Genomic DNA, 68,967 nt, shown 5'->3' on the forward strand with positions numbered 1-68,967 from the left:
GCTATTAATCTGACAGATACGATTCATCTTTCATGTTTGATTCTTTTGTTTCATGCTCAGTTTTTTGTTCTGACGTTAACAAGCCAACGGCAACGTGAAGAAAAGGAACATTCCAGTGTTTTCATTGAAAATCAGTTCATTAATTCATAAGAAGATGAAGCTTCCAATCCACGTGTTACATTATTTAACATTTATTATTTAACACCAACCCACACTGTGATGTGATCATACTGTTAAACGCTCCTTATCAGTTTGTACTGTCGGTCGATTGTCATAAATTGTCCAAAAAGAGGTGAGGGGGCAGGCAAGAGACCACCCAGCTGAAATTGATGTGACCAGATATTTGTGGTCCAAAGCGAGGAATTGAAACTTCAAGTTGAAAGACCTTAAAAATGTAGGCTGCTACAAATTTAAGGTGATCCTGCAGTGTCACTGTGTCTGCCATCCCCCCCAACCCCCCACATCTCATGTTAAATTAAACTAAAATAAATCCACACAAAGCAGAAATCACCTGGGTCTAAAGGAGGAGGCAGATGAAGTCATTTCAGTGTTTTCGGGCCTTGGGGATGAAAATCTTCCGCTTAAAATCCTTTAACATGAAGATAATAGGAAACAAGTCAGACACAGCTGGTGATGGGGGGGTCAGGGGGAGGCGGGGGAGGATGGAGTAACGACAGGGGAGGACCAGAGGGACCAGACTTTATTTCAAACAGCATTTCTCACTCTGACCTTCATTCGTTCCCTTCATTCTTTCCTTTCCAGTTCTTTCAAACAGTTTAACAGACTCTCAGGAGAGTTCCCTCCATCTTCCCTTCACCCACAGTTCTGACTACCTTAAATCTACACTTATAGACAACCGCTGACCACCTTGTATCTGGGCTGTCACTGGTTTATAGTCATGGCTTCTCCTGCAGGTGTTTAGACTTTGGAGGAAACATCAGGAAACCCAGACAGACACTGGGAGAACAAGGAAAACTCCTCACAGGCAGGAACTTTCTCACTGTGAGAGGACAGGGCAAACCACTGCTCCACTGCGCCTCCCTACACACTACTTAATTTCAGAGGAAAATGAATCAATTACTCCTCTGCTCTTTGTAGATCATATATTTCTGTCGACCAAAATGTCCATAAGCTGTTCAGATCACAGCAACAAAAAAATCAGCAGAGACATTCATACAGAGCTACGGCAGCTGTGCAGCAGACGTGGCTCACCGTCCCCTCTGGTCAGTTGCTGTGGGCACAAAGTGAAAGAATGAGGTCATAAATAGATGGATTGATTGATTTATGCTTCTGCATTCAATCTATGCTGTAGATCTTGTGTAGGTACTGCACTGAGTACTGACTAGGCATCTACTCTGCAAGTACCTTGCACTAAGTACATGTTGTACAGACCACTACAGCTGGTCTACTCAGTCTCTCTGTCTCTGTTACTAAATGTCTCCAACCTCTTGTTTTAGTAAAGGGGGAAACTTGCAGTTTGATGGTATAATTGTAGAGTGACACCAATACACAGCTATAAACCCTTACAACAGCACAGGCCAGCTATGTAGATTCACCACACAAAAAAACTCTAGTTTAAGGGAATATGCACAGAGTTCAAACTGCAGTCAATCCAATTCACATGAAAAGCAGGTAATTCAACATCTGGATCCTGGAAACTGGAGTTTTTTGGGCTAGTCCAGCAGTTGAGAGACTACAAGGATTGAGGACACATCTGTACTTCTCATCTGGTCTCGGAACACCTTCTATATCTGACACTGCTGCTATTGCATTCATTGGTGGATGACATTTATCCATCCATCAATTATCTGCAACTGTGTGTCCTATTCAGGATCATGGGGGGCAGGGTCCATCCTGAACAAGCCTCCAGTCTTTCTCAAGGCCACCACAGACAGACATACACAGACAGACAACCATTCACACCTATTGTTAATTCACCACCTTATTATTAATAATAATATAGAATTATCATGAACTGAGTAATGTGGGCACTTCAAATATTTAGGGATGTATTGAAGTATAAGCTTCAATGCCAGACTTTTACTCGTGTCTGCTGCCATCTGCTGCTCAAACTCAGTTAATACAGCATAAGACAGCATGTGTAATACAGCATAAAACTGGATCCCTGGATCAGTTTCACTCTTTATGCTTCTTGTCAAAATAAAGAATTTTATGTAGAGACAGAGACCGGTAGGATAGGCTCCAGCCCTCCCGGGACCCACAGACAATGGATCAATGGATGTAGAGACAGATACGTTCACAAGATTCAAGTTTCTATAAAGTAATAATGTGACGTTTCTCATAAAGATGGTTTCAATAAATAAACGATAAATCAAATACATGTAAATAATCTTATACGTCCTGCTAAGTCCTGCTGTGAACTTTTTGTCATTTTAATATGTAAATTGGATGTTTCAGAATTGTATACGTAAATATATAGTTTATGCAGCAGATCTCGCGATAATGTCTTGTCGCTCTGATTGGTTTGGTTTGACTTCACAGCTTTTGAAATAGAAACAGAAAAAGGAACAACGTGACGTGTCAAACAAACGTAAGTAAGACTTCCGGTACGGTAGGGTTTCAAACTATGAGCTGTTTCGCTTGTTTGCTTTATTTGTGTTATTTCATCCCACATTAGTGAGGTTAAATTCATGTTGGGGTTTTATTATAAGATTTAGTTATTGTTATTTTGTAACCCTATACATTGATAAATTAAATTGTGAAACTTGAATACTTACAGTATTCTGTTGAAAGCTATTAGGTATTTTAGGCAGCTAGAATTAATAGATTGGATAGGCAAAGAAAAGAAAAGCAAACTATATTCAATATTTAAAATTAGAGAAAATCGAGAAAAAAGCTTTATTCGCCATGTCTGATGATGGTGTAGCTGTTTTCAGGTGCAGGGGCAACTTGTCTTTCAGTGACTTGCCCACTTGAGCCAAAGGTTAAACAGCCAACCCTGCAGTTAGTGGGTGACCTGCTCTATCTCCTCAGACAAGAGTGTGTTTATTTTTAGTTACTTTGTTAAAGAAAATGTGTCGTAATTAGATTAATCAAAATGGACAAATTCATTCATTTCATTTATGTTTACTCCTGTAGCTGGGTTTTTTCTTACTTATTGAACTGGTTATTGTCTTGATTTGATGGAAGTTTTTCATTTTCTTTTTCCACTTTTCTCGTGGGGAGCAGCTGTAACAAGGCAACACAATTTCCCTATTGGATCAATAAAGATGTGTGAATCTTGAATCAAGCAGGTGAAGCAAAGAGCAGGTGCAATTATTGTGAAAAACGCCCTCGCCTTGGACCGGATGTTTGGCCGTGTTGCTGTAAACCTAAAGTTGCCGGTCAACACAAGGTCGGTCAGCAACAACAGTAACATTTAGCAGTTAACCGGCAGCAGAAAGTCAAAAAAATATCAGTCTGTGGATCGTTTTTATTTCTGTTTATTTTCTGTGAGCGGGAACGTCTCTGTATATCCGCTGGTGTGCTAACTGCCGGTGGTTATCCTTAGGCTGACCAAAGAGAAGTGTCGTTGAGGAGGTACCGAGACTCCGGTCGCTGTTAGCAGTTACCATGCAGTGTGTTAACCTGCTGAAGAAGAGAAGTTTGGAGCCGGAGATGGAGCCGTGGGGGTGCCGAGCGGTAAGATAGCTAATATTAAGCAGTAGGACTAAAACTAACTGTCGTTCTAATTAACGTAGTGGTTGATTAATCGTACTAATAATTCGTGCCCTCGGTTTGTGTCATTTATCAGCAGAAATTCAATTCACAGAGAAAACCACCGCTTTCTCCACAAGTTAATTAATCAGCGATTTTTCAGTTAAAGGCATTTCACTGTTGTGAATCTAGCTGTGAATTGTCCAGCGTCTCCTCTGACGATCTAGATCATTATATATTCAGTTTACCAAAGACTGAAGTCTAGTTTAATCTGTTTATAAAACATGACTGTTTTCAGCCGACTGACGTTCAGAGTTGTGCTTTTCTGAAGAAAACCAAGTGCTTGAACTTGAATCTTCCTGCTCAGAGCTGTAGAGCAAATAAACCCGGCACCTGCTTCTGATGTTATCACACCAAATGTCATCAAAATAGTAAAGTACCAAAATTGACACTTTGTAGCTCCTGTTGTATGTACTGCAGCTGCTTGATTATCATACATCTGTATGATGCAGAATACCTGCTGAATATGATAACTGACTAATCAGCTGGTGAGCTGTTTATTAAACCAGACTGGAGAAATGCTCCGCAAGGTTGGTTGCTTACGCTGACCCCTTTGTGTGTAACATGCCCTCTCAGGTGGTGGTAGTCATGAAAACATTGTTTGTTTGTTTGTTTTTAGAAGCGGGCGTGTTTGGAGGCGGAGCTCCAGGCAGCAGAGTGTCCAATGGAAACGCGTCATACTTTCTCTGTAACCAATCAGCAACGAGATCAGCGGGTCAGTGCCGGTTATCATGATGACAGACGAGAGTCTGACTTGTATCATAGGAAGTGATAAAATCCGAGTTTGTGTAGGAAAAACCTGAGAATCATGAAAACTGATTGTTTCCCCATAGTAATATTAGACATGTTTTAACTGATTCATTGAGCTGTTGCTATGGTAACGTCTTCACATGTGAATGTTTTGATGCAGATGGATGTAACTCAGCCCAGACCTCAGCTCTGCTGCCCCCGCTGCCTCGCCGGAGAACCAGTAAGATCATTGCTGTTATTACATGACTTGATGAGGGAGCAGGTGCAGAAACAGCTGATGGAGTGTATCCATTCACCACCTGTGTGTCTGTGTGTGAAGAGCTGAGAAAGAGTTGGGAAAAATATCAAAGCAAATATAGCTACAGTAAAGACAGCTGTCACAATTTCTTTGGAGACGTGTTTTGGCTTTGCCAGTCAACTTGTCTCAGAGCGCAAGCTTGACATTAAATAAACAACTGACTGAAGAGGCTGGAGTGTTAGCCACCTGTTAGCAATCATCACTGCGTGACCCTGGCCTGTTTAGATGCGTTCAGGGAACATCCAGAGTGTGGGTCACTTGTGTTTTGGAAGCATTAAGACCCAAATATGCAGTTACTGTTAGTGGGCCTGACTTTTTTATTGTCACAATGTTAATGTGTAAAAGGAGAGCAGATTTGCTAGTGATGTTTTTTCATTTGTCTATATGGCACTACTTACTTACTTAGAACAGTACATTGATTTAATGAATGTATTTTTGCATCATGTTTAGTATTGATTGTAGGAGGACAGAAAAAATGGCAAACCTGTGAATTATCACTGAAAAAAGTTTCTTTCTTAACCTGAGGTCAGTTTGATCTGATGTTTAATCAGTTCGTACCTGAATCAATGTTTATATTGGGACCTTTAAACTCTGTCGGTGTACTGTTCAGCTCCTAAGTGTGTTTCCAGATGTTGTAACAGCATTAAACATCTAGAGGAAATGGTTCAAACAGTTTCTTAATACAGTTGACAACTGAGACTGTCCAGACACCAGCTGGTTCATTCACATGAAGATTTGTATATGATTTAGAAAACAATTCATAACCACCCGCTGCTCTCAAAATTGTTAAAATAAATAATCAATTGTGATCGGTTCTGAACATGTTCCTTAGGTGTCTTTTGTGTTTTTCAGGGTCACATTAACCACATCCTGGGTCTCTGAGCTGAGAACACTCCCACAGAGAAAGGAGGAGGCGGAATTGTAGTCCCGACCCTTTAAGGCTCTGCTCAGTCATCCTGAAGCCGTCCTGCAGCATCTCTCAACCGTCCAATTGCATTTCTGCTTACACTCCTAGGGCCTCCATTTATATTCATACCAAAGGTTTACATGAACTCAAAACACAGAAAAAGATGAACACCAAAAATATTCTAGTTTACAAAACTGCATACATCCAAGTAAATTGCAATTATGGGGACCCTCATTCCACCCAAAACGGGAGGGGGGGGGGGGGGGGGGGGGGGGGGGTCACATGTAGTTTAGTTTTACACTCCTAATGGTTTCTTTAAACACTCCAGTGTTTAATCCCATCTACAAAGTCTGGCTGTAGACCTATCAACCACACCTGGCCTTCCTCACCATGTGACCTATAGTTGGAGTCACATAGGTTTGTCTTCCTTTTTTAAATGTGTTTAACCACACCCGTTAGAAAGGGTGTTGCTGCATTTTACATCAAACTTGAGAATTAATTTATTTTAATTTAATGAGCTCATTTTTGCAGCCCACTCTAAAACCTCACATATCCACATGCCTGAATGCAACCTCCACAGGTGTGTGTTTGAGTATTTTAGCTAACTCCTTTTAATACAGTATAAATTCAGAGCTAATGTTTTTGGCAGCCCACCTGATGTCTGATTGGTTTATGCTTTCAAACACGCAGTCACTGCCTCAGTTTAAAGGATGAATGTAGTTTTTAAAATCAGCTGAGGCCTTGACCTCATCGCCTTGAGAGACATACACTGTCTGCAGCTGCAGAGTGTGAAGGGCTGTTCCACCGTTTCAATGCAGCTTATGAAGTTCCACTGATCCACAGTCTGAAAAAGACAGTGAGGGAACAAAAACAAAATTTAAAGCAGCTTCAGCCTCCTGCTTCAAAAACACCAGTCTGGACCTGGAGATTGCTGTGAGACACATTTTGATTCTCGTCTCAAGCACTTTCCAGATAAATATTTTTGTCAGTTTAAACTTGAAACATTTTAAGATGTGGAAGCTCCAGTTTGCAAAGGTGTCAGAGATTTAAGTGTTAACGTTACGTTTACTGTCAGACTGTAAAACTTATCAGTGTCAGTCGTTTTAGTAAGGGAGAAATTTCTGTCTTAATGTCAGACATATCCTATTATGAACCTTTACAGGCAAAATTAAGGTGGTCTCATTTTAAGGTGGGTTTAAGTCATGCCTGAGGTTTTCCAGTTTGTACATATTTTTATGAATCAGAATTTTATATTTCAATTAAGTATTTTTATCTGACTTTGTTTTTGACTAATCCGAGTCTACTGACTTTCTTAATAAAACGTTTGACTGAAAAATTGTCCTCATTCTGTTTGTCTGCCAGGCTGCAGCAGTTATAAGCCTTTAACCTCTGACGTGTTATCAGTCTTAAGCAATCAATCATTAATCAGTAGATGGTCAGTGCTTCAGATAGTTAATTTTAATGGTTCAACAAAGAAAAGAAACTACAAGTGAAAAAGATAGAATTGTTCTGTGGAGTACTTGGAGTAAATGTCCTTTCCTGTCAAATGTAACTACATCCAGATCTTCCACAGAATTTCTCAGTATTAAAAAAATAATAAATAAATCTTAAGATTCTGAACTAGTTCAAACTGTTACCCTTCACCCACGAAAAATAAATCACCAAACCAGTTCATGGCCACATCTGTTTAAAGACAAACGTTTCTGTTGCTGCTGTTAGAAATAAAACAAGAAGAGAAATGTGTCCAAGTCCCATCGCCTTTAGCTTTCACTCAGCCAGGTGAGGTCTCTTGGCTGCAGGAGCTTCACCTGTTAAATAAATAACCTTCAGATATGTGTGGGCACAGTGAATAATTCTTTTCACTATGGAGTCTGTCCATTCAATTCATTTTCTCATTCATCTATAAAGTTTCTACAGCTTTGAGTTTAATGTAATGATCTGAAAAGAGTTTAACACTAAAACATTATGGTGAAAAAGGAAAAAAAAAAAGTCACCCAAATCTTTAAATATTGGCAGATTTTTTTTCCTGTTACAGGCTACACAGTCAAAACATCCACAGTGGAACTTTGTGGCACGTTGACTGGTTCCTGACTGTACCTACAGGGTTCAGATTCAGGTGTCTCCTCCTGTTGGCTGCAGCTCTTCATGGTGTAGATGATGCCACTGGCCGTTTTCCTGGTTTCTGACGGACAGAGGTGGGGGGGTAGCTTTACATCACACAGCCATAGAAAATGTTAGGAAAAAAACGTCCTGAGAATAAATGGCTTAAATATGAAATGTTATTAGGTAATACATGCGTATGTATCATTGTGGGTTAACCACCTGTCAGGACAAAGCGGTTAAAATCAGCTCCACCTTTACCAACAGTGACCTCTATTGTAAAACAATGTACACTCATTTATAATAAGTATTGTATAAAGTACACCGTTTTCTTGTGGAGAAAATTTACTTTTGTACATCTAAAATGTACTTTATCTGCTTAGTACTACTTGAGTAAAATTTTGGAAGGTGCTAACCAGTGCTAACCGATGTTGTGGCAGATCGGTGTAAATCGCTGCCATCTTCTCTGCCAAGACCTCAACAATAACTGCGTGTGTGTATGGCTTCAGTTTGTTGTGGAAAATTGGAAAAAGATGTTTAGGAGAAGGAAATTCCATTAGCAGTCAGGGATGATTGGACCCAAGTCTGCCCTCTTGTCACTAAACTTTTAAATTCTCTGGACATACACAAACTATGACTTCTACATTTACACTTTGGTAAACAGCATATTTGGGCCATGAGAGGTTCACTGACTTCTGAACTTTCAACTGCAATAAACCTTGTTGGTTATTAAAAAAAAACAAAAAAACATTCACTATGTCCAACGACACAGAGCTCCATTGTTTTAGCAGTGTTGTGGTAGCTATAACAGTAGTAGTATTTAGTGTTACAGTAGAAGTACATACCTGCATGTAGTAGAACTGACCGACAAGTGGAGGAAACAGCTTCTTTAGCATCAGCATCTGACAGACCGAACAACAAACCTCTGAGGAACCACATCAGGAGAAAAACATAGTACACACACAGTACTACTACACCTACTCACATTACAGCTGATACAGAGTGTAGAACCACATTAGACACACTGCAAATCAAACTACATTTCTTAAGTATTACATATTAAAGTACTACAAAGGACATAACATGAAGTACTGTCAGTACTCAGCAGCAGGATACAAGTTGGTGGCATCGTACGGACCCCTGAGCTCCAGAGCCTGAAGACAAAATGGTTGCTTATATTAAGACATGATCAGTACTGATCAATATTACCAATAGGCCAATCACTGACCTTCTCAGCTGCACTGGACACGATCACGTTCTGAAACACACAGACAGTCAGTGAGGTCAATGCCATGAGGTCACAATGACATCACAGTGATGTCTGGACCTACCTTGCCTCTGCAGCTCTCCATCAGAGTGAGGGCATTGGCGATGGTGTAGCGTCTCAGGGTGGAGTCTCTGATGGCTGCAGAATAGCAGAGCTCAAACACCACGCCGCGCTCCCCTGCCTGGACAGACACAAAAGCTATTGTTAAGTGTGACAACACGATTGCTGCCGATTACATTAACAGTTCCTCTAGAATGACGACCGATTGTTACATCAGTTTCACATCAACCGTCACATTCTGTGTGAGACTTTTTTACTGATCAAACCTCAGGTGCAGCTGATTTATGCATGACTGGCTGTTTGGTGACTGAGTCGTATGAACAAACCAGAGCAAAGTCAGAGGTTTTGTTTTACAAACCCAAGACAAATACTACTACTTCTACCATGGCAACTACTGCTGCTACTACTAGTCTAACAATTACAGTAATAATACACAGAAACCTCACCCCATTGACAGGTGCTCTCTTGAAGAAAAAGGGAAGTTTCTCTGTGACTGAGACACAGATGATATCGACGTCATACAACATACAGGCTGACTGAAAACACAAAAACACACAGTGTATAAATTAAAGTGAAAATACTTTCTGCACTGAAAAACGATGTCAGTGTGATGTAATGATAAAGTACATGATAATGGTGGTGCATTCAGATGTAGTCAGAACTTAGATGTTGCAACAGGCGGAGCTGAAACTTAACAGTACTTTAATTGTGACATTAAAAAAAAAAAACTACCTGCATCTGAGGAGTACTAGTATGAAGAAGTGCAAACTTAAATACTGCAATACAGAAACAGTGCTTGAGTAAATGTAATGTTACTTTAAAGCTGTGGTATTTCTGTGAATCTTACGTGGAAAAGTTTCTCTGTGGTTGGATGCACAGCAAGCAGGTCAAATCTCCGATACTCTGCAGCATTCGGCCTCTGAAATAGGAAGTGATGTAATGAACAAGTAGTCAGCTTTAACTGAAGCAGCTTCATGACTTCATGCCCGTTTTCAGAGTCACACCGAACTTTGCAGGATTTCTCTGTGCTGTGGTCTTTGATTATAGCCTGTTGATCAAGCACCACAGAAACCTGGATCCTGGATTAGGTCTTCAAAACCCGCAAAAATCTGAACATTTGCACATTCAACAATGAACTGGAGAAAACAATCTGGTGATAAATTATTTAAGAAACGTTTATTCTCAAAATCAGCTTGTGGAAACTAAAATACAATAAAAAAAACTCACGAAGTGGCTGGAATCTGACATCACCACAGTCAGTCTGTTTAGCACTCTGATTGGACGAGAACGACCCTGACACAGACATAGGTGTTAAACTGGCAGTACAGTCATCATCATCATCAACATCATCATCATCATCATCAACATATTCCTCATCATACCTGAACAATGGGCAGCTGATCCATCAGCTCATTGATTGGCTTTGGGACTGGGATCTCCTGCAAACAGGAAACCAGCACAGATTTTAAACATAAAACTCTGTTGTTTAACATCAGATCGCCTGTGAAATCTAAATTTGTAGTTCAACACATCCATGTCTCTAAAACTTTGAAATAATTTACATTTATTAAAGAAATATTTAAAAATTCTCATTGAGAAAATCCTGTTTTGAGAAACATTTACAACGATGATTCATTTAAAAATGTGACAACAAAATGCAAAATTAAAGAGCTTGTTTCTCATAGTAAAACTATCTGAGCCATTCTGGTATGCGTTTCCCTGAATGTGACCACACACCTAAAGGCAGTGCAGCAGGTAAAGACACTCACCTGTTTCTTTTTGGCTGTGGGTTCAAACACATAGTTGATGGCGACTGTGGAGAAACCCACTATGGGAAGAATACAATACAATGCATCAGTTATGTGTTTACATTAAAATATCCCAAATTTCACCCATTTGTATAATTTTTTCGAAAACATTTATTCTAAAATATTGAATGTGGTCTAGAATCAGTGTGTTGTTTATCAGGTGGAAAACAAAGATCATACATGCATCAATCAACGTATAGACATCAACCTTATTAACTATGAGGACTTCATTTTTAACAATAACTCAATTAAACTTTGTCACACGTTAGTCTGTCATTTAACCAAAATAGGTTTGTGCATAGCGTGCCACCAGCTTTCCGATCTCCCCACAGAGTGTTACAAACTCATACAACTCATGGATCTGGTTTTCCTGGACAGTTCTGGTACTGGTGCTAACTGAGTTAGCGTCAGGGCTAGCACCAAAGTCAAGCTATAAAACACAGGTTTTAACGTGAAATATGAACGGAGGAGACTCACAATGAGCTGCCATCTCCACCAGACTCTGCAGTTGGCTCCGATCCTCCGAGAAACTCAGGTTTAAATCCATAAAGACCGACATAGTTCTACCTTACGTCAACAGCTCCCCGCCACACATGTGCAGCCGAACGGCCTGCAGGGAATTGTAGTGCATCCTTAAAAAAAATATTGCTAAAGCTAGTTAACTGTAGCAATATTTTTTCTGGTCACTTTAAAGTGATTATAAACACTTTACAAAAATCTTGTCCGTTAGTTTGAGAAAATCATTAACTTTATGAATGGAATTCAGAACTGAACGTCTTTACTGACTGTATTAACCTCGCGTGTTTTGTAAGGGTTTTGCCGCAGGGGGCAGAGTAACGTCTGCTGCAAACCAACAGAAGAAGAGGAAGATAAAGGATAAACATAAGCACGGTGAATATGCAGTAATATAACAGTTATTTAATACAAATCTCACCGTAGCTTTTCTTTCGGTCCCTCTGAGAATCTTGTTTATTGGGTCGTTTTTCGCAGAACTTCATTCAAAAGCTGCTCACTTTGAATGACCTCCCTTCCTTTTTAAAACTGAGAAAAGACCGAAATCGAGAGTTTTTACTGGTAAATGGCAGGTCACATGTGGTTTAGCTGAACTCGGGTTGGGGTGAAATGATTGTCACAAGTTGATTGTTGTTTTACACTGTAATATTCCGTCAGCTCTGTACGTAAAGTCTCACTTTTTGTTTTGATTGTTTCTGTCCCAATAAGAGCAGTTGGAGTGATTAAATATTTGCAGAAATTACCAGGAGATTCTCTGGAATCAGATAAATGTGTCATTTTATGTTAGAATTAGTGTCCAGGGTTAAGGTGAACAAACAGTGTGTCAAGTGACAGTTACTTAATCGAGGGTTGGCACAGATTTCTCTGCGGGTATAAACAACATATTCTTGGTTGAGGAAAGGAAAGATCACAGAGTGGTTAACTGTAAAGAGTTCATCCTCTGGGGATCAGATATATCCACATCTGTCTAGAATCTGGTCAAATATCTGTCTCGATAGCTACAGCTAATCTAACAATTTTCCTCTGCCTACAGTCTTTATGCTAAGATAGGCTGAAGGTTTCTCAATTTTTGTAAAATCAAACTTTTCTGTTTTTTTTAACCACTTCAGAACTATTTAGTCCAGTTCAAAGTGGCTGCCATGTTGAGAAGTCTAAAGATCATCCTCTCTACCACAAAGCATCTGCCGTCCTGCTGTTGCTCAGGCTTTGTCTCCAGAACGAGGTTCACTAACTCAGACAATTGATTGATTGATGAGATTGATTGATACGGTTAATTCAATTTTACTGGCTCTCTCAGGTATGTGAACTGGCTGAAGGAGGACGATGAAGCATGTCTTGCAGCTCTGGAGAATGGTCACATTTTCCTGTTCCACCATCTGCATCCACTGCTGCAAAGAACAAAGACAGGAACCCTTAGACCTGCAGCACTTATTAGCTCAGGTACAGAAAATCTGAACTAATCATCGTCAAACCACAGAATCAGAAACACATGAAGAGGATTTTTTTTAAAAAACACAGAACAAGAACCTCTAATTATAGAAGTACAGACTCTCAGGATTGGAACCACAGATCCAAAACACTGAAGTTAGAAAATCTGTGAGAACAGCTCATAAAATCTTGGATACAGATTTGCTTTCTGTTCTAACACTGTGGATGTTTTGTGTTCCAGATCTGCAGTCAGTCTTAGAGCGACTGGGTTCAGACAGATCCCTAATGAAGGAGTCAGTTCTGCTTGGCTGTTCTGAGCAGAACCAGGCTCTGTTCTGTCTGGATGTTGGTAAAAACACAACTTCACTGACACTGTGAACTTGATGTGGTCAGTTCTTGAAGGCACAAGCTTTCTCTGACTGTGGGTTCTGGTCTGATGTTCTCTGTGTTCTGGTGTTGCAGGAGAATTGGACCAGGCCACAGTAGAAGAGGAGTGTACAGGAAACTTCATGGACCTGGGGAAGTCTTTGTTTCTGTTGACAGGAGAAGAGGTACCTCTGCTGGTCAAGGTATGGAACTATAGCTGGACTCTGAGGGGTCCTGGCCCTCTGCTGTGGGGTTCTTTAAAGAACAAGAACTCCTAAAGGGTCAGTTCACCCATATCATTAAAGAGCTGTCTGTCTGTCTGCCTGATCCTAATCATGATTCTAATCAGGTGTATTCACAGGGTCAGGCTCTTCTGCGCTGGCATCAAACCAGCAGGTTTTGCAGTGCCACGGGTCAGCTGACCCAACGTAACCAGGCAGGAAGTCAGAGAGTTTGCAGCAGCAATGGCATTGTCTACTATCCCAAGGTAAGACTGGTGGGAGCTGGGTTGACGGGTTCCTAACTGGTTTATCACTGGTCCTTGACTAGTTTCTCCTGTTCCCCCCTGCAGATGTCTCCGGTGGTAATTGTGCTGGTCTCTGATGGAAAGCGTTGTTTGTTGGTCCGTCAGTCTTCTTTCCCTCGTGGGATGTACAGCGCTCTGGCTGGCTTCTGTGACATGGGTCAGACTCAGCTGTTGCTCACTTACCTGGATTAATGTGTGTGTACCTGTCTAAGCTACCAGTGTGTTTCTTCCAGGTGAGTCTCTGGAGGAAGCTCTGTGCAGAGAGGTGGCAGAGGAGGTGGGTCTGGAGGTCCAGAGTGTCTCCTACAGCTCCTCTCAGCACTGGCCTTTCCCTCACAGCTCCTTCATGCTTGGCTGCCATGCTACCGTTAGCCCCGCCCACACTCAGGTGAGCTCCAAAACACCTGTTTGTGCCTCTGTCTTTTTGTGGACCTGCACTGATGTAATCCTCCAACCTGAACCTTAACTATGACAGCACTTATCCATATTCAAACTTGAACCTGATCCTAACCTGTGTAATGTTAATGTTACCTTCATCAAATTAGGGGGAATATCTTGTGGGCTTTCTACTTAAATTCTACCTGTTAATAAAAAGCCTTTATAATTATTTCCTAATTAATTGAGAAATTAAAGCTTCTAATTCTTCTGTTGCTTGCCCTCTGGCTGTAGCATAATGAACCAATCCCTGTGCGCTCGTGTCAACTGAAGCAGTATAGTCCACACCCGGCGGCAAAAAGTTGCTACTTTATTGCTCTCATGGTGCACTCAATTACATTCGCAATCAGACTAAGAGAGCGGCGACTGTGGCACTTCTTTCTAAAGAGCAAATATGTCCCCTCGACGCAGCGGCAGCACCTCCGGCGGTGACGGCGGGAGCAAAACCAAAAAAGGGCGGCGTCGGGATCTGCGGCTCTTGTCACATTGGCTACATCGAACCCGATGACCTTCACCCTCGCTGCCTTGGCTGCTTGGGGGTGGAACACGTGGGCCTCGCTATCGCCGAGCTGGCTTCCTGCATGTTCTGTAGGCTTCTTCCTGAGGACACCCTATGCTCCCGTGCTGATTTTTTTCTCTGAAGCCCCAGAGCAGTATTGGCTTCTGAATGATGTCCTTGATATTGAGCCTCCTGGCTGCCCGCTTACTGAGCAACATCTACAGGAGCCAGGGTCGTACGACTCCGCCTCCGTATCTCACGGCTCACCCTTAGGCTCCCCCTTCTGCTCCCCCCTCTCCCACCTGCGGGGCTGGAGCAGCGTCCTCCAAGCTACTCTCTACGCTATAGCTCTGAATCATCTACGCCATGGTCCAGCTACTGCAAGAGCTTCCAGACATCATTAAGATAGCCAGCGCCCGCAGTGATCTTTCTGTGCCGGAGGATGCCACGTCGCCACCCCAAGAAGCCACTTTTGGCCGCTATAACCCCGGGTGAGCATCCCAACCTATCTCTACCTGGCCGCTATTCCCTAAATAGCTGCCTACATCCAGGGATCTGCCAACGAGCCGGCAATTCAATTCAATTCAATTCAACTTTATTTATATAGCGCCAATTCACAACAATGTCATCTCAGGGCACTTTACAGAATAAAGTCAAGTTTATAAAGATGTAGCACTAAAAGTTCCAGTTTCCACCTTCGCTCCTATCACTAAGGTGAAGGGTCTCACTGACGATGGCTTTCCGCCAGTCCCAACCCTGGACCTGAGACTTGCCGCTCTCTTCGGAGTCAAGTGTAACCTCAGTGCCGGCTGACGCCCTGCTCCACCCTCTCCTAAAGATGCCTTGAAGGCCCGCCTCGCTGACCGCTCACATCAGTGCGTGTCTCAGTCGGCGGCGGCAGCTAATAACATCTTCGTTTTAGCTTACGCAGTCTCCGACCTGGCTCTGCTACCTGATGCTCTTCCCACCAAATACGCCGAAGAGGTCAGCAAGTTTTCCAGCGCCATCGTCGCCATGTGTGCCCCGATCGCTTCGGCGAGCATCTCGGAATGGCAAACTATGATCGCTAGGAACGCCTGGCTTCATTTTTCCTCCATCCCAGAGGCCGTCAGGAAGGATATGCTGGAGGGACCCATCAGCCCTCCAGCCTTCCAGCCCTCCATCCCGCTCCGCCGGTCACTGGTGTGACCGCCGTGACTTTTCTCCTAAGCAACGGTGCCCCGCTTCATCAGCGGCGGCCCGCTCCTCCACCTCCTCCACCTGCCCTCCAAGCGGCAGCATCACATCACTGACTTGCCAAGCCTCACAAGTTGACTTGTTCATGGTCTCGCCCTCCAGTGGAGCCTCCCCGGAAGCCTCCCCGGAAGCAGAGGAGATTCTGATTCTGGAAAACCGGCTTTCATCCCCAGCCCAGACGACAGCTGTTGCGTCAGAGCTGTCTAATCTCCTGGGAAAACGGGCCATCAGCATGGTCCCGCCGGTAGAGTAAAACCAGGGTTTTTACTCTCGCTACTTCCTGGTCCTCAAGAAGTCTGGGGAGATGTGACCAATTCTGGATCTCTCTCTTCTGAATCAGTTAATGGTGGTCCCCCGCTAAGGTAAATGGTAAATAGCGATGGCGGTAGCTGCCATGCAAGGTGCTCACCTGACCCACCAGGAGCAACTTGGGGTTCAGTGTCTTGCTGGCCAGGAGCGGGGGATTGAACCACTGACCCTGTGGTCCATGGACAACTGCCTTTACAAACTGAGCTACAGCTGCCCCACATGTTAACGACAGCCTCGGTTCTCCGGAGCATGCGCCCGGGAGACTGGCTGTCCTTGGTGGACCTAAAGGACGCTTTTTTTTTTTACATTTCTATCGCCATGCAACACAGGAAGTTTCTGCATTTCTCCTTCCTGGGCGTACGGTACCAATACAACTGCCTACCGTTCGGCTGTTCTCTCGCCCCACGTACATTCTCCAAATGTCTGGAGACAGCACTGGCTCCGCTGCACGCCACCGGCATGAGAGTGCTGTTCTACTTAGATGATCTCCTTCTCCTCGGTCCATCCCGGGAGCAAGCTCTCCTGTAGATGGTGGATTTGGTGACTCATTTATCGTGTCTGGGATCCACAATAAATTGGCGAAAAAGCTCACCGCCCCGGCTCAGTCAATTATCTTTCTGGCCGTATAGCTGGATGTGCCGATTATGCGGGCACGCCTCTCCCAGGAGAGGAGAGAGATGCTGCTCACCATGCTCCACCGATTGACTCCCCGTCGCGTTGTCACAGCTCACTCAGTCATGCGGCTACTGGGCATGATGGCTGCGGCTCACTCGGTGGTTCCCCTCTGCCTCCTACACATGAGACAACTGCAGCACTGGGTGTCTCGCCTGCAGATTGATCCTGTACCTCATCGCAGACGTTTGGTCATGATTCCCCCATCAGTAGGTCCAGATCTAGCTTATTGGAGGGAACCTCGCGTCATCTTAGACGAGGTTCCCCTCAGCCGCCCCTCTACACACGTCTCAGTGTTCACAGATGCTTCGCTGATGGGATGGGAGGGACATGCCTCTCTCAGTCAGTGGGGACTCCCTGGCCAGAGGGCATGTCTCTCCACATAAATTCGCTGGAGCTGCTCTCTGTGTGGAACATTCTTCAGCACTTTACTCCAGTGCTCTCGGATTGCCACGTCCTTGTTCACACGGCCAAAATACGACGACGGCTTCCTATATCAACCGGGTGGGTCCAACGGCCCAACGGGATGATCCGCAGCCCCCCAGTTCTGCTCCAGCGCCTAAGAGGGAGCGCCTAGCCAACCAGGGGTTTTCACCCCGCATGGTGGCCACCATTCAGGGTGCGAGGGCGGCATCCACCACTTCCTCCTATGTAGCAAAGTGGTCATCTTTTCAGCGCTGGTGCTCGGAGAGGGGCGTTTTTGCCCTTTCATGCCCTCTTCCTCGGGTTCTGTGTTTTCTTCAGAGCCTCGTGGACAGAGGCTTATCCCTCAGCACTGTGAAGACCTATGCCGCTGCGATCTCCTCATGTCATGAGGGATTCGCAGACAGCTCTGTTTTCAGTCACCCCCTGCTGAAACGTTTCTTAAGGGGTGTGAGGTGGCAGCAGGCTCTTTTGCGCCCCCTGGCCCCTTCTTGGGATCTTTCTCTGGTCCTCCGTGCCTTGCCGGCTTCCCCGTTTGAGCCACTTGACCAGGTTCCCCTCAGGGTCCTGTCATGGAAGACGGCGCTTCTCTTGACTCTCACCTCCATGAAGAGAGTGAGTCATGACCTCTCTGCCCTTTCAGTCTACCTGGAGTGTCTCTCAATTCCTGGGAATCTCAGTCTGGCTGTTCTCTGACCTAATCCTGCTTTCATGCCCAAGTGCATTACTAGTTCTTTTAGGTCGAGAGTCAGAACCTTGGAAGGTTCCTGCACACCTCCTCACACTTCTGAGGAGCATGCCTCCTCTCATCTGCTGTGGCCAGTGCGTGCTTTGTCCTACTACGCCGGTCCGAGAGCCTTTTTGTGCACTACAGGGAAGGCTCTGCCGGGCTTCCTCTTTCCGCTCAGCGCCTGTCCCACTGGCTGTGTGAAGCCATTTTTCAAGCATACAAATCCTCTGGGGCCCAGCCACCAGAGGGCATCTGTGCACACTCCACTAGGGGAATAGCTTCCTCTGTGGCACTGCTCAGAGGGGTGTCAGTGGAAGACATCTGCCTGGCGGCATCATGGTCCTCCACCTGCTCTTTCGTCCGGTTTTATCTTCAAGAATTTTCACGCCCCTCACTCTCCAGTTCGGTGCTTTCCGCATCCCAGAGTGCACACTCTGGTGTCGGTTAGTTTGTCTTGTCTCTCTATCTCGGTCCCCAGGCCCTCAGTGGGCTCATCGAGTGCTGGGCACCCTCACCCCCCCTTTCTGCTCTCCCACTGCTGGTGAATTCACAGCTGTGCCAGATGCTACAGCCAGATGGCAAGCAACATAGTCATAGAATCTGGGGTTACAATACGTAACCATCGATCTGTGAGCTATTCACTTAAAGCACACCTTAAATAGATAAGGGGTTACAAATACTAAAGATCCATGTGTAAATTAAGGTAAAGCATACAGTGCATTCAGAAATAATTCCAAAAACTTAATTTTTTCCACATTGTATTGTTAAAGTATATTGGAAAATAGATCAAATTCATTATTTCCCTGAAAATTCTACAAACAATACCCAATAATGACAACATGAAATAAGTTTGTTTGCAAATGTATTAAAAATAAAAAATGAAAAAAAACATATGTACATAAGTATTCATGGAGACACTCATAAGCACATCCTGGTTCTGGTGCATTTCCACTGATCATCCTTGAGATGTTTCTACAACTTGATTGGAGTCCACCTGTGGGAAATTCAGCAGATTGGACATGATTTGGACCTCAGACTGAGGCAACAGTTCATATTTCAACACACTACAACCCTAGGCAAACAGCCAAGATAACAAAGGAGTGGTTACAGGACAACTCTGTGAATGTCCTTGAGTGGTGCAGCCAGAGCCCAGACTTGAACCCGGTGGAACATCTCTGGAGAAATCTGAAAATGGCTTTGTACTGACGCTCCCCATCCAACTTGATAGAGCTTGAGAGGTACTGCAAATAGGAACAGGAGAAACTACCCAAAAATAGGTGATTTGGTTCATTTTTCATTTTGAATAAATTTCCATAGATTTCAAACAAAGACGTTGTCATTATGGGTATTGTTTGTAGATCTTTAAGGAAAATAATGAATTTGATCAATTTTGGAATAAGGCTGTAACATCACAAAATGTGGAAAAAGTTAAGTGTTGGGAATACTTTGTGGATGCATTGTAAGTAGTTCTTTTTTGTTTTTAAAGTGTTCTGTTTTGACCTTTCAACAAAATTCTGTGAGTAAGAGACAAAGTAAGGGGTTTCTGGAAACCAGAACCTGTGACAAACTGTTGATTTATAAAAATTTGAGGATCCAGCATTGGGCCGTACGGTACTAGTGAACAGCTAGACGTTGTCATGTGACCTGCTGTTTCCTGTACAGTTACAAGTGGACCATGCAGAGCTGGAGGATGCTCGCTGGTTCAGTTCGGAGGAAATCAACTCGGCCCTAAAGGTGAAGACTCCTCCCCGGAGAGGTGACCCCCCCATTCTCTGGCTGCCACCAAAACAAGCCATTGCCCACCGACTCATCACGGAGTGGATGGAGCAGCAGAAACTAACATCCGGACTCTGAGGAGCTGTTAATGTTTCTAACATACAGAAACCAGAGTCGTGAGACCATGAATCACCTCTTCATGAGTCCAGCCACAAACAAGAGTTTAATCAAAAACTCCTTGTCTTCCTCACAGCCATAACTTGGTGAAACATCTACCTACAGACTTGTATTCACAATTAAATGAGATTAAGCCTAAAAAATGTGTAATGCTGCATTTGCAAAGAGAAAAAAATGAAAACATGTTGCCTGTTGTTTCAATCAGCGACCCACAGTTTCAGGGTAACTCCACCTGCTGAAAAACATGATGGAAATTTCTTTTTACTGCATCTGTTTCTCTGTATAACTGATTTAATCTATCACCATAAAAGAACTGACCAGAGATCAGATCTATGATGTTTCACTACCTCCAAAAAGTCTGTTTGATTTTGGTTTTAAATTTTTATTGCCTTTTCTTTAACCTTTAATTTGTATCACTAATATCTGCTGAATGGAACCACTATAAGGGCATTTTTACTGCTCTGATTGTAGTAATAAGTATTTTAATCCCATTAAAAACAAGATCTACCTCCGTTTTTACTGTAATATTAGCAGATAACATTTACATGAAGAATCAGGGAAACATCTTTTTGTGCTTTCAATATAAATTATGTTGTGTTTTGTAAACATTTACTTATAATTTCATCAGAGTGACTCAATTTTAGTCGCTTAAAATTGAAAATAAAAGTGCGTTAGATAAAGATTTAATAACTCAGACTCATCCTTAGGGTGTTAACGTTAATTTGGCCTAGTCTATTTATCTTTAATTTAAGAATGTTTAAATGTTAATGTGTACGTAAATTTAAAAGTAAAGAATTGGCTCCGCCAAGAAACGGACCCCAGAATTGAGGGAATTTAGCGTTTTACTTTCTTGAAAATGAAATAGGAAAAATGATTTAATTGTCTGATTAATTATTATTCATTCAGCACATGCAGTGATTAGCTTATGTATACAAGAAATGTTTCAAGGATGTATGAAACCCACAGAAGGTTCTTGTTATCGGAGCAGCTAACGGTAAATCTTTTCGTTTCTGGGTACGTGCTTCTAATTTATTAACGACTCCCAAACTAGATTTTTTCAATTAAGAAAAACACTTATTTTAAATGTAACTTTAATTTGATGATTATGTCAACAACCGTGTGTTCCCTTAATTAAGGGGAAATAAATTGATTAGTTAATTTCTTCTCAATTTGTTAATTAAGGGGTTTGGCTTTGCAAAACCTAATTTATATTCAAGATGCTTTTACTTGCTTCAGTTGTAAGCTCCGACACTGTCATCTCAAGAACTGTGGGTCTGCTGGAGAACTGTCAGAACCTGTTTGGACCCTCAGATCTGTTTCATGTCCTAAGTGAGCAGCCTCCGAGGCCGAGAACAGGAAAGGGTACTACAAAAACTCCTTGAAGATTCATCCTGACCGAGCCCCAGATGACGCACTGGACCCTGCCAAGTTCCAGGTCAGATACTGTAGATCCTGCAGGCATGAGATTGGACAGATTAAAATTGATAAAAGAAGATATCAACCGGAAGAAGAAAATATGTTTATCTGATAAAAGCATCAAGGCGGCAGCTGTGTGTAGTTTAATGACTGTTGTTTTTTTCAGACTCTAGGGAAAGTGTACCCGGTGCCGAGTGATGCAGAGCATTTTTGAACAACCTGCAAGCGTTCACTAATGAGAGTAAGAAGACGTCATGCAAACGCAAAGTGATTAAACACATCGATACACAGAACTGATCGGGAATCACTCATGACAGGACATTGAAACATCGGTGTGTGTTTAGGCCGCCACTGACCGTGCTGGTCTGGAAGAGGGCGGTAGTTTGACGGTCTGAAACTTTATATATACAAAAGAGATTTTTACATTTTTTAATTTTAAATCATTAAGTTGTTTCTATTATTATTGTTGTTGCATTACCATTATTATTATTATTTGGTCCTGGGGACTCCTGCAGATGTTTCCCCATTGAGACACTAGGATGCTACCTAATTCTAAACCAATAAAATGTGTAAAATTTACATTTAAAGAATTATAAACTATAATAAAACAGAAACTATTAACTAATAATTACATTATTTAAAATGTGATTAAGAATATATATAGATCTTTCACAATTTTTTAAATTTCTGCAATCATTGGTACTAATCTTGTTACAGTTATTAGTGCTAAACATGACGTGATGTTTTCTGCGCATCTCCTGAAACCGGATTCAGTTCTCTGCTCGACAGCTTGGAGGAAAAATACTGCAACAACAAACCTGCAGCTGCAAAGGAAACCAAGAAGACAGAGAAGTGAAGAAAAGTGTTTACAGCAGGTCACTTATTAAAACGTCTGCTGGAAACAAACTGTTGGTAGGTGGTAGGATGTTTGTTTTTTCTGTGTATTCTTTGACACCAGGCAGTATACAGAGATTTAATTAATTTAATGTCGGTTTTCACCATTAATTTCACGTCACTGCTGTTCTGAGCGTTGTGGATGTGTGCCAAATGTCATTTTTCTATCGTGTCAATACATTCTGAGGCGTTCTTCTAAGAATACTTTTAAATGAAACTAAGTATTTGAATCAGCAGCAGCAGCATAGCATCTGTAACCTGCATTCAGTTTGTATATTACGCTTATTGTAAATGAACAGGCTTCTGTGATAAAAGTGTGTAGATGATTTTAGTTACTGATTAACAACTGATTTCGAGTCAGAGACTGTTAATTGATTTTCAAAAAATGCAACAGATTACCGTTATAGTCTTTCAATAAAAATATGCTCCATAATTTATCTTATTTTTTGTGGAGAGGTGTTAAGGCTAACCCTAACCCTGCGGGCTTCGCTCGTTCTAGTTTCTCACCTGAAATCATTATTTTCTGTGTTTTTCGTCTGTACCACTGTTTGCATATCATCCACAGACCTCGAAAAGTGCGTCATGTAGTCGCGACATAATTTTGTCTTTAAGATTTGTCAATAACGCTTTAAAATCTGTAATTAGATATCACTAGAAAACATATCCGCTTTAAACATGTCGAATGAAGAAACCAAACTTGTGTTCATCAATTGAGATATTGAACGCACCTCGACCTAAACACATATCGATCCCTTATTTATTTATCAGTTTTTCATCATACAGTTAATTTACATCCCATTTTATTCTCCTGTGCCTATACCGGTTTTTTTATTTTGGAGGTGGCTATAAAGTCACATTGTTAGAAACCATATCCGTTTTCACTGTTTACTGGTTTAAAAAAGTTTAAAAAAGTAAATTAAGAAGCGCAGCGATGACGGCATCAATTACGTCACACGACTGCCTTTGAAGTTTGCCTATACAGTTGTCAAGGAAACGATGTTTCCTTTTGAGCAGTTTTAGAGCAACTAGGCGAGAGCAACAAGGAAGTAGTGGAAAGTTGAGTGTGTAGCTGTGGAGGTATATGGTTTCTTGCCGTGTTCTGTGGAATTACTGGTAATCATCTCAACATTTTCTGTGGAATTACTTTGTTATCAGCTCAATTGTGAAACGTTCAAGCAATATTCAGTGTTTTGTCAAGCAACGATCTCTGGAGTGGATAATTGCTGACCCGGTCCCAGTCTGTGGATTAAGATTTGGCAGAACAATGGAAGGGGAAGTTGATCCAGCAATAGTGGGAAAAACTACAGGCAAAGTTAACTCATGAAGAATGTGTTTTCAGTGTAAATGAATTCTCTTTTTCCCTCTCTTTAAGACAGTATGATTTAAAATAATCTCACTGCACTCATACATTAGGTTTTGGGGCTGAAAACCCGTAATAAACATGAGGTTTTGGAGGATCCAAATCTAGCAACAAAAATTCTGCTAAGAACGTATAAAACATCACTGATGTTTTATAACTGATAAAACATCAGTCATAATGATAAAACAGAATGATGATTCTGCATAAGATGCAGCTTTACTTAACTAAGTATATTTATGTAATTTTACTTTTACCAATTTTCCTCCAGGTAAATAAATAAACTGGAGCTTAATATAATTTCCACGAGTCAAATAAATTATGTACTGTAATATCTATAATAAAATTACCGTTAAAAACAAAAGGCGGAAATGCACCTTTAAACTGGGCCTGTCATTCGCCAAATAGCGAGGAAGAACTAAGTACGAGCGCCGTGGGGACTGGAAACCGTTTCCTGTTCGACCCGGATCAGAAATAAGAGCACTTCCTCTGTTTTCGTCTTCACTAGTTAGTTTTTAGCAAACTTGTGTCTGATTGCTTCCCACTAAACGTAGAGTTTTGTTATCTTAATCTTCTGCTCATGGTCTCCGCAGGGCAGGAGGCTTAGGGCGTGAGCATTAGCTTTTTGCCGTGGTTGTCACGGGGCCGGCGGCAGCGGTTAGCGGCAGGATGAGCTCCCACGTCGGCCTGCACACTCAGCTGGCCGCCGTCATGGAGTCTCTGGTTCACGCCGCTGTGGCGGAGCTCAAGAAGCTGGTAGAGGACAGCTCGTCCTTTCGTCTCGACTTGGAAGTCCGGACCAGCAGCCCCGACAGCTGTGGAGGAGAGGAGCCGCCTCTGCCGGCCAGAATAAAGGACGGGAGCCGTGAGAAGATGGTGAGAAATTGGCTGCTGGAGAACTTGTTTGTTTAGTTTTTTGTTCACCGTGTTATTGGTTATCTGGTAAGAAATGTACAAATCTGGGTGTTGTATAAAACCCGTATAAAGTTTTAGTTCAGTGTCACTAAAATCTTTAAGTAGATTTAAATAAATAATAATAATAAACGGGTAATGTTCATGTTTAGAACATCCGATGTACAGTAATGTTCACTGCAGCTTCAGTTTTGACTCATTTAATTCAACTTAATCTGTTATAATTGATAATTCTCTGACATCACAATTAGAGCTGGTTATCCCTTTTAATTTCCAAGAGCCTCCTGGGAAAACATATTTAACCACCAACCTTATAATTAAAACCAGAGAGTTTGATTAGAGGTTAATAAACTGGAAAAGAATTAACTGAACAGCAGTTAGGAAACTGGAGACTCAGTTTATAATGTTAAGGTCACTGTCTTGTATTTATGAAGGACATTGCACTGCTTATATACAAGTATGTAAATGTAGAAGAGAAGTAAGAGAAGCTGGCTGTGGTTTTGTTGATTTAAGTTTTTGTGACCTTTGACCTCAGTTGCTGTTTGCTTCCATCATGGAGACTCTGGGGAACGAAGCTCTGGGGAAGATCATGAATATTGTGGATGAAGCCAAACTGCTGGTGGGGCTGGATTCAGGGAGGGGAGGCAAGAGACCGCAGATCAGTGTCCTCAACATTCTCAACACCGCACAAGTTGGTATGTACACCGAGGTCAAGAAATGATTACTTTTTAAAAATTATTGTAAACATACTTGTACAACATTTAATTAAAAAAATAGCCACCTTTTTGTTCATAAAATGTGTCAATGTGAATTTTACTTGGTATTGTTACTGTGTGTAAGTACGGTGCAATGACAGCCACTAGAAACTAGAGTGAAATTCCTTGTATGTGCTAACATAGCCATCTGATAAAACTGATTCCAGTTGTTTCAGTTAAACATTTGATGAAGCCTTGAAATATGTAAAGCCCTCAACGTTGTACATATAACAAATAAAATCAAGGGCTTTTAGCTTGCCCCTTCAGGCTTGTGTTTCTGCTGCAACCCTCCATTTTTACTTATTCATTTTGTCCGGGGTTGGGACCGGCACCAAGTGGTAGTTGGTTGCTGGGGATTCGAACCCACTTCATTCTGCATCCCAAACCAATGCACTACCCCTTCTTTAACAAATAACAAATAGGCTTACAATAAATTTCAGATTCTTAATGATCAGTTAGCCATTTAGCTTGTGGTACATCACACTAACGATAGTTTGTTCATCACAGAGCTCGAACACTCGTATGGAGTCCGACTCTCGAACTCCAAAACAGACAGGCCTGCTCAGGTAAGACTCCTCACCTGCTGACTCACCTGTTTGTCTTTGTTGTGTTCACACACCCCTCTGTTACATCTGGACGTTGTGTCACTGCAGAAAAAAGCTGATGAGGAAGGAGTGGAAACTCCCTTTGTGCTAGCAGTCACTGTTAAAGACGAACATGGAAACATTGACCTGGGAGCCATAGCTGAGAGTGAGTATCATGTCTCTGAATATCCACACAAACATGTTGCATGTTATTTGCATGCTCATGTGCAAAAAAAAAAACATTAAACTAACTTACTATAAACTTTTTAAATAAAATGTTTTCAAAGGAAGTTTTACAAATCAAAACAGAATAACCATGACCCTGTTTTTTCTGACCTCTGACGCTGCTAAGGGTTTGATTATAAAAACGTATTTACACATTCAAAAGCAATTTTTGCAACATCATTATAACTTAAAGTCTTTCACCACTTAGAATGCAGTATTTAAGGGTTTGGAAAAAGGCCTGAAAGGGGGCTTACAGTCACCATATTATGATTTTGTCTGCAGGAGCTCAAGTCGAAGCAGCGCAGGTGGTTCCTCCTGAGCCCCCGCAGCAGCCACCCAAAGTCCCCGGCTCTCCTGAATTCATCCTACAGAGCGTCACCTGGAAATACTTCATGTGCACAGCGTGCGGAAAGTCCTTCACATCTCAGAGCAACTTGAAGTCTCACTATCGTATCCACACGGGGGAGAAGCCATTTTCCTGCAGCGAGTGTGGTCGGGCTTTTCGCCAGCGGCAGAGCATGCAGAGCCACATGCGCACTCACACGGGCGAGCGTCCATATGAGTGTCCGCAGTGTGGGAAATGTTTCTCCAAACAGGCGCAGCTTAAGACGCACTCCATCATCCACACTGGAGAGAAGCCATACGGTTGCGAGGTGTGCGGACGCCGCTTCAACCTGCTGCAGAACCTGCACCGCCACGCGCACACGCACACTGGCAAAAAGCTGTTTGTCTGCAACGTTTGTGGAAAAGGCTTCACTCGCGCCATTACGCTCAAAACCCACCAACTCATCCACACTGGCCAGAAACCCTTCAAGTGCGAACAGTGCCCCAAAACTTTTCGCCACGTCGTCAACCTGAAGAACCACCAGAGGATCCACAGTGGCGTGCGGCCATTTGGCTGTGACATCTGCGGGAAGAGCTTCCGCCAGTCGGTGAACCTGAAAATCCACCGCAGGATCCACACGGGCGAGCGGCCGTTCAGCTGCCCAGAGTGCGGCAAGACATTCAGCCAGCAGAGCAGCCTGATCTCACACGGCCGCACGCACTCCAAAGAGAAGCCGTTCCACTGCGAATCCTGCGAAAAGAAGTTCAACAACGCCAACAGCCTGAAGCTGCACATGCGCATCCACACTGGAGAGAAGCCGTATAGCTGTGACATCTGTGGCAAGACCTTTAGCCAGGGCAGCCACCTGAGGACACACAAGAGACACGTGCACGCCGGCGGCAAGCAGTACATTTGTGACAAGTGTGGTAAGAGATACTCGGACCAACGCAACCTCAAGCTGCACAAGTGCGGCTACGCATGAATGTAACGTCATCGCAGGGAAGGATTTTGTCTACTATACCAAATGTTTGGGGCAGAGATTAGTTGTGTTTTGTTTTTTAAATTTAGTTTGGTTACAAACAGCCCAAACTGTACATTTTATTCTCGATGGAGTTTGATACATTCTGGGAAAACCTCTACATTCTTTTCGAAAGGGTTTAGAAAAAAAACGTTTTTTTTATTGGGATTTGTGTTTTCATGTAGACAGCACATGTTTCCAAAGTTTGGAACATTCGAAGAGAACATGGTAAAACTTGAATGTTTATTGTTTTGTTTGAGATAAAATTCATTTTATTTTATTTAAATTGTTGAAAGAGGTGGTTGGTGTTGGACAAGAAGTTGAACAGGCTTTAACCAATCAGAGCAGATAAGTATTGCAATGGGCGGGGCGTGTGTTTCAGGTAAGAAACAGAAACTTAAGTGATGGCACTTCTCTACTGAGTAACGGTAGAGAATTGGGTTGGGATACAGAAGGCTTTGGGTTCGAATCCGAACCTGCCAGGTTTGCCCCCTTCCCAGCCACCAAGGGCCACCTGCCCCAAAGCTGGATTTAAAAAAAAAAAAGTGAGGTTTCGCAGGAAGGGCATCTAGCATAAAAAGTCATGCATAAAAAGTCATGCAGGTGTAGCGACACCTGAAGGGACAAGCTGAAAGCCGTTGAATTGATAAAACAAAAAATTGTACAATTGTTTAAATTTCTAAACTCTCTGTATCGATTGTTGTTACTGCAGTGGTTTCTGGGAGTTGTAGTTGTGTTATACAGTGTTTGGCCTTTTTACGAACCCTTAAATACTGCATTCTAAGTGGTGAAAGTCTTTAAGTTATAATGATGTTGCAAAAATTGCTTTTGAATGTGTAAATACATTTTTATAATTTTATAGATGATATTTTTCATCAGTTTAAAAAATAAATAAGATCGACAAACATCTGTACAAGAATCGGCATCTGTCTGCCCCAACCAGTTGTTTTTACTTAAAGAGTAAAAATTTCTGTCAACAATTTGTACAGTGGAAAAAAAAATTCAACCAACATTTTGTTTTAAGTCTTACAAACAAAAATGTACAAAAACTGTATTGATTCAGTAAACCTGTCCAGCGAATATTTTCTGCCATAATTAAGCTACAGAACAAAGTTAAAAAATACTAACATTATTTTTCTTCTGATTTCAAATCTGAATTTAATTTTTTTTTAGAAGGGAAACGTTCATTCTTTATAAATAGCAGATAACCAGTACTTTATACTCTTTCAGTGCAGTTCACAAAACATTTTTCCCACATGTATCCAAACAGATTTTCATTTTATTACAAATGTTAAAAATGTTTTTCTTTTGTTTGTTTGTTTGTTTTTTCAGTCTTTAAAGAGGAAAATACATCTGAGTAGAAAGGGCTATATTAAAGTTCAAAAGCAACAAAAAATAAATAAATTGTAAATTGTGTAAATGTGTTTATACTACATACAGGAAAACAATATATTTAAAATATTTGTAAATTTGTTTAGTACTTATACAATTTAAAGTGGCAGGACAGAAGCTTCAATAACTTCACACAAATCACATATAACATCAAAACAAACCTGACACATTGTAGGTGTACAAACATCGAAAACGTTTTTGTGGTCCACATGTTAATGTGATCTGTGAGTAATTAGTTTTTTTCTTAACTTCTTTCCTTTTGTCTAACGTTAGTCTTCATCAGTGCTTTATCTATCATTATCTTTTCCATCAGTCCAGCTGTCTCTACCGGTGTCTCCTTCTGCAATGGAAAAAATATCCTCTAAAAAACTATCTGATAGCCTGAACCTTAGTTGGAGTTCGGGTTGTTTCGTCCTCCCGCCGCTCGTGGCGCTGTCGTGTCACCATAAAAAGTCTTCGCATTACCATTTCCGGGTCATCAGTGTGATACTGGTTTTCTCAGCGACCCACGTGTTGTAACAAACTCGAACTGTTCCACTTACCTGCAGTGATACAAATTATCAGAGACGCCGAGGGTTGTTGATTAAAGTTTGTTTGGACCTACGGAGTAAGACGGCCGCCATGGGTCCGGTAAGTTCCCACCGGGGCTTCGAAAGACGAGAAGTGGACGTTAATCCCCGTTAGTTTAGTGTGTGTTAGCTGGTTTACAGTCTGTCATCAGACTTCAAAAAGAAATCCGAGAATTTAACGACGCGAGCTCGGGAATATGTTAATAAACAAAAAATAAAATAAAATTGATAAGTTACATATTTTACCATAAACCGATACAAACAGTGGTTGTTGTTCCTCACAGTTTTATATTTTCACAGATGAAGTCATAAGAGTTGTATATAACTTAATCTGTTTCTATCACAGGAGTGTTAAGAGAAATTTATGAATTTACCTTCGCCTCTTCCCTGTGATGAACTGTGTAAATCCTGCTGGAGCTGTCTTGTTTAGCTGAATAGCTCTTTAGAAATAGAAAAGTGAATAACACCGTCCGAAGAAAAGTGAATAACACCATCCGTTTATTATGTAATAAATAGTTAATAACAGCACCTTTACTGTTATTACTAGTCAGAAATTACTGAAAAAGCCAAAGTATCACTTAGCACAATTGAAACAAGAAACAAAATTGTTGCTTTCAAACGCACATCTTTAATTTTCTAAAGGTTATTTTTATTTTTGTTGTAAATATATTTTAAATAAAAGAAAGAAATAAGCAGCTTTTCCTTTTGTTGATATATTTTTATGGTTCAATCGTGGAAACCTACAGGACTATAAAATAGAAACTTTCTTTATTTTAGATTCAAGTTGTTTGTGTTCACAAATCTTAGAACTTAACATCTAAGAGTAAATTGTTGGTTTAGACATGGCCCTGTGAGGCCTGTAATTTTTTATTGGTTTGTTTCCCTCCCTCCACTTGCTGCAGCCACGGTCAAAAAAACGCCGTCCGACGTTTCGCCGCCTGTTGAGGACTAGCGGCATGAAGCTGGAGAACAAACTGAAGAACCGTCAGCTGAAGCAGCAGAACGTCGCGAAGAAGCAGCGTAAAGAGCAGAAAAGGCTGAGACAAGCGATGAAGGATGCTGCCATCAGGATGCCACGTCCACTGGAGACATACAGGAAAAGACCAGGTGAGAGGCAGACAGTTTCCAGCTTTAAAGAAACAAAAGCTGACAGCTTTTCTGGTTAATCAGGAAAATCGTGCTTTCAGCGCAAAATTGTAATTCATTAAATGGGGGGAGGAGTTGCAAGTGGTGAGTGTGTGCGGCCGTTTGAGATCAGGCTGCTCTGCTGGCTGAATGTCTTGCCACACTCTAGGCAATCACTGTTTAGGACTTGTGTACATACATTCTGTCTTTTGTCTTCTCTGTTGTCTTGTTTGCTCTGTGTTGGACAACAATGTAAATATTTAATCGAATGAACACTCTGCTAGGTGGTCTAACTGATCAATGTCATCAAACACAGCCGGTGAAGCTTTTGTTAATGTTGGATGAGATTTATGTTTGTACGTGACATGGCCTCTACACAATCTCTGCAGCTGTTGCTAAAGCATCACAGAACGTGCTCAGCCTTAAAGTTTTGTGGTGACCTTGTGAGTGTGAGCTTGTACATGGAGAGTGTGATCGGTTAGCAATAAAAAAACATGTAGGTTCATGACTGATGGAGAAGGAGTGAAGAGAGAGAGAAGAGTAAAATAAAGGGGGCTTAATTTACTTTTATTGGTTTTCACTCAAACACATTTCTACACTGTGAGCTTTCTCCCACTTGCCTTAGAGACCTGTCACTATCACTGTGAGGGGCCATAGAAATGTCCCCCCTCCTTCAGAACTCAGGGTTTTTTGTGTTGTGGACCTATTCCTATTACTCACTTATTACTTTTGTTCAGGTGGAAATAAAATACTTTCTCATCTTCTTCATTTTCCTTATAATTACATGTTTTAAACGCTTCCAGTGAAATGACGCTTCTCAGAGTTTCTGATCTGTCCCCACAGAGGAAGAGGAGGACGAAGAAGAGTTTGTGGAGAGTCTGCCAACGGACATGATGGAGGACGAAGACTTAGAGCAGATGACTGCCATGGCCCGACAAGCCTCCTTTATCACTAGAGACCTTTCGTCATGGTAACCAAAACAAACAGTTTTTAAAAAGGTGTAGATCAGGAAATATTGAAAAAATCGAGTGAGGTTTTATTGCGTGTGTATATGTGTATCCATCGGGCTTCCCAGCGGGCCAGTGCACAGCGGGAAGAAGCGCAGTTCGGATGTGGTTCGGAGTTTCGAGAAGGTTCCCAGGAAGATGGCAAGGATGGAGGAGAAGGAGGTCATCCATCTGCTCCCAATCAAAGACAAAACAGGGGTCATCCCACAGAGCATAGAGAGAGGTACGTCCCACAGTATTCGTGATCAGTCTGATCACTGCTTCACTGTGGCTCTAAATTAAACATCACTTCTGCTGCCACTATTTAAAGTCGTCAAAACTCCACCAGAGGAGGAGGAGGAGGAGGAAGAGGGGGCTGCTAATAAACCAGAGGAAATGGAAGATGGTATGAATAAACCTTTCCTTGAATAAACCTTTATACCCAAACCTATAAATACTGTGGAAACATCAGACCAGGCAGTGAAAAGATCTGAGCCAAAAAAAAGGTCTCATCTAGAAATACAGACTTGTGTAGCTTCAGTAAGAGATTTGAGGACTAGAACAATCAGTCATAATAACTTTCAAATGCTTTCAAACTTCTTAACTTGAGTCAGGGGTTAAGGGCAACTTCACCAATTTCCCTTTGACTTCACTATACTAAAATATGCCTGTGCTTCTAGCTGAAAAGTGAGTTTTTCATAATGAGTTCATATGATGTCAACTGTGTGAGCTTTGGAAAAGCAGGTTTACTATAATTACAAACTCCATAGTGTGAGCAAAGAGATGACATGCCTCTAGAGGCATTTTTCGGTTACAAGTAGAGAGATATTTGATATAGGGAAGTCAGGAATGTCCTTTACGGTTTCTTGACACTAAAAAACAGACTTTATTCAGGACTCTTTGGAATTGACTCAGGAATTCTTTGTCTTTGGGCTTGTTGGCTGTGGAATTTGTGAGACCTGTTAAAGTTGTCTTGGTGGTAATGTGGTTGTAATGCATCCACTTGTACAGAGGGGGAGCCAGAGAGTCTTGCAGGGCTCACACCAGCGCAGAGAGGGTCTCTCCGAGCAGAGAAGTTGAACCAGAAGAAGCTTCGCATTGCCAGCCTGGGATCGGCCATCCTCTCAGACCCCGTCAATAGTGTAAGTCTGGACTGCCGGTCCGGGATGAGACCCATTTTATTTAAAGGACAGGTGTGTGATATTTGACTATGTGAGCAGATGAAGCGGTTGAAGGAGCTGCGTGGGATGCTGATGGAGTCCGACCCCTGCGTGGCTGTGACTATCAGGAAGCTGGTGATGGTTTCTCTGATGGAGATTTTTAAGGACATTGCCCCCACCTACAGGATACGACCTCTGACACCTGCAGAGAAGGCTGCCAAGGTACACCATGTGGTTTTAACATTACTAGTTTATTATAAAATTTTAGGGTTTGGTGATCAAAATACATTGTTGGATTATTATGTTTGGTTCCTTCTGCAGGTGAAAAAGGAGACTCAGCAGCTCAGAGAGTTTGAGGAAGGTTTGGTGAGTCAGTATAAGTTCTACCTGGAAGACCTGGAACAGACCATCAAAGGTACAAGACCCCGAAACAAGATATAACATATCTTGATACAAGATATGCACAACAGTCCACACTTAATGTTCAAGTTTCACAGCATAGTGTTTACTTGTATCTTCAGACTGGAAGCAGAAGAAAAGGAAGCGCAGTCAGGCCGTGGGTTTCGGGTCGTACTGCAGCCTGGCTGAAGTTGCCATCCGTTGCCTCTGTGAGTTGCTGCTCTCTCTGCCTCACTTCAACTTCCACAACAACATCATTGTTGTTCTCGTGCCACTGATGAACGACCCAGTCAAGAAGGTGAGAGACCAATAGTCTGTGCTGTCCCTCAGGTAGACAAGTCTGCTGTTGCTCAGGGGCGTGTATCATAAAGCGAAATTAGCTTACCTCATGGTATCACAATTTATCACAATATTTTTTGTTTTTTTTGTCTTCTGCCTTATCTGGGAAATGCATTTACATTTAGTCATTTAGCAGATGCTTTTATCCGAACTGACTTACACGTGAGGTACAAGGCAAGCAAAAATCTAAGTCAATGCCCTTTCTGACACAACGCTCCCTAATTGCTACCGGGCTTTGGACTGGTACTTAGGTACTGGCACTGCACGGCTGGAAATGGGTATGGGCAGTTGGGGGTTCAGTGTCTTGCCCACACTTTGACATGCAGTCGGGGAAAGCGGGGTGCGGGCCAACCTGCCGCCACACTAAATAGTAATTAATACTTTGTGTATTATAAACTGACAATAGTTTCTTTTTCAATGAAAAGAGAAACATGCATGACATCAATTGCTCTTTATTATTTCTAATATTATGTGATCATATTGTTTACAGTTCACCAGGCAGAAAATATTTTCTAATCCACGTTATAACCATTTGTTCACAGTTATTAATGTTTTATCTTGGATAAAATTATTAATATTTATGGTTCTGCTAATGTCGTCTTAAACGATTCTGTCTCTTTGACATGAATGTGCTTTTAGCCTGACAGGAAAACCCAGGCTTCACAGAACCAATGTTAGGATCAGCTGGATTAACCCAGAGAAGCTGATTTAGTGGAGCTAATACAACCTCCAGGTAGATGAATCTGTCACAAATATTGTGTAGTTTCTCTGATACATTCAGGTGTCTTTTACAGGTGTCAACAATGTGCTGTGATGGATTCAAGAAGCTCCTCCACCACGACAAACTGGGTGAGGCTTCATTGGCGACAGTGCGCGTCATCTCTGGTCTTGTCAAGAGCCTCAACTACAATGTCAGGCCCGAGGTAACCAAATAAATACACATTAAACATCTCTGCTTTAACACAACAACTCTTGGACCCCCTCCTTATGCGTTCCACAGAATACTGAGCTGTAAACTCCCCAAACTTTCAGGTGCTGAGGGCACTGCTGAGTCTGAGGATCAAGGAGGTAGAAATGAAGAAGGATATAGAGGACGCGGCACCAAAGAAGAAGTTCATGAACAACAAAGAGAAGAAGAAGAAGCTATCGAGAATGCAGAGGAAGGTGCATTCTCACAAATTGTATTTCTCAAGATCCTAACTTAAATTTTCACTAGAACACACTGTGGGTTCCAGCAGTCTGATATGAGCGCTGTATATAACGCTTTCTTTACTCAGGTTCCTAGTACAAAGCCTGGATAATATGTGATTGAGCACGTGTGAATAGATTAATTAACTATTCAGAGAATTCACCACAAACAAGTGGGTGTGTCGAAGACATCTCTATTCTGTGATTGCCACAAAAAACAAACGAACAACCAACAATAACATTAATGGCTAACTGGAGAGACAAAGAAATTGCTTCGATGTGTTAAAATTTTGAAACATTCAGTGAACAGCATGACACTCATTCATGTAGTCATATACTCAGTTGTCTACAAAAACATCACCCCTCTCCCAGATCAAACAAATTATCTCCTCACAAATGGACTTATGAACTGTCTCCTGATGTGGGCTACAGTAGTGAATGTGGGACTGCACTTTCTGGAGTTCATATCTGGAACTTTTGTCTCACATGTCAGTTGTTAATGACCAAGGTCAGGTGTTATAGTCACCTGTTCACCATTTGACCTGTAAGTTATGTGTTTGCAGTGGAAGAAGGCAGAAGAGAAGCTAGAAAAGGAGCTGCTGGAGGCTGAAGCTTCAGAGAGCAAAGAGAAGAAGATCAAGCTTGTGAGTTGAAAAGTTGAATATTACAAATGAGACTATAGCTCATATCAGTGAGACTAAACTCTTTTCTTCCTTAGCACACAGAAACTCTAAACATCGTCTTCCTCATCTACTTCAGGATTTTGAAGAAGGCTCAGAAATCTGTTCTTCTTCCTGCTGTTCTGGAGGGACTAGCCAAGTATGACACAAACCCAGTACTGTAGTATTACCTAATAGTAATGTAGTAGCGCTGTAGTTCTGATGTGGTGTCCCTTTATCTCAGTTTTGCTCACCTGATAAACCTGGAGTTCTTTGATGACCTGCTCCAAGTGCTGCAGAGCCTCATTCAGTCAGGAGTGAGTGTTCATTGTTACCCGAGTGTCACAAACTAATCAACTTATAAATCAGTAAGTGATGGTATTGATGATGATGCTGTGACTTCTGCAGGATCTGACCAGTCGGGAGAGTCTCCACTGCATCCAAACAGTCTTCACCATCCTGTCGGGACAAGGTCAGAGAGAAGATAAATAAAAAAAAACATAACATTTTTATGTATGACTGAGAGTGATAGAACAGTTACAAATAAACCAGAATCTGAGGTGGGGATTTGATAAACTGAGTATTTGTCATAGTAAAAAGTGAATTTTCATTAAAGTATCCACTTGTGTTTGTTTGTGTTTCAGGTGACGTCCTGAACATCGACCCTCTGAACTTCTACTCTCAGCTGTACAAGATGCTGCCAAAGCTCCATGCAGGTCACACACCTGTTATTATTGCCCCTGTGCAAAAGGAGATTGAGTAGTTTATGTGCAACAAGTAAAATAATAATTTTCCTGAAAAGCAGTTTAGTTTAGAAAGATGGTTTGGAAAAGCCGTTAAAGATAACAGGTGGATGGATACCACATTATTGATTAATTGATCTGTTTGTTGGCCTTTTATTGAATCGTCAGCCCTTAAAAGTGTAACCAGTGATAACTTTTTAAGACTAAATGATCCTGTCTGATCAGGGGCACCCAATGATGACATCATCATCGTGCTGCGTTGCCTAGACGCCATGCTGACCCGCCGCAAGAAGCAGGTGACCCTGCAGAGGGCGATGGCATTCATCAAAAGGCTGAGCATACTGAGTCTGCACGTACTGCCCAACGCCAGCGTGGGAATCCTCGCCGCCAACAGAGCCACCATACACGTGAGTCTGAACTTGTGTGTGTGTGTGTGTGTGAGATAGACCTTCAGTGAATCAGTCATCAATTAAACACTGTAAAATATTTAATTTTGTGCTGTATAATCTAAATGTTTTGTAGTTTGAGGTTTGCGGAGTCACTTCACTGTGGTTCACTGAGTCTTGTTGATGAACACTACAGTAACTGTGCCAGGATAACTTTCAGTACCTGCTCATATTTACTGTAGTTACAATTATCATATCAGGTAAACCCATCGAGATGCACGATCGCATTTTATCAAGTTTATTCTGATTTGTGCGATCTTCACTGAAGTCTGGAATTGTTCAGCATCGTTTGTTGTGATTAATAATTGAGCAAACTTTCTGGCCATTTGAAAATATTCAGACAGAAGTTCTGCTCAGAAGTTTTTAAATTAAGTCATTATATATTTGTGTACTGTGTTGTGAAATTTATTGAAAATAATTGTTTTAATAAATTCTTAGTGTAAGTCTTTGCAATAGACACATGTCAGATCAGTTTAACTCTATTTTAGCGGAGTAATACAGACCCGATTCAGGTTTCATGTGGTTCATGTTATGACAGTACTGTAGTTGTCTAAGTCCAAGTTTACTTATTTAAGTTTGTTTCAGTCCTTTCCTAAGTGTGACTTCCTGCTGGATAACGAGCTTCAGGGCAGCGGCTTTTACCTGCCAGAGCTTGATGAACCTGAACACTGTAACGCCCAGAACACGGCCCTGTGGGAGCTACACACACTGCAGGTATATATAGACACGCTGTAGGTATACACAAACTCACTGCACGTACGAACACCAATCAGCCACAACTTTAGCACTGGTGGTTTTAATAATTTGGTGGAGGACCAGGGTCAGCATGACCAATCTGAGCAGTCTGCAGCTACACAGCAACATGTGGTACACAACTCAAGTAAAGGTATTAACCTAAACAAAATACGAGTTCAAATGTTTTACTTGTGTAAAAGTACTAAGTAGATTATCTACATTTTACTTACCTTACAAAGTAAAACTAATCTACGAAGAAATTTTAAATAGTAGTGAGGGTCAAACTGTAATGATACATCAAAAACATATATTCTTAAGGTGTACACTTACTGCAGCTGTGTGTTTACAGAGACATTTCCACCCGGTGGTTCGGCAGTTTGCAGTTCACCTGTGTCAGGGAGCTCCCAGTGAAGGGTCGGCAGCGCTCGGTGTGACACTGAGCCGCAGGTACCAACAGCTGATCACTGAAGTCTCCCTCCACTATTCTGTTGTTCAGTTTGCTGCAGTGTGATTCCTCTCCACTTGTGCAGTTTGTCATGTGGAGGAACACTCACTCACATTAGGGTCGTTTGTTTTAATGCAAACTCATTTAATCTTCATGTGAATACGAACATGACAGAATCCTAAATCCTGACTGCGATTGTGTTTTGATGTATTATGCAGTCCTATGTTTATACACAGTGTAATGCTCAATTTAAATATCACTTCAGTTATTCTACTTTGATGGTTTTAATAAGTAAATTTAACCTCAAACTGTGTTGACTTGTTCAGATCCCCGGTGGAGCTGTTTGGTGAATACAGTGTCAAAGACATGACCTTTAACCCCCCTGTAGCACTGCCCAGCAATAAGAAAAAGGTACAAAAATCAAACACACCTTCACATGTTCTGGATATAGGTAATAGACGGTGTTATAAAAGCTGATTTTATCATCTCCATTCATTTATCACCATTTCCCGCTACAGGAACATTTCAAACTTCTGGACACTGAGCTGCAGAGACAAATTGATAACGTCCTTAAGGCCACTGAGGACACAGAGCTGGACTTTACCACAGCACACACACTGAAGGACACAGACTGAGGTCCCTGATGGTTCATCCCAGCTGCAGATCAGAAATCTGTCAGAATTATATAAAAATACATTTTTTAAATTACAGATGAGACTTTCAAAATAAAAGCCTAATATACCAGTTTTATGCTCAGTCCACACTACACTTCTGTCATATCACATTGTCTCTGCGTTAACCTATAGAGTTATAAATTCTTTCTGTGAATTTGAGAGAGAGATGATGGGAAAACTATCCTACCTGATCAATTTCAGTCAATTTCAGTTCAGCCTCCTTCAGCCTTCCTGGGACCTGATCATTGCCATTCGTCTATGTGAGCTCTTATGTCTTCTTCATAGAAAATAGTAACAGAATTTTAGCTGAATGCTGAAATTAAAACAAACAGCATCGTTCTTCTTTCTCTTCTCCATGGTTACAGTGTGCTACTGTTGGTCAGTGTCACCAAATACATCGTGGAAAATCATCAGCTGTAGTCCACCATGGTTGAGTTTACAACACAGAGACACGACTTCCTACATGTGTTGGGTTGAGCTGCTCGGTCTGAATGTGGGGTCAGGTGTGAAATCTTTCAAAACAACCTTTAAATGTCCTCTCATGTCAATTTGTTTTCATGACTCAGTTTTCATAGTGAGCAAGGGAATAAACTGAGATGAGACACTGTGAGACCAACCTGACCAAACCAAATTATAAAATCACAGTGACTGATTCAGAAAACCAATGTTGCCTTGAAAATAATGTCAGCCAGTTGTGTGTAGAGGGCATTTTATTTTTGTATTTATTTTACATCAATAATCCTGATATTTACTGTAAATAACTGAACGCTGATGTGTGCTTCGTATAAATATAAAATGGTTTTTGTTTTATAATAAAAGAATCATGAGGTCTGTTCTTTAGCTCTGTAAGAGAAAAGTTTAAATGTCAGATTTCAGCCTGACACCATGTCGATTACGCTGGCGTTTAATGCTGTAAAACGTGTCTTCATTCCCTGTCACATTGCAATGTCCATTACTCTCACTGATATAATACTACTAAAGCAAAACGTGTACAGTGAATATTTTCGTTCGATTTTTTTATAATTTTTTTCTCAGGATGCTTGATCCTCCTCACAAGCTGGAGACACAGCTCTCCTCCCATCACCCTCTCTCAGCTTTGCCCACTTTTTCCAGAATGCCGTAGGCCACGGTGTCTTAGATGTTAGATTCATTTCAAATACAGTTACAGTCCATAAAACTTGCTAGCCTTCAGTTTTAAATAAATAAATGATTTATTTCAGTTGTGGTGAAACTGGTGTGTCTATGGAAAACATCAAATAACGCCAAAAACTAAAGAGTGATGAACAGCTGACAGACCTTCATGCAGTGTCTGCCCTCTGATGTTGTGGGGCTGATCTGCAGACCCTGTGTGTGGGAAAATAATTCAGGACACTGTAGAACTGATGTTTACCTTCAGATCCAGTTTTATCTGTGTCAGTCCAGTCATGATTAAAAAAAATGAAGCAGACAAGATCTCCCTAAAGACACAAATCCAGCTGGAAGGAGCTTTGGACAATGCTATCCCTAACCCTCTACCTTAGTGTAGCACTTGATGGCCAGTTCTTTCTGGATGCCATGGCAGTGGAAGAACTCAGCGTAAACATCTTTTGAGCTCTGCAGAGAGACACAGCATGGTTTTAGTCTCACTAAGAGAAGCCGGATCTTTTGAGCTACAGCAGCCCTGGACTTCTCTAGACCTCAGCCAGAGGAGTCCATGTGTGAACACAGCAGGTCATGGTCTGGAGAATTCACAGCGAGTGAGCTTGATGACTGAGAATCTTCACAGACGTTCACGATACTTGGAACAGAGTATTTGTACACTGTGGTGTTAGTTTAACTGCAGTGAAGACTCCAAATCTTTTTCCACTGCTGGGAAAACAGGAGACCAGGAACTCAGTATAGTTTTGTACACAGAGTACACACTGTCAGAGAGTTGAATTACCTTGTTTTGTAATTTTGCTCTGTGTACATCACAGCCAGATTAGGTTTGGCTTGGTTAAAGGTGCTCTTCAGCCTCAGTGCTTCCTCCATGTGCTAATACAGAGGCTCCTCAAATGCTCCTCAGTGTTAGCAGAAGAATATAGGATCAATTACTCATTTACATATTGCTCAATTATACTGTTGTTTTTAATACCCAGCAGCTCATTCAAAGCACAGAAATGTAAATTAAAAACTTTCTAAAAGCATATTTTTGTACTGAGATGTTGCTTGAAAGTACCTGCTTGCAAAGATATTTTGCCAGATAGCGGATTACTTGAGTGTCTTCTGGTCCGACCTCCAGCATTCTCTCCACCAGATCTGCAGCCTCTTAGTGTTTCTGGTAGATGGTCAGTTTCAGAGCCAGCTTGGACAGCAGGATGCGCTCTTCAGGGTTGATCTCCACAGCTCAACAAAGCTATTTGGTGCTGGTGACCCTTTCTGTAATGTCCTGCAGATCAGACCACAGGTAATCGGCTGGACAACAATGTACGAAGTGATTGATTGACTGTGCCTTTTCTGTGCGGTAGAGGGTGATGGTGTAGGCCATTGTTTCAATCGCAGTCATCAGGCTGCAGCTTCAACACTCTGCAGAAACACTCAGTGGCTTTGGGGTAATAGGACTTGGACATTTTGACATCCAGGCCTTTTCTCTGTAAATCTCTATGTGTAGATCAGTGTAGGAATAAACAGGACACTTCACCTGCAGAGAGCACATGTGGGCGACTGTGGTGCAGGAAGGTAGAGCGGTTGTCCACCAATCTCACAGTTGTTGGTTTAATCCCCACCTCCTCCAGTGACATGTCGAAGTGTCCTTGAACAAGACACTGAACCCCAACTTAGTTGCTCCCGGTGAGCATTGGCCAGCTGCATAGCAGCTCCCCCATCGGTGTATGAGTGTGTGTGTGAGTGTGAATAAGAAGCAGTGTAAAGTGCTTTGAGTGCCAATAGGTAGAAAAGTGCTATATAAGTGCAGACCATTTACATGACAGTCTTTTTATGACCCACTGTTCAAATTAATTGTAAGAATTTTTTTTGTGTAATTTGTCCTGTGAAATTCGTTCTTGTCTGTGTATGCTTCCTGTCAGTTTATACTTCTTGCTGTTTTGCAGCCTTTATTGTTTCTTTGTGGGGTTTTATGATCAAGGGTGTTAGTGGTGGTCCCCTTCTATTGCTAAGTTAACCACATCTCTGTGTGGACTCACTGCCAGTAGGTTTATGACTGTATGTAGTCTCCTTTGTAATATTTCAGTCAGGCCAGGTCTCCGTTCGTCACAAGGAAACACAGCTCTAACTCCTCCCCAAAACACTCTGATTCTGACTCAGAAACAGTATGATTCAGTACAGCTCAGTTTATTTTATTCAGTTCAGTTTTATTTGAGTTCCTGCACGAGAAGCACAACATTTTTAGAAAGGAGCAGCAAGTTTAATAGTGTCTCTGTGTTCTGGGCATCACAAACGGAAAACATTGAGATATGCAGGGTTTCACTATTTGGGTCTTTTCACTTTTTAAGATAATCTTATATTTTTGAGAGCAGAACCTCATATTAAAAATCGATATGTTCAGGTTTTTGTATGTGAAACCAAAATAACACAGAGAGGGATGTATGATGTAGGGAAATATAAAAAAAAAAGATATTAAAACAGAACAAGAAGTGAAGAATAACAAACAACAAGGACTAGATTACAAACAGAACTAGTGAAAGACAACTCACTACATGAACCAAGGACCTAAGTTAACTCATTACATGGAACTTAAAGGAATACATTAGAAATTAACTTCAACAAAGAGGGTGAACGTGGACACGGACCTTAAGAGACATTTAGTGATTACGAAGGAAACAAACACTAGAGAAAAACGGAATACCAGACTGGGCACAAAACAACAGGGACAGCTGAATAGGAACTAGACTAGGATGACTAAGGAGGAACCTTGAAGGGGGAACAGAATACAAACCATGAACAAAAAACAAACTTAGGTGGGCACTGATCAAGAGGAAATAATGTGACAATAAGGCATCAAGAGTACAGACCAGAAATTGAACACGTGCTGTAACAAAGCAGACCAAGAAATTGATAACAAAAGTTCACAGGAACAAGAGTCAGGGATTCAAAAACTATGAGACCAGTAAACTCAAAAAGAGTGTGTGGTATGGGTGACAAGGAACCAAGGAGAGCTGGGTTTAAAAGGACAGGTGAACTGGTGAAAACAATTGTGAACATTGATGAGTGGTAAAGGTGGAGAACTGAACTTGGAACAAGAAGTGGAGAAAAGGGGTACAAAATAAAAGTCCAGGACAGGAAGTGAATATGAGGGCCAGAACATGACAGACATTTTATAGGATTTGATGGCCTTCACTATCCTGGCAAGATACCCCTGTGAGAACGAGTCCAACATGGAGGAAGTTACTGTTGAGCTGCTGGATGGTCTACAGGTGATGCAAATGTGATTATTTTAAATTTTGTTGTGGCTTAGTGTATTTTTATACATTTTTGATTTGTTACATCTGCATTTGCTTGTACTTGATTCTTTATTGTGCCTGCATATTACTCTGTATTTAAACTTTACTTACAGGGTACATTTTGGTAATAATTATGTAGGTTTACTGTGTTTACAAATACGTAACTGTAGGTACAAACATGTTTATTGGGAAGTTGATCAAACAAAGAATCTGAAGATAATTTCGATTTTGCTCTTTCATTCGCTCTCTCGTAGCAGGTCAAGGGCCTGATGTCCTGGGTCGTTTGTTGTCCCACAGGATATGAAAGCATCATCTTAGTAGGTTTTATGTTATCCTTAGTTTCTTCACTTATAGAGAAAACTTTCTTCACATCACAAACGAAACACAAAGCTAAACTCCTGTGGGTCACTGTGACACGCCTGGTTTGTGCTGCTGAAGCTACAGAAATGGAAGCAGGATGATGGAGAACACAACATTTATTTCAAATATGTAACAGTGAGAAACAATAAAGATTACAATTACAATTAGTCATTTAGTAGACACTTTTGTCCAAAGCAACCTACAGGTAAGCAGCGGATGCCAAGGACAACTTGGGGGTTCAGTGTCGTGCCCAGGGACACTTCGAGGACTGGGAGTCAAATCACTGAACCTGTGGTTCATAGACAACTGCTCTACCAACTGAGCTACAGCTGCATGTACTGTACCTTTAGTCCCAACATATGGTAAATAAACTTTCTCTATGTCACATTTTAGTGAGGTTAGTTATATTATAACACCACCCCCAGTAATAAAAATTACCCATAGGTAAGATACATCATGGCTGTGGAATGTCAGCACTAATCAGTCCTGACTGTTTCCTGGAGAAGTTGCAGTTTATATTCACAGGTCACTGTAGCTCCACACGCAGCTCATAGAGCTCAGACAGGTACGAATGATTGCTTTCATCACAGTCCAGAGCTTTCTCATAAAATTCAGCTGCTGTCTTTCTGTCACCTTCAGCTTTGGACACCAAACCCAGCAGAGCGTATGCCCCACCGTCATCCTCACTTTTAGACAGACGTCGCTCTGCAATCTGCTTTAGCCTCTGGAATAAACAGGAGGAAGGACACAGAATGTTAATGTATGTTCAAGGTTATGAATAAAGAAAAATTGTCCTTTATAAATAAAATGAATTATTATTATTGTTGTTGTTGTTGTTGTTGTTGTAAGACAAGACTAATGCCCATCATCTGGCTTCTTTGTTCCCACAGTTTTAATTAAAACTTTCTAAGGGCCATGATCAGAGAACCCTGCTTTTCCCTTTTACTGGCCTTGATGTAGTTTGTCCTAGGGGCCAGCAGAGAGCACTGCTGTCTTTTGTAGAAGGACTGATCTGTTTAGCAGTGTATGGAGGAAGCAGTTATGGACCACTCTAATTGCCTGTTCAGCTCAGGAAAGCAGTGCATAAGAATAGACACTGAAGTAGTGAAGGAACAGAAACAGTTAAGTCAAGGTCACACAAGGTCACATCCTTCTCATCTTCATCTTCAATCTCAACGACATCTGGAATAAAGGCACTGATGACCCAGGAGAGGTAAGCAAAGCAGATTGTGCCACTGCTTTATTTACTGTTTGTAACTCGACAGTCCACATCTTTTTATTGGATGATGAACACGGATTACCGCCACCTGCTGCTGTCGACAGTTTGTACACCCTAGATGATCGTTGGCTGTAGTCTTTGTGGTGTGTTCAGGTGAAGAGACATGAGCCAATGCAACAGTCTGCCTTCATAGCATTTAGTTCTGTGATATCAGCTTGATCTTTCTTGGCTTAGTGTTGCACTTGTACCAGCAAGGTATAATATGAACGGTGCAGTACTGGTTAAATGGTTTGTATGTATATAGAGCTTTTCTACCTATTGGCACTCAAAGCGCTTTACACTGCTTAATAATAATTATTATTATATTAGTAATAATATTGCATCCGTGTGCAGAACCAGTTAAACTTTATGGAGGGATTATTGAGGCAAACCAAACAAGAGAGAATTGTAATAATATAAATGGAATGTACAGTAACTTAAGCATGGATGAGAGTGGCTGTACTGTATAATACGAAAATGGAAGTAGCTAGATTGTGCCATATTACTGATATGGGCAGAAAATGAGGGGGTACTTTCCAGGATGACACCCACTCACTTAATCTGAGGGAATGGTGGAGCAGGCAATGTATACAGAGCAACTATTAATTTCAAGAAGATAAGGTCGTGTGTACAGTGTTTACTTGTTCATCCTGATGGGCTGAATGACTGGGCTGTCTGGTCAGTTGAAAATGAATTACCCTAAATCTAGTTCCAAATCTAGTAGAACCTGCTACTCACCCGAGCGCAGTATTTCCCCTCCTGAGCCAACGGTATTAGCTGCAGACCCTGATAAGAAAATAAAACACATAAATCAATGGATTTTAAAAGTGATTTATTTTCAAATGTTCTGATTTGGTTTAAATCAAGTAAGTTTCAGCATAGTGTAAATTATTTTTTCATGTAAATTCTGTTCCTGCAGCCTACCTGGGTGTAGTGATTGATAGCTTCGTCCTCCTTTTTGGTGTGATAGCGATGGAAGTCACCGTAGCGCTGATGGAAAACCTGACAACTGCTTTTCTCTGACTGAGATAATATCAGTGAGCTTTGTTGGAACAGCTCCTCTGCCCTGAGAGACAGAATTCATTATGATGAGTTCATAAATACTGTGAGACAGTTGATCAGGTGAAGCCCAACTTAGTCCAAGCCCCTTGTAGCAGAGTACCTGCTGAAATTCTTCTCCTCTGCGTACAGCAGTGCCAGATTAACCATGGCCAGGATGAACGAGCCCTTTATCTTGACAGCATCCTCAAGGTGTTCAATGGCCAGATGCCTCCACTGCTTCACTTCTGGGACAGTGCAGCAGGACATAATTTAGTTTAAGCTGTTTATGGTACAAAAAAGTACTTTTATACCTTTTACATGTGTGTATACTTTGGTTGTTGTAGGGCTTCCATCTCTGTTCAGCCCTTTTCTTATTCGTGTAGCACAGAGCCAGTTGGTGGTGGATGAAAGCCGACTGACTGGTCTTCTTCAGCGCTTCGGTCAGGAGATCAATAGACCGCACATCGTCTCCCTGGGATACAGGTACACATCCAGATAATATCAGTTCCAAAACATTATGCACCATCAGAGCTACCAGGACCTGAGGTGTTATTCCAGCACTAAACTCAGTGCTGAATGCCCTCAGTTAGGGGTTTCATTAGTATTTCTACCTAATTCAAACACACCTGAATGCGGAAGTATTTGGCTATGTAACGGGTGACGTGAGGGTTGTCTGGATCAAGCTTTAGTGCTTTCTCTACCAGGCTCTCGGCCTCATGGTGTTTCTTGTAGTACACCAGCTTCAGAACCAGCATCGACATCAGAACGGCGTCATCCGGACTGACCTCCAGGGCTCGTCGAAGCTGCTTAGTGGCCGGTGACTCCTCTGATTCCTGGGATGTTTCTGAACCCATCTGCAAACAAGAGCACTATCAGTTTTTTGGTTTAAAATTTTCCCCCCAGATTTACAGATAACTTGAGTCTTCAGAATCACAAAGAATTAACTGATGTTCAACTTGTTTTACGGTTATAGGAAAACTGAGTGATTCTGTGCGATAGAGGGTGATGGCAAAGCCAGCGTTCCACTCGCTGTCATCAGGTTGCAGCTCCACCGCTTTGCAGAAACAGCTGATGGCTTTTTGGTAGTAAGACCTTGAAAACTTGAGGTAGGTCCAGCCCTTTTCTCCAAAGACCTCTGGGTGCAGATCTGTAGTGGAACCAGTTGGATGCTTCAACTGTAAGGAGAGAAAGGAGGGCAGGTTGAGAAAGAAAGCAACTGGGAAACCAACAGAACTTCTGCAGGTCCTTAAAACTCCTAAAATGTTAAAAATTCAATAGATCTGAATTTTAGGCCTATAAACTGTGCTAAAGCACAGTTTTAAAGCTGTGTCAGAGTACGGAGATGACAGGTCAAGAGTACCATGTTTGCAATATCTCTTGTGAACACTTGTGACATCTTTCAGTAGATGTTCACTCCTGGTGTGTACAGACCAGAATGTCTTGGACTCTCTGACAGTAGGTTTGTGACTGTATGTAGTCTCCAGTGTGGTATTTAAGCCAGGCCAGGTCTCCGTAAGTCACAATGAGACGGCGCTCGCTCTCTTCACCATAGCACTCTCTGGTCTTCTCCTCTGATTTGCTGAGCATTGATTCAGCCTCCTTTGGTCGACCCTGAAGGTACCTGAGGACAGGTGAGGTGTACAAATGGAAATCACTGATGTATGTTCATCTCTTTGAGATATGACGACACATAAAGTCATTAACTGCCACTGGCAGCTTGTAAATTGCAGTTTACTTTAAGAGACAAAAAATATTTACATTTACACATGTGGACATTAGGAGGACAGGCATGGGACAGTGATTGTCCTCCTGAACCACAGCTGGCCCTAAACTTTCTAAAGGAGTTTTTATTTATACCCACTACAGCACATAAAGCACAAATAAATAAATAATCCTACTTTTGCACACTGAGATCATTTCTCTTTCCCAGATTCTTGAAAAACCAAACTTTCTGTTTGAGTCTTTCAGCCTGGTCAGCAGAAGACACTAGCTGCAGTACCTGACATAAGCCAAGAAGCTGTAGGAGCGGGCTACAGCCCCACGCTGTCCCAGCTTAAGATCTATGTGGTCCTGAAGGCGGGTGCTAAGGTTCTCCAGGTCCATGTCAGCTTTCTTCAGGTCCCAGGTGAAGCGGCTCTGCAGCTGCTGCAGGTGAGAGCTCAGAGCACTGCAACGGTCACTTTGGGAGAGTCACAAACAGAAGCTGTTGTTATCATGATTCACTCTCACTCAGAACTGTCAGGTATGTCCACATTTAGACTGTGTGAACTTTGACCCAGAGTTGGGCTCATGCCTCTCTTAATTACATTATTTAATAAATGAAAAGGGTAACAGCAGGTCAGCTGTACTGACATGTACAATGAGTGATGAGGGAGAACTTTAGGTGAAAGTCACTAATTAAATGAAGTTTTACTGCAGGCTGCAGATGAACTGAGCACTGCTTTGACTGAAGGGGCAGAGTTATCTCTGCTGATTAAAGGTGATCTTATATCACAGCATATAGCGTTTCTGATGCTAACTGTCAAAACTGAAGCACACTGACCTCATGTTGAATCTCTGAGCTGGAAAACAGTACAATCCGCTGTTAGAGCTGATGGTGATGACAGTAAGGAAGACTACGTGTTAATGAGCCAACTTAGAGCAGAGACTAAACTGAAACTTAGACTTGAGATCAGGCTGAAGAAACGAAACTAAAACTGGCTCTGGTGATGCGTTCACTGCCCGTCTGAAATCATGGAAAGAAGACACTTAGACCAGAAGACAAACTGATAAAAAAAAAAAAAACATTTTATATGTGATGCTACACAGTGTTAATATGTCCCTGTCCTAGCTTTGTTGTATTTACTATGAAAAATTAGTTTAGAATAATTTGCAGGTTCTCCTTTAATTGACATTTATACACATTGTCCGAATGCTTCTGGAAACATGGGTGGACACAAGAGAATTATGTTATAGTTTATTACCTTTACATTTAATTTTAACAATTTGAACTGGAGATTTTTCACTTTAATAACAGTCTTACTGTACAAGTCACAGCATAATTTACCTCAAGTGGGAGGGAAGCAGTTTCAAAACTCCAAAAGAATAAAGGAGTGAACCCATTCTATACATGAGTGTACTCCATGTACAGTCATGAATTACTTAAACTTCACACTGTTTAGTTTGATACTCTACTTAATGAAAAAAACTTTTTTTTTGTTCTTAGTTGAGATGAAAGAAACAAGGATAAGACATTATAATAAATCCCTGTAGATAATAATGCTTGTTCTTGTATTAAACTTTAAAGTGTACATCAGACAAAATGATATGTTATATTGTATATATATATATATATATATATATATATATATATATAGATAGATAGATAGATAGATAGATAGATAGATAGATAGATAGATAGATAGATAGATAGATATTAAGACAATTATTAGAATTCATTTCTCCCATTTATTTTTTTCCACTGTTCCTACATTAACTCAGCTACATTTTTAATCATTGTTTTCCCTTCAGGTGTTTCAGCTTGTTTCTTCCATCCACATGAAAACACCAAAACAGAAAATTCTCCAAAACAAAACTGCTTCCTGATTATACTGAGCAAACAACAAGAGTAAGGACAGATTCTGTTTCTTTGTCTGGATGGACACAAAGTGAAACTGATTTTAGAGTGAAATGCTGAAGCTACTTCCTCCAACTGTTTACTTAGTGACGTTACAGCTTTTTAAAGTCTGGACAAAGAGAAAAACTGCAAATCTAGCCCGATTAGCGTGGATGTTGTTTCAGCAGAACCAGTCTATAATTAATTGGAGCTTAATTTAAATGACCATCATGCTGTAATTCATGGCTAGAGTTTAAAGTATTAAACTCAATGCCTGTAACACTCATAATTTCACTTTAGGATCATTGATCCTCCTCACAAAGCTGCAGATGCAGCTCACACAGATCCAACAGATAGTCTTCATTGTTCCTGTTCCTCTGCAGCGCTTCCTCCTAATATTCCACCGCTCTCCTCCAATCACCCTCAGCTTTGACCACTGTTCCCAGAATGCCCCAGGCCACGGTGTCTCTGGGATTGTTATGGTGACGTCGTGCTGCCATCAGCTTCAATTTCTGAGGACAACAGATAAAGTAATGTCAGATGTTAGTGATGGATGACTTGACTGGAGGTGAAATGACAGATTTTAAAGCTCAACATTAGATGATACAAACCCTCTATAAGAAATGAAACAATAATAAAAAGTCATTTGTTTTTGACATTTGGGTTTAAGATCAAAAGATGCATCTGAGATAGAGTTAGGAATTTTTTAGATGTGGGGAAACCGGTGTGTATATGGAAAACATCAAATAACAACAAAAAACATTGTGGTTTGCAATGTAAGAATGATGAACAGCTGACAGACCTTTATGCAGTGTCTGCCCTCTGATGTTGTGGGGTTGATCTGCAGACCCTGTGAATGGGAATTCAGGACACTGTAGAACAGATGTTTACCTTCAGGTCCAGTTTTATCTGTGTCAGTCCAGTCAGGAATAAATAATGAAGCAGAGAAGGTTCTCCCTAAAGACACAAATCCAGTTGGAAGGAGCTTTGGAAAGTGCTATCCCTATCACAGTACCTTAGTGTAGTACTTGATGGCCAGTTCTTTCTGGATGCTATGGTAGTGGCAGAACTCAGCGTAGCACCGATACACAAACTGACGCATTCCATTGGGTTCTTCCTCCACCTTTTCCAACACCTCATCAAACATTTCCTGAGCTCTGCAGAGAGGCACAACATAGATGGTAAATGGTCTGTACTTATATAGCAATTTTCAACCTATTGGCACTCAAAGCGCTTTACACTGCTTCTTATTCACCCATTCACACTCACAATCACACACACACACACACACTCAGACATTGATGGGGGAGCTGCTATGCAGCTGGCCAACACTCACCAGGAGCAACTAAGTTGGGGTTCAATGTCTTGCTCAAAGTTCAGTGTCTTGCTTCAACATGTGACCGGAGGAGGTGGGGATTGACCCAACAACTGTGAGATTGGTGGACAACCGCTCTACCTTCCTGCGCCACAGTCGCCCAAATAAGTAAGACCTGAGCCAGGCCAAAGCTTGTGATTAAAGACTACATCAGTTTCACAGAGAACACTGACTACATCGTAGCACATTGACAGTGAGATGGAGCCAAGGCAAAGCTACTTTCTTGTTGTCAGTGGTAACACATCTTTGCCACTTCTGAGGACAAGAAAAACAACAACCTCCTTTATTTTCACAAAAGACAGTGTGAACCAATCTAAAACCCAACAACAGTCAGAGGAAGCTTTGCCATGTATGGCTCCCTAAATTACAATGACTGACCTTGGGCAAGGATAAAAGGACCTCAATGCCATAATACACAATAATAAAAAGTTGCTCATCACAAAAGCCCCACCAGGGGTCCAGAAAATCTTTTTGTGTGTCTATACAGCCAATGGTATCATCAAATTCCCATAATTATATTAATTTAATTTGTTTTTCATTTGTCCTTTTGTCCAAGATTCTTTTCTCCTTGTGATCAGAAAACACCAGAGCAGGTTTGTGGGACAAAACAACATATTAACAATGAGCAGGGAAGACAGGACCACAGACAGAGCTGCAGTACCTTGCTTTTTGGTTTTCCTCAGCATACCCCAGGGCCAGAATCGCTTTGGCGTGGTTTAAGGTGCTCCTCAACCTGAGTGCTTCCTCCAGGTGCTCAATACAGAGACTCCTCCAACGCTGCACTTCTAGCAAAGTAGAGTATTGTGTATAATTAGTGTGGAGCGAGTGCAAACACATCAGTGACTCATCGACACATTACTGAGGGATCACAAAAGACCAAATCCATTACAAAAACATAAATGTATTAAATTTACTATGGTACAGCATGCTTTTACATTCCCAAACTGCATATTACAGAATATTACTACCTAGTTCAGCATGCTTAGCACATCATAGAGTAGTATAACAGTATGATCAAACACACACATTGTATAGTTCAGGATTTGTACCTCTGTCAGGATGTACCCTCAGAGGTAACAAGTCTTTTTGCTTCCTCCTGTAGCAAAGAGCCAGCTGGTGGTGGATGAAAGCTGACTGGCTGCTACATGTACTCTTTAGTGCTCTCTGCAGCAGATCAATCGACTGATCTAGCTCATCCTGGAATGGGCACAGTTTTTAAGCTCACAGAGAATAGAACATAAAAATAGCAGTTGAGATTCTGGATAGACTATAGAATCTAGAGAGTCAAGTAGAGCTGAAGGATTTTTGTTAATCAAGGTTGTTTGTTTACTGATGTGGGTGATGAAGATGTTGTTTGCAGCTACCTGCTTGCGAAGATATTTGGCCACGTAGCGGATTACTTGAGTGTCTTCTGGTCCGACCTCCAGCGCTCTCTCCACCAGACCTGCAGCCTCTTGGTGTTTCTGGTAGATGGTCAGTTTCAGAGCCAGCATGGACAGCAGAACGCCGTCTTCAGGGTTGATCTCCACGGCTCTGCGAAGTTGCTTGGTGGCTGGTGACTCTTTGATATGTGTTTCTGTAATGTCCTGTAGATCAGATTTAATTTAATCAGCCAGACTATCTGCATCTCTGGTGAGCCAAAGAAACTGGAGGAAGTTTAACTGTTGTCTTTCACACCGACCTGGTAGTTCTGTTAATTCACTGATTACAGTAGATCCAAAAAATATTCACAGCACCTAACTTTTTCTACATTTTGTTATGTTACAGCTTTATTCCAAAATTGATTGATTTCATTATTTTTCACTAAATTGTACAAACAATACCCCATAATGTCCATGTGAAAGAAATTTGTTTGCAAATGTTTAAAAATAAAAAACAAAAAAATCACATGTATCCATGATGCTCAAAATTGAGCTCTGGTGCATCCTGTTTCCTTGAGATGTTTCTACAGCTTGCTTAGAGTCCATCTGCGTGAAAATGAGTTGATTGGACAAGCATACACCTGTCTATATAAGATCCCACAGTTAACAGTGCATGTCAGGGTACAAACCAAGCTAGGAACTCCAAGGAATCATCTGTAGACCTCCAAAACAGGATTGTATCGAGGCACAGTTCTGGAGAAGGCTACCAAGAACCAAGGGTGACCAAGAAAAAGAGTTTCAAGAGCATTTCTCCGTTGAGAGAGGAGAACTATCCAGAAAAACAACTACAGTATCTCTGCGGCATTCCACCAATCAGGCCTGTATAGTAGAGTGGCCACACGGAAACCACTCTTTATTAAAAGCCACATGACAGGCCACCGGAAGGACTCTCAGACCATGAGAAACAAAATTCTCTGGTCTGATGAAACAAAGATTGAACTCTTTGGCCTGAATGCCAAGTGTCATGTTTGAAGGAAACCAGGCACCGCTCACAACCTGGCCAATACCATCCCTACAGTAAAGCATGGTGGTGGCAGCATCATGCTGTGGGCATGTTTTCCAGAGGCAGGAACTGGGAGACTAGTCAGAATGGAGGGAAAGATGAATGCAGCAATGTACAGAGTCATCCTTGTTCCAGAGACCTCTAGACCTCAGACTGGGGCGACGGTTTATCTTTAAACAGACAATGACCCTAAACAGACAGCAAAGATAACAAAGGACAGTGGCTACGGGACAACTCTGTGAATTTCCTTGAGTGGCCCAGCCAGAGCCCAGACTTGAACCCGAATGAACATCTGTGGAGAGATCTGAAAATGGCTGTGCACTGACACTCCCTATGCAACCTGATGGAGCTTGAGAGCAAAGAAGAATGAGAGAAATTGCCCCAAAATAGGTGTGACAAGCTTGTAGCATCATAATTAAACTTGAGGCTGTAAGTGGTGCTAAAGGTGCTTTGACGAAGTATTAAGCAAACGCGGTGAATATTTCTTTCTTTCATTTTTTATTTTTTATAAATTTGCTAAGATTTCAAGCAAACATTTTCACGTCATTATGGGATATTGTTTGTAGAACTTTGAATTATGAAAATTATTAAATTATTCTATTTTGCAATAAGGCTGTACCATCAAAAAATGTGGAAACGGTGAAGCGTGTGAATACTCTCTAGATGCACTGTAAATCATTAAATTACAAACTAGGTATTTGTTACAACTGGTGGCCTCATAACTAATACAACAGTTTCAAATCCCCTGTGATCACATAACATTTGACTGATCACTAAATTTAAGTGTGGTAAAAAGCTTCAGCTTACAGAACGAGCAGATCAGTGTGATTGATGGACGGTACCTCTTCTGTGCGATATAGGGTGATGGCGTAACCTTTATTTAACTTGCAGTCATCAGGCTGCAGCTTCAACGCTTTGCAGAAACACTCTATGGCTTTGGGGTAATAGGACTTGGACATTTTGAGGTATGTCCAGGCCTTTTCTCCGTAAACCTCTGGGTGGAGATCAGTGGAGGAATCAACAGGACACTTTACCTGCAGAGAGCGAGACACATGACATGAGTCTTTTCTAAACCAATGGAGAATTCTTTTTAATATGACATAGACTTTTCCCTGATTTCTAATGACTTGTGAATACATCTGGAATTTTCTTTATCTTCTGACTTTGTGGGGTTTTAAAACCTTCACATTTTTATTACTTTTCAGTATTTGTGTTATGCTAGCCTGCCACCCTTAACAGTATAGGAAGTACACTCTATTATTGCCTGTTAAAAATATAACATGATGATCTAAACTTAACGTTTTAAGGCTGCAAGTTCCTTATTGTGTGTAATCGTTTTATTTAATGGGTTATGATTGTCAGTGACTGCGTTACAAGTGTTTCCTAATAACAGAGTAAACTATTGTTGCTGTATGTCAGAATAATTCCGAAAAATCTTCTTATCTTGGTATATTGAGATAGTGACCAGTTTTGAGTTTTTTTGCTGCATTAGACACAATATGAGATGAAATACAAACTAAAATTAGGCTGAAATGAGAAGCACGATTACATTTATCGAGCAGAAGAGGACGTTTTGTGGAGGAACATCTTCCTTAGAGTTAACAAATCACAGATTTTGATGATTATTGGATTTTGTAAAAAGTAAATATGTGTTTATAGACCAGAATGTCTTGGACTCTCTGCCAGTAGGTTTGTGACTGTGTGTAGTCTCCAGTGTGGTATTTGAGCCAGGCCAGGTCTCCGTAGGTCACAATGAGATGCCGCTCGCTCTCTTCACCAAAACACTGTATGGTCTGCTTCTCTGACTGGCTGAGGAGTGAGTCTGCCTCCTTTAGTTGACCCTGAAGGTACCTGGGGACAGGTGGGGACAGTTGAGGCTGGCTGTGTGATTGCCTGATTCAATACAACTAAATCCATTGTATTCACAAACCAGAACATGGTCAAGTAAACTGCTGTTAAAGGAAGGATACAAAGCAGGATGGGGGCTGTGCAGTTAATTGTGATCTTTTCTGTTCGCTATGACTGATGAACATGACTAAAATAACTTCTGTGGAGACACAGCTCGAGTTCTGTACCTCAGATAAGCCAAAAAGCCGTAGGAGTGGGCAGAGTACGTCTGCTGTTCCAATCCCAGGGCTGTATCATGCTGCATTTCCGTCCTGAAGTCCTCCAGATTTAAGTCTTCCTTCTTCAGGTCCCAGGTGAACCGACTCTGCAGCTCTAGCAGCCTGGACCTCAGATCTTCACCTGCATCGCTGCAACACAATCTCACAGTCTCTTTCACTTTTCCTTATTTTCTTAGGCATAAAACACAAGAAAGTCACACTTCTTGCTGCTACAGTTTTTCTTGCTTTATTGTAGTTGTGCTTTTTCCAGCACACCTGGAGTTAGTGGTTCATTTCTTTTGGGATGTTTAATTGCTTTAATGTATGTGATATTCATCTTAACCCATAGGAAATTGTAGGCACCAGTGTAAAAACATGCAAAACAAAAACAGAACATGCTAATGAAATGTTGAAAACCTGTTGCTTCAAATGTTGCTTTCAGAGTTTTTAGAATCTTTGTTCTTGCATCATCAAATGTAGAAATCTGTAGCACTGTAACTGTAGCTATTGTATTAATATCTATACACTCAACAAGTCAGTGCTGTTTGAAATGTGTTGGTTTCAGGGGAAATTGATTTTCTGTCTTGAGTCTGCTGACTTAGTCTTTTTTTAACAGTGTTAAGAACTGTAGCTAGAAAGTTCTGCCCGCCACCCCAGCTACACTCTGTGGGTGGGGCTGGACTTCTCATTGCTGACACTGGAAGTTTCCTACCCCTGACTCTCACCTGTGGAGTGGACGACTCCCCAGCTTTTGCCCACCTCAACTCCCTCATCCAGTCATACAGTCCCTCCACTTACTGTGCTCTGCTGGCTAATGGCATCTTCAGATCTCTTTCCTATGCACCTTAACACTTAAACTTTTTCCTATCTGTCCTATTTTGCACTTGTGTCTCGTGAAATAGAAACATTTATTCTCATAGCATCTTAATATTTTCTGCTGGTTTGAATCTTACTTTTAAGTTGGTTTGGATAACCAACTAAATCTGGACATATCTGAACATTAAGACTAATAATTGAGAAATAATATTAAAAAGTGGTTTAACAAAATTAAAACTTGAGAGAGAGAAACTTTATTATAAATAAAGTTCTGTCATTTCAGCCATTTGCAACAATTTCACCAGGATGTTGTGAAACATTTGTGTTCCTGTTTTTGTAACCAGAAAATGTCAGATTTCACTGACAGAACAACCATAATTCTGATAAAGGATAAAGAAGTAACAGAGTTAATGAAGTAATTTCATAAAGTAAAAAGTGAAAAAAAGACTAAAGAAGAGACAGAAAAATACTCACCTCATGTTCAGGTTCTTAGGCTCTGAGCTCAGAGCTGGAAATAGAGGTCCTGTTGAGTCTGTGATGAGCAGAGAAGTGATGCAGCATCAGTAATGAAAATGATAGAAACAAAACAGAAAGTCAGAGCTGGTGATGCCTTCCCTGTCTCCTCCGGAGACGAGAACCAGACAGGTTAAAACAACACTGAGGAAACACTAAACCAACTCAGCAAGTTTCTCTTAGGTTTTCAGTGAGGTTCAACAACAAAATACACAAGTTGCATTTAAGCATGTAGTGTGTTGTGTTGAAATGTCACGTCTGAAACTTGTAATACTGCTTGAATAGATATTTCTAAACTCGGGTTAATTAATGATTAGATAGTTAATAGATAATTAAAATTTTACATGAAACTATTTTGTAGACTTAAAGTGAAAAATCAAGAAGTTAGATGAAATCACTGAACAAACTGAGCTACACCAGCAAGGACTGCCTGACTGTTTGTGGTCACTACTCACTGTTAACATTTGTTTTGGAAAGTCACTCAAATTAACACAAAGAAATAAACAATGACCACAAAAATATAAAAAGTATAGAAAGAATAGAAACAAGACAAGCACAAACAGACACATTATGACCACAAAGAGATGTGAAATGACCAGAGGTTGTGGTTCCATCCTTTACTGATCCACATAAATGAGAACACAGATGCAATGATATAACAGTAATAACAGTCCATTAGTTTTTGACCAACTACTTGAATCTGGACATCTGAACTACAAGAACATCCTGAAGAACTAAACTGTTCAAATACTCATGGACCTACAGTTGGGTGCAGCAAATATAGTTTCTCCTTACATGTTTTGCGAAAAGTAACTTTTGCATGCGTCCAGAATGAGCTGAATAAGTTCAGGCTGTGACAGAGCTGAATGTTTACACTGACACACTCAGGGTCAGATAAAACTCCCCTCCTCAGTTATGACATGATCAGGATGATGATGATGAAGGTCACGATGAAGATGAGCACCGAGTGTTATTGAGCGGAGGCTGCACAGAAACCCAGACCTCAGATCCAACTGGAGAAATTAAACAAAGTCTGATGATGCCTTCACTGCCCCCTCTGGCATCATGTGAAGTAGAGCATTAGAGTGAAATTGCAGTCCCATAGCTCCTGTCAGGTCTAAAGGATCTCAGACCACAAGCAGTCCCTGTATTTTCCTCCCAATGGTGGTGGCACATATTCACCTGTTGCCTATCTGCAGTGTCACTAACGTATTAACAATCTGAATGAACTTGGATGTGTTGATTACTCAAAGGGAGAAGCAGGGTCCATTTACCCACATAATAACTGTAATGCTTCCATGTAGGAGTGATGTGACAGATTTATGTTTCCTGACCTTCATGTTTTTATGTTTCCACAACCAGCTTCTGTCCATGAACTAAAACACAGTCTTATGTTTTCTCAGTCAGTGATCTTTACAATGCAATATGATCATTTGACCTGTTATAAACCGTAGGAGGATGAATCACTTTCAGATTTAGTCTCCTGTCATCCTCCTCCTTTTCCTCATCTTCTTTACCCCGACTCTGCCTCTGAACTTCACTATTGTATTTTTCTGTCTGGACATCAGAAATATCACATGACATGTTTTTTCTTTAAATTTTCAGAAGAATCACTGAGAGTTTGGAGTTTAATTCAGTTTTTTCCTCACTCTCCACTATCTCTAATGTTTTAATACTGTGCACTTTCTTACTGTAATACATATATTCCTCTGTATATTCTATATTATTACTATGTGTAACTGTGTATTATTTGTTTTTGTGTCATTTTTTTATCATATCACACTAAAACCAGTCATATATTCACATCCATCTTTTTTTCTTTTTTCTGTTTCTGTACTATAAATGTCACCTGTTAAATATCAAACCAGTATTTATTCCTGTATTTTTATAATGTTTTATATTTTAACTTCCCCCCATGTTGGAGTCACTCACCTGCTTATCACACATTAAGATCAACGGATGAATAGATTTTCCTTTGAATTACAGTTAGTTCTCTAACATCTAGTTCTAATGCACATTTAATTTTAAATGATTTTACAGTATTAGAGGAAAAGATTCAGTTATTATAGCTTGTGCATAAACTAATTTAAAGGGGAACAGAAATTAGGAAAATCATAAATGGGTAGCAGAAGTTTTGATGCTGGTGGTTGTATTGATCTGCAGGCTGCTGCTGTTCCTGAGTCTCTGTGACGCAAAGCCTTCAATTAGCCTGCAGGAAGAAAGGACAGCTTCTTCTGGGGGTGTCCTGATATGGGGCGTGATCTGTCCTGGAAATGCCTCATTCTGTTAAAGGTTACAGAACCTCTGTTTTAGTTTGTTTTTTTTACAGTGAAACCTCCGCATAGTGATGCAGACACAGATTTTCAGTCCCAACTGCAGCAGCTGCAGAGTCACTACACCTGGGACTTGAAGCAGAAAGACGTGAACTTAGATGACCCCAGCAGGAAGCTTGAAGCTGGAACAGAGCAGCAGGTTAAACATGGAAGGCCTGGATTTTCCCTAAGTTTTCCATGTCCCTTTACCGCAAAGCCAGAGTGTTTATGCAGAGCATTGGCGCTGCAACCTGATCACAGTAAGTGGAACAAACCCTACGCTATTGATCTCCACCACTCTGAACGGGTTTGATCACATGACATGTGGGGTCGTTTTGTATCTCTTTGTCAGTCACCGCAGTGAGCTGCTTTCACAGAGGGAAGCAGAAACACGTACAGGAGCCGAGGAGTCTCCATCCACCAAACAGCGTTCTCGAGCTCATCCACCCAGATGACGGCTGGCACTGCTGGCTCTGAAGCTCGCAGCACGCCACAAACTGCAGGAGAGAGAGCTGTCAGTCAGTCCTGAACATAGATCATTACAGTCAAGAAGCCAGACCCATTTCTACTTAAAGGAAAATTATGTGGGATATAAAACAAACCAAATGGACAATGTGGAACACATTTCTGTAAAAATGTGTTGAATACTGCCCACTAGTGTCAAAGATCTGGAATGTTACATGTTATTTGTTACATTGGGCAAATTCTCATCTGAAAATAAATCAGCTTGACAGTTCATTGCTTTAGCTTTTCAAATTTGCCTTTTTTATGTGCAACAAACAACAAATTATTTCCCATATGTGTTTTATAACATGATATGTGCAAATGGAACAAAAATTATTAAGACTGCCTCATGTTGGAGGTCTTTTCAAGGGACAATTGTAACTATAGAAAACTTATGCACCATGAGAAAACATGTACATAGAGTAAAAAATATAAGCTCAAGAGAAACAACTCTTTTGTATAATAAACACCTTGTTTGGACAGTTGATGCAATTTCAATGCTTAAATGCCAAAATAGTTTCATAATACATTTTATTAATAATTTAAATAATTTAGCATGTTTTAAAAATGCTGATATTTATTTAAATATGCATTGAATTGAGCAACAAAATATATTAATTCAAAATCATCGAACTTGCTAAATGTATTGAACGGCTTCACTACCATTTTCCTTATGGTGACAAATACATAACATGCCATTTTTTGGAACGATTTTAAGGTTAAATGTCCAATGTGGCATATATTTTATTATCTGTTCCCGTCTGGACATTTGCAAAGGTTTCAAAGAAACTGCTTTCACATTATCAGTATTGTCTGTTGAATTTTGAGGAAAATAATGAATTTGGACTGTACTGTTGCAGATTATCAGATCAAAGGGTTTATACAAGGTCACCACAAAAATACGCTTTCGATGGCTTTATTTATTCAAAATCATCAGTACTTAGTAGAGCATCTTTTTGCTATTCTGACCTGCTCAAGTCAGGTGTGTAACATTCAGTAGGTAACCTGGACCCTAAAATGGGGACAGACAGGGTATTTCAATGACACTCAAGTAAGGTTGATGAGCTACAACCTTTGCAGGGAGAAAGGATGCGCTCCAAAATATGCCCAAAGTACCAAAGCAAACAAATTCATGCAAAATGATATTACTGAATTAGTATTATTTATGCATTCATTTGTAACCATTGGGTGTTATGTTGCAGCTGGTAAAGGTGGAGCTCATTTTAACCACTTTCTGTACTGACAGCTGCTCAATCCACAAAAATACATCCGCCTTTATTAGTTAATTAGATTCTGTTTTAACAATTTGGAGTCTCTAGTAACTAGAGAAATCTAATATTTCACTCTAGATTTTAGCAAAGTTAAAAAACACCAACTACCCAAGTAAAGAATAAGCACCTCAAAATTGTAGGTCAAATCAAATGTTTGATTAACTGCTGGAATGAACCAAATCAAGGCTCCATCACTTTTTTCTCCAAGTTAGGAGAAAGAATATTTGCACATTACCCTGAAAGTAAATTAAATAACACGGCGGCATTTCTGGATTGTGTTCACATACGGCTTCTTTGCATGATACAGCTTTAATCTACATTTGTTGATTGCACAGTGACCTGTGTTAAAAGACAGTGATTTCTGGAAGTATTCCTGATTCCATTCAATGATGTCCAGAAGACAATCGGACCTGTTTTCAATGCAGTGCTGCCTGAGGGCCCGAAGATTACATGCATCCAGTTTTGACCTTCAGCTTTGCCCCTTGCGCACAGAGATTCTTCCTGGTCTTCACAATTTAACGTTGTTCCAAAATTTTTAGATGCAGTTTGCCACAGATTGGTGAACCTGTGTCCATCTTTACACTTCACAGGCTCTGCCTCTCTGAAAGTCTCCTTTTATACCCAATCATGTTACTGAGCTGTTCCAACCTAATAAGTTGTCAAATGCACCTCCATTTCTTTTACTTTTCCAGCCTTTTGTTGCCCCTGTTCCAACTTTTTTGAGATGTGTTGCTGCCATCAAATTCAAAATGAGCTCATATTTTCCATGAAATAGCAAAATGTCTCAGATTCAACATCTGATATGTTTTTTATGTATTATTGTTAATAAAATATGGGTTGATAAAATTTTCATATCATTGCATTCTACCAAGATTAGCAGCTCATTCTCACACACACCTTTATCCCTCCCAACTAATTTTTTTCTTAGATCTGTATATTATTACAATCATCTGCATTTATCTTATGAATGAGGCGGATAAAACATTAGAAGCCAACTCCAACACTCACATTGACCTCAATAATAAAGAGCGAGTAGAATTATCATCTTTCCGACAGGTTCAACTTAAAAATTGAGAAATTGTAACATTAATGGCTTACAGAGTGGTCAAATCTAACAGCATCTTCCTGCCTGAACTCTGTTCACCAGATCTACAATCCCTCTCTGCCACTTCACACCACACAGAAAAAGATCATAAACAAAGATCTTTGGCTCATTGTTCACGATGAGCCACCAAAATCTGCATGCTCAGCAGTCCCTATGCACTATTTAAAAACCAAATCCTGTCCTACACTTGTGTCTCATGAAAGAGAAACATAGCTTGCTAATGTTTTCTTCTTGACTGAGATATTTTACTGTTTCATATGTAACCTGTAAGTCACTTTGAATAAAAGCTAAATGTAACTGTAGGCCACTGTCATTCTTTTCATCTTTTATGGTGGTGTGGTTTTTAATTCTATATACAGGATACATCCTGTACTGCAGTGTTTTTTGTTCTTATAATTAATACTGTGAAAACTCATACTGAAGAGCAGGACAATGGTTACTTCTTTGTGTGAGAACCAATATAAACCACTTTGTTGAGCATTCAGACTATTAAATTTAGCACATGAAGTGAATCTGTAAAATTGACAGAAATCTCACCTAATCCATATTTTAATTTTTAATAGAAGTGTTTCAAAGTCATTCCACCTACTGTTTTCAAGTCACCAGAAAATGTGCTTACATGGTATATATTCATATTGTTACCACATTTATAAGGAAAGCCTGCTGGCATGTGATGGTCATATGCATAAGTAAATGGTCTGCACTTATATAGCACTTTTCTACCTATTGGCACTCAAAGCACTTTACACTGCTTCTTATTTACCCAATCACACTCACAATCACACACAATTATACACCGATGGGGGAGCTGCTATGCAGCTGGCCAACACTCACCGGCAGCAACTAAGTTGGGGTTCAGTGTCTTGTTCAAGGACACTTTGACATGTGACCGGAGGAGCCGGGGATTGAACCAACAACTGTGAGATTGGTGGACAACCGCTTTACCTTCCTGCGCCACAGTCGCCCACTGTGCTGTGCATAAGTGCTGATAAACTGAGGTTGTTTCACTGAAAAAAAGCAAAACATTTATATATTTGCTTTGTTTATTTATTTCAAACAATATAAAGAAATATTACATTTTACCAATGCTCCTTATGGGGCAGTTTCTAACAGATGAATGTCCAAATTTGACCAAATTGATCTAATTTTAGGACTTCTTCAAGGTAGAATTCTCCAGCATATCTTTTGACGGGACATTTTGGTCTGCTGTGTAACAGCCAGATTACATGGGTTTTATTCAGTTTTATCCAACCCCTGGAACATGAACAGTTAGACATCAGCTCAGAGACACAGTAAATTAAATTGAGTTAGTCTGGTCAAAGTCTATTTGATATAAAGAAAGAAATTAGCACAGAGTGTAAATACAGTATGAAACAATGACTTTCTTCTAGCTTTAGTGTTGCTTATTTAGGGGGTGATTCAGATTAGAGATTTATGGCTCTTTGAGGAGAACCAGCTCTAATGGGTTCTTTCCAAAAGCAATTAAAAAAACAGATAATCATTAATTTTATCGTTCATTTTCTGGGTTTATCAAACAATCACTAAATTTTTTTTAGTTTTAAGAGATTCATCCTCTGTCAATCTGCCATCCCTTCCAACCTTGACCAACACGAGTTTGCATATGGAGCAAACAGAGGATGCAGTCATCGCAGCTCACCACACGGCCCTTACACACCTGTACCAGGAAAACAGCTATAACAATGTCATATGTATATTTTAGCTCAGCTTTTAATACAGTTGTTTTTTTTGTTTGTTTGTTTTTTTTGTACATTCGGCTTATCCCATGAGTTCAGTGTCACCACAGCAAATCATTGTCCACATGTTGATTTGGCACAGTTTTTACGCTGGATGCCCTTCCTGACACAACCCTCCCAAATTTCTTCCGGGACTGGACCGGCACTGCACAGCTGGGGATGGGAATGGCCTTTTAGGGGTTCAGTGTCTTGCCCAGAGACACTTCAACATATAGCCAGGGCCGGGGATCAAACCACTGATCCCCAGTGGCTTACCAACTGAGCTACAGCAGCCCCTAATACAGTTATCCCCCACAAACTGTCCACATAGATGATGGACTTTCTGACAGTTCCCTCTCTATTTTCTTATGACCTATGCCTGCTCATTCATTCACCCTTCCAACACCATCATTACATTTTCTACTGGTACAACTAGTAAGTCCGATATTTGACATTAATAAGATCCTTATGAGCCTTAACCCTAATGCAGAGAGGAGGTTGAACATGTGATAGAATTTTGAGCTTGCAATGACTTGTATTTGAACATCACCGTTGGAAAATCAAAGCACACAGAACCCTTTGCAGACATGGGAAGGAGGCAGATGGGTGGAGACCTTGGTGTGCACATCTCAGCTGACCTCACCTGGATCCAACATATCAGAGGAGGAAGGCCAAACAGAGGTTTTACTCCCTGAGAATTTAGTTCAACTCAACTTTATTTATATAGCACCACATCACAACAAAGTAATCTCAGACTTTTTACAGAATAAAGTCAAGACTATAAAGATGTCTGTCAGTTTCTTTTTTTCATCACTCCAATGGACCCGGAATCTCCTGTGATCTCTCATAGTAAGTGACTTTATGCTGGACACAGCTTCAAGTGATTTGTATAAACATTGGACTTTTAGATTTGTGCTTTTGCTGCTGGCATCACTAAAGATCATTCACATTTTTTCTCAGATCTCTGCAGCTCATCTGAACATGTTACTGATTTAAGGCCAACGCACAGGTTTCTTGGATTTGTTTTCCAGATTTGTACAGTGTGGAGCTTCAGCTGCTGTGAGCGGAACAAACCAGCAGATGTCAGTGTCTGATCACTTTGAAACCACGTAGCTTTATGAGGTTTAACAGCAGCAGTTCACACAGCAAAAAATCTCAGTCAAAACTCTTCCCTCACTATTTCCACAATGGTAGAACGGGCTGCAGCCTCACTGCAGATGAACTAATTCTTCTGAAAATTCCTATGTACCGAAAATAAAAAAAAAACATCCTGTCTTTCCTTCTGGACACTTTTGTTCCTCACTGGAGTTTTTGTGTAAAAGCTTCTGTCAAATCACTAAATGTAACAGTAGTGGACAGAGGAAATGAGAAGACAAGACTGACTGAAGAGAATTAGCCTGAGCTGCTGACACATGGAAATAAACTGTGACTTAGCAATGTGACCACAGGTTTAAAAGGAAGAAAACGATGTGATTGATTAAAGTTTGATTCTACTTATTAGAATAACAATAATTATTTCTTATCACATGCTGCACAGTAACCGTTGCTTTTATTGAAGCAGATCTGAACAAATTCAAAGATTTATAAGAAATACACAGTTTGTAACACACAACTGTCGGAAGCTAATTTTGGAACAATCCGTTTTAATAAGGTTTCACACACCCACCACTGGTGTGAGCCTCAGTCTGCCCTAAAACTACTGAGTCAAAGAAACTTGTGTGGGCTGATCGTTCTGTTCTATTAATGGTGTTTCTGATCCCGTCTGATCTTTTAGTTTCACCTCCACAGGTTTGTCAGGTTTCAGTTTTAGCTAAGGGTGAAAGGACTGGACTAAAACCAACCTGCTGCACACTGCCTCCATTTCAACTCAACAAATGTTTTATTTCACAGGACATAAACAAGTTTGAACAGTTTTGTCACATCATGTCTTTCCACTGTTTGCACTAACACACACAAAAAGTCAGCTGCAATTAAAGTCAGTTATAATCTGCAGCTTTTGTGATGTGAGTTGCTTCTCAGGTTGGATCAAAGCCAACAGAAGGTCTCTGAGTGTGAGATAAAGAAACGGGTCATTTTCCTGGACATTACTGGGGGACCTGTTGTTTCACTTTACAGATACCTGATTTTTTTCTGTAGATTTCTCTCATCTTTCAGGTAAATTGTTGTCACAGAGATGCGAAATGAAGGTAGGAGTGAGTGTGGTGAATTGCTCTAATGAGTGCTCATGTTTGAGCAGCAGAAGACATCACACGTAGGCTTTCCCTTTACCTGAGAAAACAGAGACAACTCCTGAGGTTTGGGTGTCCAAATCAAACTGCGGCCACTGAACTGTAAAATGTGTCATGACCATAGGTCATAAGGTGACAGGCTGAGTTACTGAGCGCGAGACAGCACAATGGTAATAACTTTCCATTCTGAGCAGCAGCAGCAGGAAAGTGGTGCCTGCAGGCATTTTACTGAACTGTGGACTTTCCTTTCTCCGCCTGACATCACATTTCCTCTTGCAGGAACAGTCCCTATAAGGCACAGGAGGGAGGGGTCAGACTGCAGAGGGAGGAGCTGAGTCTAATAAAAGCAGCTGGGGTGATGAAATTCTACACACACTCTCAGGCTGAAGCCACTGGAATTCATCAGTATGCTACTGCAGCCTCTTTGGTCTTTCATCCTGGGACACTCTTCAGTCCTGATGTCCCCGTTCTTCCCCATCTTTTTCTCGCTGTCCGTCTACCTGTCTTTCTGCCTTCCCTTCCTGCTGCTGGATGTGCTGTCCTGCAGGTGGGCCCTGGTTCGCAGGTACAAGCTGCAGCCTCAGAGCTCCATCAGCTGGGACTCAGTCAGGAACTGCCTTGCTCTGACGCTCTACAACCACCTGGTCTTCATTTTCCCGCTCACCGTCATGAACTGGTACCTGAGGCCAGTCCACCTGCCAGCTGAGGCCCCGACACTCCCCCACCTGCTGGCTCAGGTGCTGGTCTGCCTCTTGCTCTTCGACTTCCAGAGCTTCACCTGGCACCTGCTGCACCACAAAGTGCCCTGGCTCTACCGCCACTTCCACAAGGTTGGTATTCGTGACTCTGCAGAGATCTGCTTGTCCTCTGAGCTGAGGAATAAATGCTATGAGACACTTTTCAGACTGTGAAAAGCTTTAGGTCTAGTTTGTGACTTTACTTTGATGTGTCTGCCATAAAAACAGTTTTCATCATATATTGAAACTTTTTGTCCTTCCACGTTTTAAATTGTGCTTATTGTCTCCTTCAGGTGCACCACACCTACACCTCCACCTCTGCCCTCACCACTGAGTACTCTGGGGCCTGGGAGACTCTCAGCCTGGGGTTCTTCGCTGCCGCCAACCCCCTCCTGCTGCGCTGCCACCCCCTCACCGAGCTTGCCTTCTTTGTGGTCAACATCTGGCTGTCGGTGGAAGACCACTGCGGCTACGACCTGCCGTGGGCCACACACCGTCTGGTGCCACTGGGACTGTACGGGGGGTCCCGCCACCACGACCTCCACCACCTCAAGAACAAGTGCAATTATGCCCCCTACTTCACCCACTGGGACCGTCTGGCTGGGACGCTGTGCACACAGGACTGAGGACTTATTTGGAACCTGTCCAGGAGTTTGTGGACTGATTGAAATATTTCAGAGCTTATCTGAACAGTTTTGTTTTAGAACTGATCAGGTTATGGAGCTCAGGTGTTTCTAAAGCGGATCGGAAGGATTCAGTAGTGGACAGAAACATCCAAAGGTTCAGGACTAATGGGATATCTGGACTGGTAAAGAACCCAAACGCTGACATAGCTTTCTGAGCTAATCCAAAGCTTTCAAAACTAACAAAAATGTGCAGGATTTTAAAGGCTCAGATCGTCTTTTACTGTGACACTGAAGTATAGAAAAACTCTGTTTATTCAGACAATTTTAACACATAACTGTTTTAATTTGTACTAATTAGTTCATGGTTCTTTTCTGTTGTCATTTTGTCTTGAAGTTCTCATTGTTTAAAAGAGGAAGCTGATTCATGAAGCAGCTAAACCTGTGTTTGAGTGACAGAACAAGAAAAGTCTGTGCACTGAAGTTATTAAAATAATATGTGAATGTAGGATTTTAACAGCACGCAGTTTGATGTTCATAGGCAACCAAGTTGACCTGAAACCTTAAAGGTTAAAGTTGATCTTTAACAGTCATTAATGTTCATATTGAATAATTTCTTAAATGTTGACCACTATGGTCCATATTTAACCAAATATTTTATTCTTCACTTATATTTAATAAGATAAGCTACAGAGGTAGAAAAGTTGTTGTGTGCCCAGAGTCGAGTGGATCAGAGGAAGTGAAATGAAGGAAGTGTGAAAGTGTAAACTGAGCTGCTTCAAAAGATGACCAGCAGCAGACAGATGATGATAAAAAGTATATAAAAAGTTGTGGAAGATGAAGCTTTTTTGTGAATGTTACTGTTCTGAAGTCAATTGCTGAGATCAGAGAATAAACCATCAACAAAACCTGATGTGGTTGTTGTTTCTGTGAATGTTTTTACATCTGTTATCGATGTTATTTTTTGTTTGTTCATTATGCAAAAACATACCGAGGTGGCAGCAGGTGACAGTGAGAATGACCTACTAAAAATTTCTGTAAGGTAAAGTCAGAGGAGCTGTGTGAAAGAAAATCCTCCCAGGGACAGAAACACACTGTCCTTCTGATGTCCATGTGTCCAGTGTTCATGGGAGACACACTGAGATAGTGTGAGAATGTCCCACAACTTTGTGGACTGGTGCCAATGTTTGATGGTCACTGCAGCAGTGCAGGAATCAAACCACCGACCCCGAGGTTCACGGATGACCACATGACAGCCACATGTCTCAGTGTTTTCAACTGGAGGGAGTCAGATTCTTGACACAAACTTGTCTGTGGACAAACAGGTGTGAACACGTCTGAGGGGATTTCAGCATCATGGGTGAAATCAGTAAATCTCTTCCTTATTGACTGTGGCACACAGACTCTCCCTGCTGCTGTTTGAGTTTTTACAGCTCTGAGCTGTGACTCATGCTGCTGCACAAACATCCAGCCATTGTTCTCTATTCAGAGTGTCAGCGAGCGTCTGAGCTAATGAGCCTGCGCCACCAAGGACTCTTTGACACACTTTGTATCACACTTAAACAAATACACATACTCTCTAGTAGTATGTGAACAATACGTTTCTGTCCACCTGTCCTCCACCAAATCTGCATGAAACTAGAAGAAAACATGAGCTCCAGGACATAAACTTAAGTCTTATCAAATAAAGAAGTAAGGTCAGGATGAAAACCTGGGACGATTTCGGTCTGTCCCTGTTAGACTCTAATCGCCGTCTGTGTAAGGGAAACACTGAACACAATTCTAAAGTGAATGATTAAAGTCACTTTAAAAGAGAAAAGGATACAGACAGAGCAGATAGGGAAAAGTCTAAATCCAGCAGCATCCAACCTAATCAGCACAGTGGATGATAAGTTCTTATCAGAACAGTACAACACAACATCAGGGTACATGACACACAAAGATTCAATGTTTAACTTCACTGGAAATGTAAAACTCACATTTATTCATTCATTTGACTGAAAATCAGAGGTTCAGTCTGTTATTTAATATTTTTAATCAAACACAATTTTTATAGTGATGAAGTGAATCTTTTTGACCAGTGGATTCTTTTTAAACTGAAATAAAACAGAAAAGATTCCGGAAATAAAACAAAAGATAAATTCTAAAAACCAGTGGTTGAAACAAAAATGACAAATGCAAAACTGTAAACACTTTGCTGTTTCTGACCTGACAACATGAAGTTATGAAGTGATGGAGACGTTACTGAACTAACCAAAGAGCTTAA

The 68,967-nt window shown here is 41.2% G+C and overlaps 6 protein-coding genes and 1 pseudogene across 13 annotated transcripts; 5 read left to right on the forward strand and 2 right to left on the reverse strand.

Moving 5' to 3' along the window:
* The first annotated feature begins 3,206 nt into the window (after positions 1-3,206).
* Positions 3,207-7,008, forward strand: si:ch211-221j21.3 (uncharacterized). Of its 2 annotated transcripts, XM_067487649.1 has the most exons (5): positions 3,207-3,355; positions 3,512-3,642; positions 4,337-4,432; positions 4,628-4,687; positions 5,618-7,008. In XM_067487649.1, the coding sequence occupies exons 2-5, from the start codon at positions 3,574-3,576 to the stop codon at positions 5,645-5,647; spliced, it is 255 nt and encodes an 84-aa protein (XP_067343750.1). In that variant the 5' UTR covers positions 3,207-3,355; positions 3,512-3,573; the 3' UTR covers positions 5,648-7,008. The 2 variants fall into 2 exon arrangements, with proteins under 2 accessions (XP_067343750.1, XP_067343749.1); XM_067487648.1 differs by having other exon boundaries at positions 3,213-3,642.
* Positions 7,009-7,107: 99 nt separating this feature from the next.
* Positions 7,108-11,953, reverse strand: rpp30 (ribonuclease P/MRP 30 subunit). Of its 2 annotated transcripts, XM_067487646.1 has the most exons (13): positions 11,842-11,953; positions 11,385-11,517; positions 10,869-10,927; positions 10,482-10,538; positions 10,327-10,392; positions 9,947-10,018; positions 9,546-9,635; positions 9,104-9,220; positions 9,001-9,030; positions 8,889-8,926; positions 8,618-8,697; positions 7,774-7,854; positions 7,108-7,480 (listed from the first exon to the last, which is right to left on the reverse strand). In XM_067487646.1, the coding sequence occupies exons 2-13, from the start codon at positions 11,464-11,466 to the stop codon at positions 7,440-7,442; spliced, it is 813 nt and encodes a 270-aa protein (XP_067343747.1). In that variant the 5' UTR covers positions 11,467-11,517; positions 11,842-11,953; the 3' UTR covers positions 7,108-7,439. The 2 variants fall into 2 exon arrangements, with proteins under 2 accessions (XP_067343747.1, XP_067343748.1); XM_067487647.1 differs by lacking the exon at positions 11,842-11,953 and having other exon boundaries at positions 7,774-7,879; positions 11,385-11,770.
* On the forward strand, positions 11,719-20,449 carry nudt13 (nudix (nucleoside diphosphate linked moiety X)-type motif 13). Of its 3 annotated transcripts, none has more exons than XM_067487642.1 (9): positions 11,719-11,798; positions 12,530-12,642; positions 12,718-12,860; positions 13,090-13,197; positions 13,311-13,417; positions 13,564-13,701; positions 13,786-13,897; positions 13,974-14,128; positions 19,707-20,449. In XM_067487642.1, exons 2-9 carry the CDS (start codon positions 12,560-12,562, stop codon positions 19,896-19,898), a joined length of 1,038 nt encoding a protein of 345 aa, XP_067343743.1. In that variant the 5' UTR covers positions 11,719-11,798; positions 12,530-12,559; the 3' UTR covers positions 19,899-20,449. The 3 variants fall into 3 exon arrangements, with proteins under 3 accessions (XP_067343743.1, XP_067343746.1, XP_067343744.1); XM_067487645.1 differs by having other exon boundaries at positions 13,576-13,701; XM_067487643.1 differs by lacking the exon at positions 11,719-11,798 and adding an exon at positions 11,843-11,981.
* A 1,736-nt stretch (positions 20,450-22,185) lies between these two features.
* On the forward strand, positions 22,186-29,038 carry si:ch211-207i20.2 (uncharacterized protein LOC568537 homolog). Of its 3 annotated transcripts, none has more exons than XM_067487673.1 (6): positions 22,186-22,265; positions 24,198-24,480; positions 25,052-25,211; positions 25,779-25,837; positions 25,925-26,021; positions 26,363-29,038. In XM_067487673.1, exons 2-6 carry the CDS (start codon positions 24,274-24,276, stop codon positions 27,385-27,387), a joined length of 1,548 nt encoding a protein of 515 aa, XP_067343774.1. In that variant the 5' UTR covers positions 22,186-22,265; positions 24,198-24,273; the 3' UTR covers positions 27,388-29,038. The 3 variants fall into 3 exon arrangements, with proteins under 3 accessions (XP_067343774.1, XP_067343772.1, XP_067343773.1); XM_067487671.1 differs by lacking the exon at positions 22,186-22,265 and adding an exon at positions 23,261-23,360; XM_067487672.1 differs by lacking the exon at positions 22,186-22,265 and adding an exon at positions 23,381-23,587.
* Positions 29,039-29,284: 246 nt separating this feature from the next.
* On the forward strand, positions 29,285-39,282 carry noc3l (NOC3-like DNA replication regulator). Of its 2 annotated transcripts, XR_010911822.1 has the most exons (22): positions 29,285-29,445; positions 30,287-30,491; positions 31,353-31,479; positions 31,585-31,739; positions 31,827-31,901; positions 32,507-32,637; positions 32,716-32,877; positions 32,977-33,070; positions 33,177-33,352; positions 34,188-34,316; positions 34,426-34,557; positions 35,145-35,225; positions 35,300-35,400; positions 35,485-35,557; positions 35,649-35,712; positions 35,885-35,956; positions 36,209-36,390; positions 37,015-37,143; positions 37,514-37,611; positions 37,936-38,020; positions 38,128-38,543; positions 38,649-39,282. XR_010911822.1 is itself a non-coding variant. In XM_067487652.1 (21 exons), exons 1-21 carry the CDS (start codon positions 29,437-29,439, stop codon positions 38,242-38,244), a joined length of 2,397 nt encoding a protein of 798 aa, XP_067343753.1. In that variant the 5' UTR covers positions 29,285-29,436; the 3' UTR covers positions 38,245-39,282. The 2 variants fall into 2 exon arrangements, 1 of the variants encoding a protein (XP_067343753.1); XM_067487652.1 differs by having other exon boundaries at positions 38,128-39,282.
* Positions 39,283-43,587: 4,305 nt separating this feature from the next.
* Positions 43,588-56,278, reverse strand: LOC137106063 (uncharacterized; annotated as a pseudogene).
* A 9,434-nt stretch (positions 56,279-65,712) lies between these two features.
* Positions 65,713-67,614, forward strand: ch25h (cholesterol 25-hydroxylase). Its single transcript, XM_067487695.1, has 2 exons — positions 65,713-66,171; positions 66,372-67,614. Exons 1-2 carry the CDS (start codon positions 65,749-65,751, stop codon positions 66,702-66,704), a joined length of 756 nt encoding a protein of 251 aa, XP_067343796.1. The 5' UTR covers positions 65,713-65,748; the 3' UTR covers positions 66,705-67,614.
* The last annotated feature ends 1,353 nt before the right edge of the window (positions 67,615-68,967 follow it).

The sequence above is a fragment of the Channa argus genome, chromosome 20, assembly GCF_033026475.1.
Source record: "Channa argus isolate prfri chromosome 20, Channa argus male v1.0, whole genome shotgun sequence".
Classification (NCBI taxonomy): Eukaryota; Metazoa; Chordata; class Actinopteri; order Anabantiformes; family Channidae; genus Channa; species Channa argus.

What these genes read in the sequence shown, in the direction of transcription:
- si:ch211-221j21.3 (XM_067487649.1), top strand. Translation starts at nt 3,574, where the DNA reads ATGCAGTGTGTTAACCTGCTGAAGAAGAGAAGTTTGGAGCCGGAGATG. An exon ending in AGCCGTGGGGGTGCCGAGCG is followed by an intron (nt 3,643 to 4,336) that starts GTAAGATAGCTA and finishes GTTTGTTTTTAG; the next exon opens with AAGCGGGCGTGTTTGGAGGC. An exon ending in ATCAGCAACGAGATCAGCGG is followed by an intron (nt 4,433 to 4,627) that starts GTCAGTGCCGGT and finishes GTTTTGATGCAG; the next exon opens with ATGGATGTAACTCAGCCCAG.
- rpp30 (XM_067487646.1), bottom strand. Translation starts at nt 11,466, where the DNA reads ATGTCGGTCTTTATGGATTTAAACCTGAGTTTCTCGGAGGATCGGAGC. An exon ending in TGTCAGATTCCAGCCACTTC is followed by an intron (nt 10,019 to 10,326) that starts GTGAGTTTTTTT and finishes TTCCTATTTCAG; the next exon opens with AGGCCGAATGCTGCAGAGTA. An exon ending in TGTCCAGTGCAGCTGAGAAG is followed by an intron (nt 8,927 to 9,000) that starts GTCAGTGATTGG and finishes TTTTGTCTTCAG; the next exon opens with GCTCTGGAGCTCAGGGGTCC.
- nudt13 (XM_067487642.1), top strand. Translation starts at nt 12,560, where the DNA reads ATGTTGAGAAGTCTAAAGATCATCCTCTCTACCACAAAGCATCTGCCG. An exon ending in TCTGTTCTGTCTGGATGTTG is followed by an intron (nt 13,198 to 13,310) that starts GTAAAAACACAA and finishes CTGGTGTTGCAG; the next exon opens with GAGAATTGGACCAGGCCACA. An exon ending in GGCTGGCTTCTGTGACATGG is followed by an intron (nt 13,898 to 13,973) that starts GTCAGACTCAGC and finishes TGTTTCTTCCAG; the next exon opens with GTGAGTCTCTGGAGGAAGCT.
- si:ch211-207i20.2 (XM_067487673.1), top strand. Translation starts at nt 24,274, where the DNA reads ATGAGCTCCCACGTCGGCCTGCACACTCAGCTGGCCGCCGTCATGGAG. An exon ending in ACGGGAGCCGTGAGAAGATG is followed by an intron (nt 24,481 to 25,051) that starts GTGAGAAATTGG and finishes CTTTGACCTCAG; the next exon opens with TTGCTGTTTGCTTCCATCAT. An exon ending in CCTGGGAGCCATAGCTGAGA is followed by an intron (nt 26,022 to 26,362) that starts GTGAGTATCATG and finishes TTTTGTCTGCAG; the next exon opens with GAGCTCAAGTCGAAGCAGCG.
- noc3l (XM_067487652.1), top strand. An exon ending in ACTACAATGTCAGGCCCGAG is followed by an intron (nt 34,317 to 34,425) that starts GTAACCAAATAA and finishes CCAAACTTTCAG; the next exon opens with GTGCTGAGGGCACTGCTGAG. An exon ending in TATCGAGAATGCAGAGGAAG is followed by an intron (nt 34,558 to 35,144) that starts GTGCATTCTCAC and finishes ATGTGTTTGCAG; the next exon opens with TGGAAGAAGGCAGAAGAGAA.
- ch25h (XM_067487695.1), top strand. Translation starts at nt 65,749, where the DNA reads ATGCTACTGCAGCCTCTTTGGTCTTTCATCCTGGGACACTCTTCAGTC. An exon ending in TCTACCGCCACTTCCACAAG is followed by an intron (nt 66,172 to 66,371) that starts GTTGGTATTCGT and finishes TGTCTCCTTCAG; the next exon opens with GTGCACCACACCTACACCTC.